The sequence below is a fragment of the Xenopus laevis genome, chromosome 8L (assembly GCF_017654675.1).
Source record: "Xenopus laevis strain J_2021 chromosome 8L, Xenopus_laevis_v10.1, whole genome shotgun sequence".
Taxonomy (NCBI): Eukaryota; Metazoa; Chordata; class Amphibia; order Anura; family Pipidae; genus Xenopus; species Xenopus laevis.
Window position 1 is genome coordinate 5,788,175 of NC_054385.1, and position 72,089 is coordinate 5,860,263.

The 72,089-nt window shown below is 42.2% G+C and overlaps 3 protein-coding genes across 3 annotated transcripts; 1 reads left to right on the forward strand and 2 right to left on the reverse strand.

Moving 5' to 3' along the window:
• Positions 1 to 2,376: 2,376 nt before the first annotated feature.
• psmd5.L (proteasome 26S subunit, non-ATPase 5 L homeolog) lies at positions 2,377 to 11,688 on the reverse strand. Its single transcript, XM_018229504.2, has 10 exons — positions 11,472 to 11,688; positions 8,230 to 8,374; positions 7,945 to 8,058; positions 7,528 to 7,656; positions 7,124 to 7,233; positions 6,712 to 6,854; positions 5,967 to 6,158; positions 5,532 to 5,641; positions 4,313 to 4,453; positions 2,377 to 3,334 (listed from the first exon to the last, which is right to left on the reverse strand). Exons 1-10 carry the CDS (start codon positions 11,645 to 11,647, stop codon positions 3,077 to 3,079), a joined length of 1,518 nt encoding a protein of 505 aa, XP_018084993.1. The 5' UTR covers positions 11,648 to 11,688; the 3' UTR covers positions 2,377 to 3,076.
• Positions 11,689 to 15,030: 3,342 nt separating this feature from the next.
• Positions 15,031 to 21,880, forward strand: LOC108698199 (protein CutA homolog). The gene is made up of 6 exons (XM_041572357.1): positions 15,031 to 15,209; positions 17,117 to 17,262; positions 17,571 to 17,630; positions 19,862 to 19,907; positions 20,230 to 20,279; positions 20,678 to 21,880. The coding sequence occupies exons 1-6, from the start codon at positions 15,141 to 15,143 to the stop codon at positions 20,778 to 20,780; spliced, it is 474 nt and encodes a 157-aa protein (XP_041428291.1). The 5' UTR covers positions 15,031 to 15,140; the 3' UTR covers positions 20,781 to 21,880.
• A 2,949-nt stretch (positions 21,881 to 24,829) lies between these two features.
• On the reverse strand, positions 24,830 to 57,559 carry LOC108698200 (PHD finger protein 19). The gene is made up of 11 exons (XM_041572920.1): positions 57,456 to 57,559; positions 52,382 to 52,545; positions 52,210 to 52,291; positions 51,572 to 51,667; positions 48,064 to 48,164; positions 45,320 to 45,468; positions 42,205 to 42,300; positions 39,074 to 39,142; positions 36,788 to 36,939; positions 25,939 to 25,970; positions 24,830 to 24,922 (listed from the first exon to the last, which is right to left on the reverse strand). Exons 2-11 carry the CDS (start codon positions 52,526 to 52,528, stop codon positions 24,830 to 24,832), a joined length of 1,017 nt encoding a protein of 338 aa, XP_041428854.1. The 5' UTR covers positions 52,529 to 52,545; positions 57,456 to 57,559.
• Between the last annotated feature and the right edge of the window lie 14,530 nt (positions 57,560 to 72,089).

Genomic DNA, 72,089 nt, shown 5'->3' on the forward strand with positions numbered 1-72,089 from the left:
ACCCTAGCAACCATGCATTGATTTGAATTAAGAGCCTGGTCCAAAGTCCCCTAGCAACCATGCATTGATTTGAATTAAGAGCCTGGTCCAAATCACCCTAGCAACCATGCATTGATTTGAATTAAGAGCCTGGTCCAAGCTACCCCAGCAACCATGCATTGATTTGAATTAAGAGCCTGGTCCAAATTCCCCTAGCAACCATGCATTGATTTGAATTAAGAGCCTGGTCCAAACTACCCCAGCAACCATGCATTGATTTAAATTAAGAGCCTGGTCCAAATTCCCCTAGCAACCATGCATTGATTTGAATTAAGAGCCTGGTCCAATGCATGGTTGCTAGGGTAGTTTGGACCAGAAAGCCTGCCAGAAAGCAGTTCCATCCTAAAGTGCTGGCTCTTTCTGAAATCACATGACCAGGCAAAATGACGTGAGATGCACCTACACACCAATATTACAACTAAATACACTTGCTGCTTCAGGAATGACATTTTATATTGTACAGTGAATTATTTGCAGTGTAAATTAGAAATCAAAACTACATCATAAAAATCATGACAGAATCCCTTTAAAGGAGAAGGAAAGCCAAACAATAACTTGAGCTGTAAGCGTTGACAAGGTATAGTATATAAAGTTACCAGCAAGCATTCCCTCGTTGGTTTTCCCCTAAATCTTTTTGCTGCAATCGATTTTTGAAAAAGTATATAGTATATGTATGAGAAAGCTTACCTTTGTTTCTGTCAGAAATCCTTATGATTAGGGCACACGCATGCGCAATAGCGTCTATCAGTGCCCTACGCATGCGCATGAGAGTGTTTTGTCTTCCTTGTGATGAAGATGTGGTCACATGACACAGCCGCACTGACCTCTCTGCCCCGCCTCATTAATCTGAGCTTCAATAGACGACATGCAGCTTTGCCGTTGCCAGAGAACTAGCGGAAGCTTTGACGCTCCTGCGCTTGCTCTGGTTTTAATTTACTGTCTGTCCATGAGCGAGCGCAGGAGCGGAGGAGGGGAGCTGCAGCCAATCATTGGGACTGTCTGACTGAGGTCTGTACTATACGCAGGGCGGAAGTGACACGCCTATATTAAAATGGCGGCGTCAAACTGTCGAAAAGGGCGAAACTTCGGAAGGATGGTGCACAGAAGCAGGTCTAAATTCTGAGTTTTTAGCATGGCGTTTCAGGAGGGGGCCTGAAAAAACATTTAAAGGGATACGGTCATGGGAAAAAATCCATTTCTCAAAAGAGCAAACAGATTTTTTTATATTCAATTTTGAAATCTGACATGGGGCGAGACATATTGTCAATTTCCCAGCTATCCCCAGTCATGTGACTTGTGCTCTGATAGACTTCAATCACTCTTTACTGCTGTACTGCAAGTTGGAGTGATATCACCCCCTCCCTTTCCCCCCCAGCAGCCAAACAAAAGAACAAGGGGAAGGTAACCAGATAGCAGCTCCCTAAAGGTGGCCATACACGGGCCGATAAAAGCTGCCGACAGACCGTGCTGGCAGCTTATTGGCCCATGTATCGGGCCCCCCGATGGGCTTCACCGATCGAGATCTGGCCGAAAGCCGGCCAGATCTCGATCGGATGGGACGAAAAATCCAGTCGGATCGCGGCCGCATCTGTTCGTTGATGCGGTCCCGCGATCCGACCCCCGTTTCCCATGCATTAGGATCCGATCGTTGGGCCCACGATCGGATCAGCCCGATATTGCCCACCTCAAGGTGGGCATATCGGGGAGAGCTCCGCTCGTTTGGCGACATCGCCAAATGAGCGGATCTCTCAGTGTATGGCCACCTAAACACAAGATAACAGCTGCCTGGTAGATCTAAGAACAACACTCAATAGTAAAAACCCATGTCCCAGTGAGACACATTCAGTTACATTGAGAAGGAAAAACAGCAGCCTGCCAGAAAGCATTTCTCTCCTAAAGTGCAGGCACAAGTCACATGACGAGGGGCAGCTGGGAAATTGACAAAATGTCTAGCCCCATGTCAGATTTCAAAATTGAATATAAAAAAATCTGTTTGCTCTTTTGAGAAATGGATTTCAATGCAGAATTCTGCTGGAGTAGCACTATTAACTGATGCGTTTTGAAAAAAACATGTTTTCCGATGACAGGATCCCTTTAAGGTAGTATCGTTTTTTTTTTTGTTTCAATCTCCTTTAAGGAGAAGTATAATACAGGTGATCCCTATGAGATAAAGTATTTGTGTTATTAAATAAAGAAAATAATAAACAGCCTCACCTGCAGCTGTGTGTGTGTGTGTGTTGTGTGTTTGCTATTGTCAATATTCTCCTGTCAGGCAATAGGGATCATCCAGCCCAGGAATACACAGCACTAATGATACAGTTGTACAACACATACTGATGATGTCACAAAGTCAGCTTTATTATCAAACAAGCATTACAGCATTGCGATTGGTCCAAGATCTACATTCTCCAGCTGCTAACCAATGACAACTCTCAGATTCTGCAATCTGAATCATTAGCGGGTTGTTAAGAGCCGGCACTCGTGTAAACTGCCATTGCATGTCCTGAACACATCAGAGCCCTAAAATCTGTCTGCACTCATTTAAATTCTACACCCATTTACGGTAAGATCTGCTATCCGGAAAACGCCAGAGGGTATATTTATCGAAGAGTGACGTTAGAGATCGCCACAGTGAAATTCCGCCGCTCTCCATTCATTTCTATGGGATTTTGAAAGGCGTATTTATCAAAGGATGAGCTTTTACTTTCATCCATTGATAAATACGCTTTTAGAAATCCCGTAGAAATGAATGGAGAGCGGCGGAATTTCACTGTGGCGATCTCTAAAGTCACTCTTTGATAAATATAGCGCAATAATGCAACATTACTTATGCAAATATCTGCTCAAACAACATATGAGGAGATGAAGAGCTAGCAATCATTAAGTCAGCAGAGCGTCCAGCATTTACTAGGTACAATGGAGGCCACAGGCTTTTTTCTGCAGCAGAAATAAACAAGTGCTTCCTTTACGGTCTCACTCCTTCAGCGCCGCGTTTGATTGGTTCCAGGGTAGTGCAAATATTCTTCTCCAGCATTTTCTACTCGGCACCTTCTACGGCCACGGAAGAGACTGCTTTTATGTAGTAAGGGCCCTCGCGGAGGTAGGAGCGCAGCCTCAGGTGATGTTGGTTGCCGATGGTTTCCGCGACAGTTTTGGAGCTGGCGAGCGATTTCACCAGTTCGAATTTGGCGTCCTTGGATTCTTTGTTAGGGTCGACAGTTCGATCCACGATGTATTCTATAAAGCCGGGACTTTCGATCATCAGTTTCTGTGCCCACGGCTGGTTGGCGACGGCCTTAAAATAAATACACACGTGTAAGCAAAACACATAGTGAATTAGGGATGCACCAAATTCAAGATTTCGGTTCCAGATTCGACCTTTTTCAGCAGGATTCGGATTCAGCCGAATCCTTGTGCCCGGCCGAACCGAATTGGAATCCTAATTTGCATATACAAATTATAGGTGGGGAGGGAAATCGTGTGACTTTTTGTCACAAAACAAGGAAGTAAAAAAGGTTTTCCCCTTCCCACCCCTAATTTGCATATGCAAATTAGGATTCGGTTTCGGTATTCGCCCGAATCCTTCATGAAGGATTCGGGGGTTCGGGCAAATCCAAAATAGTGCATTCGGTGCATCCCTATAGAGAATACTGTACTACTCACACGCCCCCTCTCTGCTGCCCACCATTAAAGGAGACGGAAAGCTACCAAAGCAGCCATTAGATTAACCACAATAGTGCAAACTATAAAATCTCTAGAAGGTCTCTATGTTTTAGTATAGCAGCTGCCATATTGGCTTGTTGTGATATCAATTCCTGCTAAATCATAGCTCAGATTACCGCAGGAAGAGGAGGAGCTAGGGGAAAGAGGAGCAAACTGAGCATGCTCAAGCCCTAGCCCTGGAGGTTTAAGCTGAAAACAGGAAATCTGATACAGAAGCCCATGAGTACACAATAGAAGGAAAGAAATGACAGAGGACTCAGAGCAACATTACTTTGAGGGGTTACTGGTGTATTTATATAGACCTTTCTGATAAAGCTTACTTAATTTTAGCCTTTCCTTCTCCATTAAAGGTATTGGGCATCAATGTACTGATACATAGGCTAATAAGCGGCTGACTCTGAAGGGCAAATTTATCAGCTTTTATTAGCATAAATGCCTTTCCTTAGTTCGACTCCTGTATCTCTGTAACATAAGTTACATTCTCTCCGTCTCTAGCGTGGCCCCTTTAATTAACAATGTCGATCTATTTCTGAGAAGACGGGAGACTCACAGTGAAGACTTTCAAGGCCCCGCAGTGCAGCTCTGGGAAAGGCTGGCTGGCAATGCTCCGGAAGAAATCCATGGGCTGCGCCGATAACAAATGAAACCAGGTTGTTGCCATTGCCAAAAGATCCTCCGTGTGGCAGTCTTCCTGATAAAGACAAAAAAATCCCACACTTGTATTTGTTTTAAGGTTATAACGAAACAGTAGGGTCCTACTCACAAGATCTTACAATCTAATGTCTGGATTATAAATGAAATTTGTGATCTTAAGTGATGAACATCGAAGCACGGGCAGGTGCTGGATACCTTCCTACCTTTTAAATGGGTTGCTCCCCTTTAAATGAACTGTTATTATTATTATTTATTACTTGCGGTTTTTGACTAATTTAGCTTTTTATTCAGCAGCTCTCCAGTTTCAGCAATATGGTTGCTAGGGTCCAAATTACCCTAGCAACCATGCATTCATTTAAATAATACACAGGATTATGAATAGCAGAGGCCTGAATAGAAAGACGAGGAATTAAAAAGCGACAAGAACAATAAATGTGTAGCTTTACAGAGTATTTGGTGTTTTTTTTTAGATGGGGGTCTATTTTCCTCTAATTGAAAGCTGGAAAAGAGTCAAAACAATAAGAAAAAATGAAGGGCAATTGAAAAGTTGCTTAGTATTAGCCATTCTATAACATACTAAACCTTTACTTAAAGGTGACCTACCCCGCTTAATAAAAATAAAAAGCACCTGTCCCGGGGTTGCACCCCCTGTCCCTGGTTAATTCAGCACAATATCTTGGGAGAATGTGGCTGCTCTACCTTAAAGTGTCATACAGAGAAGTCATGGCCTACAGTGATCAGGGGGTTTACTTTTCCTTTAATCAAGTCACTCCTATTGCATATGACACAGTAGCGGCACACTGATGCATCTACGTGATTATATTCATTTCAAGTCATGCCATTTTTTTATATACCGGTATGGGATCCATTATCTGGAAACCCATTATCCAGAAAGTTCGGAATTACGGAATGGTTGTCTCCCATAGACTCCATTATACTCAAATAATTCCTTTTTCTGTGTAATAATAAAACAGTCGTTTGTACTGATCCCAACCGCCACAAGCAAGCCTCACATCCTATGAATGGGATTGCAAGCTCCCTGGCACAGGAATGTAACTGGAGTTATAAAAATAAAGAGAAATAAGTAATGGATTCCAAGAGCAGCAGAGACTTACAGGGATGTACAAGAGAGAGGAGATGGCATCCAGGCAGCGCACCCTTATTTCTGTGGGGGAGTTTTTGGCATGGTGCCCGATCCTCTTCAGAATGGTATGAAATTGACCCCCTTTGAGGAAAAGCAAACAGTGTCGTTTATATCTTACGGGTCACGGAATACGAATACAGAACATAAATTCCAGGGATGCACCGAATCCACTATTTTGGATTCGGCCGAAAACCAGAATCCTTCGAATACCGAACTGAATTTGCATATGCAAATTAGGGGTGGGAAGGGGGAAAATTGTTACTTTCTTGTTTTGTGACAAAAAGTCACTTGATTTCCCTCCCCGCCACTAATTTGCATATGGATATTTGGATTCGGTTCGGCCGGGCAGAAGGATTTGGCTGCTGAAAAAGGCCGAATCCCGAACCGAATCAAATAAACAGCCAACCTGTCTTCTGCAGAACTTGCTTCCCTTCCACATTAGAGCCCAGGATTCCCAGTGTGTCGACAGCCACTCCCAGCATGGTGATGTCAAGGCCTCCCGCCATGTCATAGACTTTGTTTAGGAACGCCGGATATTGCTCACAGATCTGCTGCGGGCTGTCCATCACGGCGAGGTTCCCGAAAAACTTCACCAGTCCTGCGGAAAAGAACATACAGTTGCACGCCCGCTTTACGTTTTTCGGGAAACAGGAAAAAATTCAGGGAAATGTGTTAAAGTAACTTTTTCTTCAAGTACTGAAAGGATATAAGCACAGGAGTTAGTGTTACTTTGAGATACAATATTAAGGGTTAAACATTGCAGGGTTAATGTTACACTATGGGGGGCACGTGCAAGACTCTGTCAGTCACATACACAACCTAAAGCAGTAAGTGATTGGTGCAGGACTGTATAAGGGGCAGACTCATTGCAATTGACCATTTACAGGCAGAACCATGGCAAAATATACCTGGTTAGTATTGTAAACCTCTTTATTTCACCTTTATAGAGGAAAAAATACAGTTTTTGGGAACATCAGGGCAAATTTTTGATGTAAAATCCAGGAAAACATGACTTAAAATCAGGGAAGTGCACCCATTTAAATGCATTATAAATGGTGGGACCACAAATAAAAAAACTTAAAATCGAGGTGTCACTGTATCTCATGTACACTGACCATGACAAATATAAGTAGAGAGGGACGGGCTCATACCTGGCAAATAGAAGCCGGAGAAGGGATCCGAGTCGGCTCCAAGAATCATGTTGGATATTTTATCGATGATTCCTTGTTGTGCCAGATACTGGCGTCCGTGCAGAGGCGTGGCCAAGGACGTTACCATTTCAGTGCAGGTTACTCTGAAGGACAAGATAATCTTTAGCAGTTAAGTTGCCCTTTATAGACAATAAAGCAAAAAATCCTGTAAGGTTGAAGATATCAAGGAAGGAGCCCAGACTGCGGATTCCACTTTAATCTATACATCTTTCCAATACTCTCTGTATTCTGCAATGTAAATCTGTACATGATTTTTAAAAGCATCATAATGTATAAATTAATAAATAAAATATAAATTAATAAATACAGAGATGTCAGCATGCTGCTCTACTTAAGCGGTTCCCAGACTTACCTGATCAAGACATCATCCCCAGTTAACTCATCCAGCAGCTGAGAGACAATCCCGCTGTTTACACAGTACTCCAGAGACTCCGCAGACACCGAGGAGATCTCCACCACTAACTGGAAAAGGATTGGCAAAATAAATATACCATTCTATCAGCATTTGGTACTGTCTGGGAGAAACAAAATAGCACAAATAACCCATATGTATGAATACAAGTAGACAAAAAAAAAGGAATGTTTTGGGAAGACAAACTATACATTTTTTTTTACTCAGGTATGTTTATTTACATATAAGAGAAACAACAAGTACATTTTGCTACAGCTTGTTAAGTGTTAGGATCTGGGGTTACATTCGACTTAGACTAACTATACATTTACCCTGTTGTTATAATAATATCATTATCTTCTCACCTCATATATACGGTATCGCACAATGTCGCTGATCGCCATGACTTTCTTTAGTTCCGCCAATAAGTTGGTGCTGAACAGTACATTTAAGCCAGATGTGGTCTGAGCTATTTTTGAAAGCGATTTAATTGCCTGCAAACGATTTAATTTACAAAAACCAAAAACTTAGACTTCAAACAAGCTCCACAAAAAGCAAACCTTTCTTAAAGGTTTAGTTCACCTTTAGATTATCTTTTAGTATCATGCAGACACAATGTTCTGAAATGTAAAAAGAACATATACAGACTACCTTAAAGGTGAACTACCCCTTTAATATTCACCAATACAGGTCAAGCATTGCACTGATTAATATTACAGGGGTGGTTCACCTTTAAGGTAACGTGTTACAGAATAACATATGATAAAATAGCGATAACTCACCTCCTTGGCCACAGATAACTTGTCTCCACCAATGCTCAGGATTATTTGTTTCAGCAGCTCCAGGTTGTTGAATATTTCAGTCAGCGCCACAGAACATTCCACAATCCTTCCCACCTGCAAGGACACGGGTAACATACAACACATGTGATTCTTGGTCTGGGCATCGCACAGGAACACGCTGGTTATTCTCTAGCTAGAATCATTAGGAAGCGAGTCCAAGGTTGGGAGTTAGTAATATAAAACCACTGCATTGGCCAAGGAGCAGGTTTAGTGCGTGACTGGTACCTGGGTTATGGCGAGGGTCTTAACAGAATCGTCAGGGTGGTAAAGTCCTCTTTGAAGCTCCTCTTTATAGTTTCTGGCAATGTCAACTGGCTCCAAGGCCTGTAGGAAGCGCTCGAGTATCCCAACACACACAGTGATCTGCTCTCTGGAATGAAATAATTCAATGGTTCCCCACACAGCAAGGATTGCACGTCACTAACCCTGCCAGACATTAAGTACTGACCAACCTACCCTCAGCTGGACTACAACTCATAGCAGCCCTGGGTAGGTTCCATCAGGCAACACAACAAGTGAATAGAAGCAGTTGAAGAGACACAACATGTGAATAGAAGCAGTTGAAGAGACACAACAAGTGAATAGAAGCAGTTGAAGAGACACAACGAGTGAATAGAAGCAGTTGAAGAGACACAACAAGTGAATAGAAGCAGTTGAAGAGACAACAAGTGAATAGAAGCAGTTGAAGTAACACAACAAGTGAATAGAAGCAGTTGAAGAGACAACAAGTGAATAGAAGCAGTTGAAGAGACAACAAGTGAATAGAAGCAGTTGAAGTAACACAACAAGTGAATAGAAGCAGTTGAAGACACAACAAGTGAATAGAAGCAGTTGAAGAGACACAACAAGTGAATAGAAGTAGTTGAAGTAACAACAAGTGAATAGAAGCAGTTGAAGAGACACAACAAGTGAATAGAAGCAGTTGAAGAGACACAACAAGTGAATAGAAGTAGTTGAAGTAACAACAAGTGAATAGAAGCAGTTGAAGAGACACAAGAAGTGAATAGAAGCAGTTGAAGTGACACATCAGGTGAATAGAAGCAGTTGAAGTAACACAACAAGTGAATAGAAGCAGTTGAAGTGACACAACAAGTGAATAGAAGCAGTTGAAGACACAACAAGTGAATAGAAGCAGTTGAAGAGACACAACAAGTGAATAGAAGCAGTTGAAGACACAACAAGTGAATAGAAGCAGTTGAAGAGACACAACGAGTGAATAGAAGCAGTTGAAGAGACACAACGAGTGAATAGAAGCAGTTGAAGATACACAACGAGTGAATAGAAGCAGTTGAAGAGACACAACAAGTGAATAGAAGCAGTTGAAGACACAACAAGTGAATAGAAGCAGTTGAAGAGACACAACGAGTGAATAGAAGCAGTTGAAGAGACACAACAAGTGAATAGAAGCAGTTGAAGACACAACAAGTGAATAGAAGCAGTTGAAGAGACAACGAGTGAATAGAAGCAGTTGAAGAGACACAACAAGTGAATAGAAGCAGTTGAAGAGACACAACGAGTGAATAGAAGCAGTTGAAGAGACACAACGAGTGAATAGAAGCAGTTGAAGTGACACAACAAGTGAATAGAAGCAGTTGAAGAGACACAACGAGTGAATAGAAGCAGTTGAAGTAACAACAAGTGAATAGAAGCAGTTGAAGTAACACAACAAGTGAATAGAAGCAGTTGAAGAGACAACAAGTGAATAGAAGCAGTTGAAGTGACACAACAAGTGAATAGAAGCAGTTGAAGAGACAACAAGTGAATAGAAGCAGTTGAAGAGACAACAAGTGAATAGAAGCAGTTGAAGTAACACAACCAGTGAATAGAAGCAGTTGAAGAGACACAACAAGTGAATAGAAGCAGTTGAAGAGACAACAAGTGAATAGAAGCAGTTGAAGAGACACAACAAGTGAATAGAAGCAGTTGAAGAGACAACAAGTGAATAGAAGCAGTTGAAGAGACAACAAGTGAATAGAAGCAGTTGAAGTAACACAACAAGTGAATAGAAGCAGTTGAAGAGACACAACAAGTGAATAGAAGCAGTTGAAGAGACAACAAGTGAATAGAAGCAGTTGAAGTAACACAACAAGTGAATAGAAGCAGTTGAAGAGACAACAAGTGAATAGAAGCAGTTGAAGTGACACAACAAGTGAATAGAAGCAGTTGAAGAGACAACAAGTGAATAGAAGCAGTTGAAGAGACACAACAAGTGAATAAAAGCAGTTGAAGAGACAACAAGTGAATAGAAGCAGTTGAAGTAACACAACAAGTGAATAGAAGCAGTTGAAGAGACACAACAAGTGAATAGAAGTAGTTGAAGTAACACAACCAGTGAATAGAAGCAGTTGAAGAGACACAACAAGTGAATAGAAGCAGTTGAAGAGACAACAAGTGAATAGAAGCAGTTGAAGAGACACAACAAGTGAATAGAAGCAGTTGAAGAGACAACAAGTGAATAGAAGCAGTTGAAGTAACACAACAAGTGAATAGAAGCAGTTGAAGAGACAACAAGTGAATAGAAGCAGTTGAAGAGACAACAAGTGAATAGAAGCAGTTGAAGTAACAACAAGTGAATAGAAGCAGTTGAAGTAACACAACAAGTGAATAGAAGCAGTTGAAGAGACACAACAAGTGAATAGAAGCAGTTGAAGTAACACAACAAGTGAATAGAAGCAGTTGAAGAGACACAACAAGTGAATAGAAGCAGTTGAAGAGACAACAAGTGAATAGAAGCAGTTGAAGAGACACAACAAGTGAATAGAAGCAGTTGAAGTAACACAACAAGTGAATAGAAGCAGTTGAAGAGACACAACAAGTGAATAGAAGCAGTTGAAGAGACACAACGAGTGAATAGAAGCAGTTGAAGAGACACAACAAGTGAATAGAAGCAGTTGAAGAGACACAACAAGTGAATAGAAGCAGTTGAAGAGACAACAAGTGAATAGAAGCAGTTGAAGAGACACAACAAGTGAATAGAAGCAGTTGAAGTAACACAACAAGTGAATAGAAGCAGTTGAAGAGACACAACAAGTGAATAGAAGCAGTTGAAGAGACACAACGAGTGAATAGAAGCAGTTGAAGAGACACAACAAGTGAATAGAAGCAGTTGAAGAGACAACAAGTGAATAGAAGCAGTTGAAGAGACACAACAAGTGAATAGAAGCAGTTGAAGTGACAACAAGTGAATAGAAGCAGTTGAAGAGACACAACAAGTGAATAGAAGCAGTTGAAGAGACACAACAAGTGAATAGAAGCAGTTGAAGTAACACAACAAGTGAATAGAAGCAGTTGAAGACACAACAAGTGAATAGAAGCAGTTGAAGAGACACAACAAGGGAATAGAAGCAGTTGAAGTAACACAGTGTAGAAGCAGTGGAGGTGACACTGATACAGATAAGTCTCTATTATCTCCTGCAGAAAGAAAACAAAGGAAGAGCAATAGGCGTTTGAAAGGCTATTGTTAATACCGGTCGTTCACGTTCAAGAGAGAGAATATCCCGCCCAGACGCAGCCCCGGGACCTTCTCCTTCAGGATACTCATGGGCACAGCCAGAGCTGCTGTTTTCAGGGCCTGCAGCGTCTCAAGGGGCTCCAGCTCCGGGCTAGTAAGGGAAGCCACCAGCTCCTCTATGGAAGCCGCCATCTTGAAAATGAGACAGATATCGCGAGATCACGCCGGTTCCTAAGGAGACGACGGGATGTCAGAACCAATCCCAGTGCAGCTGCTGAAGGAGGAAGCGATCCGCGTTAGTAGCGGCGAGGGGCATGATGGGAGTGCGGAAGCTACAGCCTTCATAATAAAAACATAATAAGCAGCTTGTTTTTAGCCTACATCTCCCACAATCCCCCACAGCTAAGGCTGGACTTCAGTATTTATTGCTCTGCAGCCCTCAGAACAAAAGCCAAAGACGTTTTAGACTCAGAAAAGGAATAAACGAATCTGTACCAGAAATTAAAAGTTCAGGGGGCTGTTCACCCTTAAATTAGGGTTTAACATGAGTAGAGAGTGCAATTGTTTTTTATTATTTGTGGTTTTTAACTTATGTAGCTTTTTATTCAGCAGCTCTCCAGTTTGTAGTTTTAGCCATCTTGTTGCTAAGGTCCTAATTCCCCTAGCAACCATGCACTGATGGGAATAAGAGACTGGAATATGAATAGGAGAGGCCTGAATAGAAAGATGAGGAATAAAAAGCAATAGCAATAAATTTGTAGCCTTACAGAACATTTGTTTTTTTTAGATGGGGTCAGTGACCCCTTAGAAAGCTGAAAAGAGTCAGAAGAAGAAGGCAGATAATTAAAAACTATATATATATAAAAAAAAAAGAAGAAAGAAAGGTTGTTTATAGAGTTGCCACCCGGCCGGTATTACAAATTTACCGGCAATACCATTGCCGGTAATTTGTAATACCCTTTAAAAAAAGCCCCTGGCCTGCCCCCAATTTGCAAAGATCGCCAACTTACCTTTTTTCCAGCGCTGCACGATGTTGCTCCGCCCCTTTTGCGGCACACCACATAGCTCCGCCCTCTTTTAGAGTCACAGACCGCCCCTTTTTGGTGCCCACCCCCCACTGGCCGGTAAATTGTTTTAATAAAGGTGGCAACCCTAGTTGTTTAGAATTAGTTATTCTGGAACTTACTAAAATGTTGGGATGCACCAAATCCGGGATTCACTTCGGGATTCGGCCTTTTTCAGCAGGATTAAGATTCGCAAATGCAAATTAGGATCCGGTTCGGTATCCGGCCGAATCTTTCACAGAAGGATTCGGGGGTTCCAAAATAGTGGATTCGGTGCATCCCTACTAAAATGTAACTTAAAGGTAATAAAGGGGAAATAAAGGTTTTAATAAAGGAGAGGGGCATTAAGGAGCACCCCACCGCTATCTTGCCCCCTATATAGGGTTGTCATCTTTTCTAAAATTCTTTACCGGCTGGTGGGGGGCGGGGACACAAAGGGGCGGGCCGTGATGTCAAAAGGGGCGGGGCTGCGCCAGGGACACTTTGGAAGATGCAAAAGAAAAGTTAAGTTCCAGGGGATTGGGGGCAGGCCGAGGGGTCTTTTTAAGCATATTACAAATTTACCGGCAGCTACATTGCTGGTAAATATTAAATACGGGCCCCGGCCTTGGCAGGTATTTTACCGGCTAGGGCGGTAAAATACCGGCCGGGTGGCAACACTACCCCTGTATCCCTTACTCCGCTCAGTACAAGGCTTCTTTACGGATTTCACAACTTTAATTGGTGCAGGGAAGGAAGATGGAGGGGCATCGTATCTCAAACAGTATCCAACCCAGAGTAGCAGCAAAGCAACTAGTAAGGTCTGTAGTGCGGAATCCACCTCCTGTCTAGGGTTGCCACCCGGCCGGAATTAAACCAGCCTAGCCGGTAAAATACCTGCCAAGGCCGGTATTACAAATTTACCGGCAATGTAGCTGCCGGTAAATTTGTAATACGATCAAAAGGAGCCCTCGGCCTGCCCCCAATCCCCTGCAACTTACCTTATCTTGTGCCTCTTCTAGCGTCCGCGGGTCTCCGTTGCATGGCCCGCCCCTTTTGACGTCACACCCTGCCCCTTTTGACGTCACGCCCCACCCATCCCGCCCTTTTGACGTCACACCCCGTCCATTTGAGGCCCCGCCCCCAGCAGCCGGTAAAATTTTTTATAAAAGGTGGCAACCCTACTCCTGTCACTCAGAAATGAAAAAGCTCCCCACAACAGTCTCCATAAACCATTACCAAATAACCACTCAGACAATAAAGGATTTGGATAAAAAGGGGAGGTCATGTTTATTACTAACTCAAACCATAAAATAATGCCGCCCTGTGAAATCAATTCTATTTGAGTGACAACAAACACTTGCACGGTTGCAAAACGGGCAGGCGGTTATATTAGACATGTATGGGCTCCTCCTGACCCGCCAGTTACTGCTCAGAAGAGCCACTAATAAAAGCTTCATTCATTCCCAAAGTCTGAGTACAGCAAAGTGATGAGTTCTTGGCAGCCCACGTGTGTGACTTATTGGTGGAGCTGTGAATGTTTTCCACTAAGTCAGGCGCTGGAGACACGGCTGTGCCAATAATCCCATGTACAAATACAGAGATAGCCACAACATTCCTTACCAGCTCCGTTACACTTAATAAAGGACAGGGGAAGCTTCTGTTCAGCACGATACTATTTGCTGCTTAGTATCCATTTCATAATTTAACACTCCCTTGTAAAAAAAGGAGTTATTAAAGGAGAACTAAAGCTTAACTAAAGAAGTCGCTAGAAATGTTGTACATGATGTTCTGTGCTTCTGTACCAGCCCAAGGCAACCACAGCCCTTTAGCAGTAAAGATCTGTGTCTCCAAAGATGCCCCAGTAGCTCCCCATCTTCTTTTCTGCTGATTCACTGCACATGCTCTGTGCTGCTGTCACTTACTGAGCTTAGGGACCCACTCACAATATACAGTACACATAGAATAGAAATGTCACAATATAAGGCTGATTAGTAATTAATACAGATAATTACTACATGGCAGCACAGAAACCAGTGCAATTAGCATCAGAATTTAATAATCAGCAAACCTGTAGCATCGGCTTATATTACAGCCAGGGAAGCTCATTTTCTGCTGGATAATTAGTGACGAGCCCTAAGCTTAGCTTCTCAACAGCCAATCAGAGCCCACTGAGCATGTGAGTGTCACAGACACTTTCCAAGATGGTGACCACCTGTGACAAGTTTGAAGTCCTGGATCATTGCTGCTATTGACAAGCTGAAACTTTAGCCTCGTGCAAAACGTTCACTATATAAAACATGGCGTTTATAGCCACATTCATTGTTCGGGTTTAGTTCTCCTTTAAGAGAACCATCTTCTGCATGTGTTCACGAGTCAGAGAACAGAAAGGGATAAAGAAATAGAAAACAAAGCAGTTTTGGTAGAGATCCAGTAGGACCAATCCACTTTGGAACAGATTAGAAGCGTGTCCTTAGCAGATTCATAATGAATGTATTTACAGGCAGGGAGGGAGGGAGAGAGGAGTATTATATTGTGGGAGCAGCAGCAGAGCTAATGATTACTGTGCCACAAGCTCAGCCGGATCTCCCACGCCTCCTTCCCGACACAGTCTCTACAGTAATGGCTACTAGCCACTCACCATGAACTGCCGCTGCTGCCAGGGACCCCCTCAGAATGGCCACCGCTCAGCCTGGATCTTAATTCTGCTGGTAAGTTTCCTATAGTTCAACTCTGACTCCTCTCATCTCCGTGTTACAGGATTTTGGACTGTGAACAAACTGAGCAGGGTCCTTTTTATATGTCAGGGAATGTGTATGTTGTGATATGTGATATGTGTGTATGTGATATGTACACCCTTCAATAGTTGGACTGACCTGTGCCCAATCCAGAATTTTTAAATGACAAATACAACAATATCAGGAAAGAGAAGAACCTGCAAGTGGAGCCTCTACCCAACAGGACAGACCCCCTATAGTGTCCCACACCCTCAACCAAACTGTGTCGATACAAATCAGTCTGCAGCACCCCATAATCTCTAGGGTAACCAAAGCCTTAAGGGTGGTTCACCTTTCAGCCAACTTTTAGTAGGTTATAGAATGGCTAATTCTGAGAAACTTTTCAATTTTAATTTTTTATCTTCTTTATTTTTCTTTTTGAAAGCCTGGGATTGTGCTTTTGTTACATCCAAAGTGCACACTGCCAAAAAGTGCAAAGTGCAGGTGTCCCCGGTGAGTCCTATCGCAAAGGCAAGGGCTCCAAAAACCTTAGAGCCCTAGGCCAAAAGGCAGTGATGGCTTCTTAAGTCTTTGGGCTCCCATTCGCCGGAGATAAGGTGAGCCCCACCATTCTCTAACCCCCGGTACAAAAGGCACAGGCAGGGGGCAAGGGTCTCCAGACTCTCCTTCACCTTACGGCTAGGGAGATTCCCTTTACCCCGGGTTCTGCTCAAACTACCCCTGGAGCACCAAATCCTTGGCCTGGAGGCAGAGCCCAAAAGGACTCGAGTGCACACCAAGACCCATGAGGTGCAGACAAAAAATATAAAAATAAGTGCTAAACAAAAGTGATTTAGGGTTAGGGTTGCTACCTGTCTCGATTTCAAAAGTTCCTATTCAGAATTCTCAAATTAGGAAATCCGGACAGGACATTGAAGTGATTGACATGCCAATCGGCATCAGACCCGCCCCTGACATCACCTGCCCTGCATCCATGATGTCGCCCACCTGCCCCCCGACGTTACTGGCCTGTCCCTGATGTCAGTGGCCCACCCTTCCCCCACGTCACCGACTTGTCTCCTGCCAGTTTTCCCCAAGAAAAAAGGTGACAACCCTATTTAGGGTGCCATAAGGCTCTGGCTTGTGGTCAAGTAAAAAAATGTTCCTGCTGGCCATAAGGCCTAAGCGAAGAAATAAAAGCAAAATAAAAGCCTGAAAGTGCATATGTGCTTGACCCAGTGTAAATCGGACACTCCCAGTAGGGGGCACAATGTCCCGGACTTTCATAATTCCTAGGACCCTCTTTCTCCGAAGATACTACACTTGTTCTTAGCCAAAAGGCCGGTGAGATTTCAAACCCACAGGTTTCACATGCCTCTCAAAAACTGGCAGAGTTTTAGTTGGGTGCTGAAATCTGGGCCGATGTAATGTATCTGGGTGCAGGCACATCCAAGAAATGTAGGAGTGGATTTCCGGTCTACACAGGTCAAGATCCGTATGTCTGGCATTAGGCTTAATGAATACTGACAACAGAAAGAAGGAACCTGTTTAAACTAAGCCATAATGGAGAAAGAATGGCCAGCAGTGCAGAGGACCCGCATTAGAAGAGACTCCCATTCCAAGGCGTCTCCCCTATCAACATTGCCAAATTGGTTTGTTTCTCTCCTGCCTGCACCCCCACTTTAAAGTTCTTTAAACACAGATGTACATGGAATGAATACACCGGTAAACACCTAAATACAGTCATTGTCAATGGTAAGCTATAAAGGAACAGTAGGACACGATCTATATGGTCATTGGCGAAGCAGCAGAAGTAGAATGGCCAGTATTTGCCAGGGCCCTTTGGTGCCGCCGATTTCCTGGTACCAGACCATGTTTGTCATCCAATGTTTTTCTTTTAGGTCATTCTTGGCTCCTGCATGAACCCCGTATTAAAGAGCATTTTCTCTGAGCTCCACTCGGCGATCAGCGGCAGTTACATCTCAGGAAGCAATTCCTTGGTTTTCGTCAATTGCCCGAATGAGCAAATTGCAAAAGAGATTGCCAGGTACAGTTAGCATAGCCGTGTTAAATAATTCACACACGAGTATTATCATGTTCATATTTTATTCATGAGGAGCCTGCTGTTGTGTTGCCAGTCCCATCAACCGAGCCATTTTACAGTTGTGATACCTTTTGTTTGGGGGGGTCGGTGGCTGTGTCGGAAACACAAAGTACAACTTTGTTAGCATTTACTACTTACTGGGTGGGAGTTGCCATATTTGATCTTCTGAGACAGATAGGGGTATGCCACTGAAAATCACCTAATTCCCAGGAGGCTATAGATTTTTATTCTTTGCTCTTATCTTTCTCTAGGGGTATCTTAGAGAAGAGGCTAGCTGCTAGTGTGAACATCATGCCGAAGACGTCAGTTCTGTAAGAAGCTCATTATGTTCCTCTCTGAATGGGTTCCTAACTATATTCTTTATGGGCCAGTTGGATCATCAGCTGTGTATGTGGCAGTTTGCCAATTGCATTGTACAGCCCACTCGCATGATCTAGTTGTTGGCATCAAACCGTCGAATTTTCTGATTTGTTACAAGTTGGTCTAGACCAGGGATCCCCAACCTTCTGAACCCGTGAGCAACATTCAGAAGTAAAAGGAGTTGGGGAGCAACACAAGCATGAAAAATGTTCTTGGGGTGCCAAATAAGTGGTGTGATTGGCCATTTAATAATGGATTGTCAACCTACATCGAGGCTCTGTTTGGCAGTAAACCTGTTTTTATACAACCAAAACTTACCTCCAAGCCTGGAATTTAAAAATAAGCACCCGATTTGAGGCCACTGGGAGCAACATCCAAGGAGTTGGAGAGCAACATGTTGCTCACGCGCTATTGGTTGGGGATCACTGGTCTAGAACTATGAAAGTTCAAACTCTTAATTGGCTAGAGGTTGGTCTTGTCATGGGAACATTTTAATTCTCTGATTGGCTACAGGTTGGACTAGGCCTATAAACAATCTGATTCTCCAGTTGACTACAAGCTGATTTAGGCCTATGAATATTCTGATTCACCAGTTGACTATAAGTTGGTCTAGGTCTATGACCATTCTAATTCTCCAGTTGACAACAAGTTGGTCTAGGCCTATAAACATTCTGATTCCCTAGTTGACTATACGTTGGTCTAGGTCTATGACCATACTTATTCTCCAGTTGACAACAAGTTGGTCTAGGCCTATGAACATTCTGACTCTCCGGTTGACTATAAGTTGGTCTAGCAGATTAGTAGTCAGCACAACTGCAACTCACTTCTTTGGCTGGGTGCACGTCCTCCAATGGCCACCTCCCACTGGTAATATTGGCGAAAAAAGTTAGTCCAGCGCCCACTGTTTAGTGAATAAAACGGCCTTTATTGGACCAAGGGCATTACAGCAACGTTTCAGACCAACTGGTCTTTTATCAAGCTTGATAAAAGACCAGTTGGTCTGAAACGTTGCTGTAATGCCCTTGGTCCAATAAAGGCCGTTTTATTCACTAAACAGTGGGTGCTGGACTAACTTTTTTCGCCTATAAGTTGGTCTAGGTCTATGATCATTCTAATTCTCCAGTTGACAACAAGTTGATCTAGGACTATGAACATTCTGATTCTCCAGTTGACTATAAGTTGGTCTAGGTCTATGACCATTCTAATTCTCCAGTTGACAACAAGCTGGTCTAGGCCTATGAACATTCTGACTCTCCAGTTGACTATAAGTTGGTCTAGGTCTATGACCATTCTAATTCTCCAGTTGACAACAAGTTGGTCTAGGATTATGAACATTCTGACTCTCCAGTTGACTATAAGTTGGTCTAGGTCTATGACCATTCTAATTCTCCAGTTGACAACAAGTTGGTCTAGGCCTATAAACATTCTGATTCTCCAGTTGACTATAAGTTGGTCTAGGTCTATGGCCATTCTAATTCTCCAGTTGACAACAAGTTGGTCTAGGACTATGAACATTCTGATTCTCCAGTTGACTATAAGTTGGTCTAGGTCTATGACCATTCTAATTCTCCAGTTGACAACAAGTTGGTCTAGGACTATGAACATTCTGATTCTCCAGTTCTTAAACTGGACATACTGTGCAGGATCTACTGGTTTGGATTTTTGTCTGACTTGGCCACCCAAGATGTGAGCCAGGTCAGGCTTCTGTTTCTGCACCAGGCATTAATCAGATCATATGGGGGACCTGTTCGGACTTAGCAGCTGTGGACTGCATCCCCAGCAAGATGATTTTCAGCAGATGTGATCTTCCAAGCTGATCAATATTTAAAGGAGGACATTGCTTTTGTATAGTACACGTCATTGGATTGTTGGCTCAGTAAGGAGTGTCCGAGTCTGCACTCAAACGTAGGTCTATCCATGTGATCATTCTAGAGGTTGGCCTAACTTTATGACCAATTGATTATTCCCAAAAACTTTAAACAATGAAAACTATTATGAAAGAAAATTCTTGCAAACCTTCCATTATTACGAAATGTAATTTTTCTGCTCCTACTGTCAGTTTCGCAAAAATGTCATTAGAAGTGGGTGTCATAAAATTACTACATACCTGCCGTGATTTACTCAACGCTGAGCTGACACTATTATAACTTTACTCCCGTCTCTGTCTTATCTCTAATGGCAGGTCCATCTCGAATGGAGAAATCGAGGAATCTACTGAAATACTCCTTGTAAGTATCAGCCCGATGTAGGCTTATAAAGGGATAGTACTACAAATACCCTACTTTTTAACCCTGCTCATTAGTTAGTTAGTTCAAAAATTTTAACAGCACTAGAAATCTGTGGCTGTCATTTATGTATTAACGCCTGCCCCTTCTGTTGAAGTCAGAGATGGGCTCTAATGTAATAATGGAAAATTGCTCAACTTCAGAACCTTTTTTGCCATTTATTTGTTCTTTTTTTAGTTTGCATACTATTAGCAGTTTAATACTGCCAATCACTGAAATATTTTTGGGCTTAAAATCCTCTTTAAAATCCTTTTTTTTATTATAGATTATAAGGACAAAGACATCAGAGATGCATGAATTGTTTGCTTATATCCGGTAAGCAACCAATGTAATAGATTAATCCCAGTGCCAAGAAATTCTGACCATGCTAAACACATGGGGCAATGATAACTGTTGCACCAAGGCTGAAGAATTGATAATGGAAGAACTGATATAAGAAATGGATAATGGAAGAAATGAGAAATATACTCCATTCCTCCCAGTTCAGTGGGTACAGGTGGTTCCCTGGTTATCTGGGGAAGGTAGTTACTATGCAGATAGCAGAAGGGTTGTTTTATATGGGCAATTCTTCTTCATGCAGTGGGTACAGTTAGTTCCTTGGCTGTTTGGGGAATGCACATCCAGCGGAAGAAGCAGTTTGTGTGCAGGAAGGATAAAGGGTGGGGGATAAAAAGTTGCATAATACCAAGTATTTATTTTTATAACCCCACCAGGTTTGTTCACATCTTCGAAACCCCTGATTTTATCAGTGTTGCGATTGACCAAGGAAACCTGGATCATCTGAAATGGATCGAAAATTTGATGTCGGAAAACTAATTGTAAAGCTGGATTTAAGATACATTTTGCCATTTGTTAGGGATGTGAGGTTGTCCTACACAGATACAGGTAGTGAGAAACCGGTGATGTGCTTATAGAACAACCACCAATATGTTCCTCGGTCTGCTAAACCTGCAAGTTGCAGATTGAACCAGTCTAGGTCAGTGCTCAGGTCTAAATTTTCATCAAACACCACTAATAGCAAGGCTAGAGATATAGGAAAACATTGATGTATCAGTCATAGTTCTAAGAACCTTGAGTTCACCCCAAATCATACTTCTAAGTGATCTTCAAGCGGGGCTTTCAGGGGTATCAATGAGAACACAGAGGAATTCTTCTCAAATCTCCACTTTAGGCTGAGCTCCAAGCCCCATGGTTTGGGCACCATTGTTTAGGTGTTCTAGTAACATGGATGCCATAATGAGTAAGTGCCAGCTGGGTTGGGGAGAAAGAGAGAACTCTTCTGATCATTAACCAAATAGCCTGATCTTTCTGAGTTAGGGAATAGGCAGTCTAGATGGGTCAGTAACCACAGAAACAGAAGGGGGAGTTGGGTAGATGCAGGGTGCACCTGTGTTTGAAGTAGGGTAGATCCTGATTTCAGGTAGTTAAATTGGTAGTGCAGATGTGTCAGTTACTTAGAAACTACAATGTGTAGGGGGAAGAACACCAAGTCCGTTACACCCCACACAAGGGCATCTCTCCAAGTGCCTCTGTTGAACTTCTTTAGGTGCCTTCAAACAATATGGAACAATCTTTGCATTTTGCCCAACTTTTTCTATGATCAGTTTTGTCAGGTGACATTAGAGACATGACAAAAAGGAAGGAAAGCAGGAGTTTAGGAAGGAAGGAAATAAAAATGTAAATAGCAAGAGGAGGAGGAGCAATCCATTGATACCTTGTGTATGCTCTACACGGAATGAATACAATGTGCGTTTTGTATATTTGTGATGAAAGCTAAATTGTGTTTATGATTTAAAGGTTAATCATACCAAAGGATCGGGAGGGGACAGGGCTGTACATTCTTTAGGCAAATATTCTACATCAAAATGAATTAACATTTGTGTTGTGAGGTTTCTGAAATAAATTTTTATCAGGTTTATTCTTTTCAGTGTCTGCCATAATGTATTGTATATTCTGTATGTGCCCCTCGCCTTCCCCTCTGTCTGGACAGGTTCCATCTGTGGTTCCTCATTCTGTATGTGCCCCTCACCTTCCCCTCTGTCTGGACAGGCTCCATCTGTGGTTCCTCATTCTGTATATACCCCTCACTTTCCCCTCTGTCTGGACAGGGTCCATCTGTGGTTCCTCACTCTGTATATACCCCTCACCTTCCCCTCTGTCTGGACAGGGTCCATCTGTGGTTCCTCACTCTGTATATACCCCTCACCTTTCCCTCTGTCTGGACAGGCTCCATCTGTGGTTCCTCACTCTGTATGTACCCCTCACCTTTCCCTCTGTCTGGACAGGGTCCATCTGTGGTTCCTCACTCTGTATATACCCCTCATCTTCCCCTCTGTCTGGACAGGCTCCATCTGTGGTTCCTCTTTCTATGTGTTTATCCATCACCTTCTCCATAATACATGTCACAAAAACAACACCAATAAACCAAACAATTTTTTTTTATCTCCCAATAATTTATTTAAACAGTATTCTCTTTGTTGAAATCATCATTTTAAACGTTGGCATCGCATGACACATTAATGAAAACCACCCAAAACACAGTCAGTGGTAAATTAATACAATCGGTAAAGTTGCACAGTATTAACAGACGATGTACTAGGACAATGGAGCATATAAGACTAAACGGAGTCCAACTCTAATTTGCTTCCCCCACTTTTAAATATTCCTTTCCTCCCCCCACAAAGTATTGAACTGCATAAAAAAAAAATTGAGTGGAAAATTGGATACAATACACAAAGCACCCAATAGCCCCCGGCAGTTATATCAGGATAGGTTATTCAGAGAACAGACATACATTGTTGTAATGAGGGTCTCAAAAGTACTTACTTGGTCTCATTACAAAATCCATATTCCTGACCATTTTAGAGGAAAGAATCGGACAAACAAAATGCTTATTCAGTTCCAACATCCACTGACATCGCCTACATGGAGGTGAAAGTTACACACTGGGGGCTTTATCCAGAATTAATTCCGCCCCATCTTGATTGTCAAAGACCCCATTGATTGTGTAATACAGAAATGAACAATGTCCTTTGTAAGCACCTTCTTCTGATTGGATGGTTACCTTTAGACACAACTGCAGTGGTTGTCAGAGATGTTCAGTTCAAGCTCCCATTGGAGGTCCAACCTATGGTCAGGCACCCCAAAAATTAGGGATAAGGGAAAGCCGTTACTGCTGAATATTTGCAGTTTACAGTCTACAGATACTGGGTACTAGGAAACATAAATGGCAGCAACAGTTGCGTTGTATATGCCTCAATGAATTTTATTCATCAAATTTTGTCCAGTGTCTTTATTCACTACTCTAATTATTGAACAGAAACCTAACGAACATGCTGTTTGGGAAATTCCATCCAATGAGAATGAAGGTGCTTATGAAGGTTGCTTTAAGGCGCTATCACCATGAATTACTGTATTAAAATAGCCGTTATTGGTGCATTTTGGTCAATTGAGATAATCTGGGTAATTAAGCTCTCAGTATCGTAGCATCACAGGGCCATTATACAAGGGATCGGATTGGTCCAGTGGATTCTGAGCCACAGTCACTGTGACATCATTGAATAAAGACTGTAATTGGCCTGTGTAAATGATCCAGAGCCACAAAGACTGTAATTGGCCCGTGTAGAAGATCCAGAGCCACAAAGGCTGTAATTGGCCCGTGTAGAAGATCTAGAGCCACAAAGACTGTAACTGGCCCGTGTAGAAGATCCAGAGCCACAAAGGCTGTAATTGGCCCGTGTAGAAGATCCAGAGCCACAAAGACTGTAATTGATTATGAAGAAAACTAGAGAGCCTTCAAATGTGAATAAATTTAGTTTTTTTATTGACGCACTACAAGTTGGACCAGAGGAAGGACCATTGGGGTCCAAAACATGTAGTGCGTCAATAAAAAAACTACATTTATTCACATTTGAAGGCTCTCCAGTTTTCTTCATAATCTATGATACTGCTGTACTCCACTAATCTGTTGAAGAGCCTGACTATAAGTCGTTTGGAGGATGGCTGGAAATATGTTGAATATTGTACCAATAAAGACTGTAATTGGTCCATGTAGAAGACCTAGAGCCACAAAGACTGTAATTGGCCTGTGTAGAAGATCTAGAGCCACAAAGACTGTAATTGTCCCATGTAGAAGATCCAGAGCCACAAAGACTGTAATTGGCCTGTGTAGAAGATCCAGAGCCACAAAGACTGTAAAGTGGCCAGTGTAGAAGATTCAAGCCACAAAGACTGTAATTGGCTCATGTAAAAGATCAAGAGCCATAAAGACTGTAAATTGGCCCATGTAAAAGATCCAGAGACACAAAGATGTAAAGTTGCCCTTGTAGAAGATTCAGAGACACAAAGCTTTTAACTGGCCAGTGTAGAAGATTCAGAGCCACAAAGACTGTAATTGGCTCATGTAAAAGATCAAGAGCCACAAAGACTGTAAATTGGCCCATGTAGAAGATCCAGAGCCACAAAGACTGTAAAGTGGCCCGTGTAGAAGATTCAGAGCCACAAAGACTGTAAATTGGCCCATGTAGAAGATCCAGAGCCATAAAGACTGTAAAGTGGCCCGTGTAGAAGATCCAGAGCCACAAATAAACAAAAACTGTTGTGACTCTCCCTAATTTGTTTAGAGCCCTCCATACAGGTATTAAAAAACAATTTCATGGTAATAGCACCACTATGTAATCCAGCCCACTGCCCGTCCAAATATATTTATATATTAACTTAAAAGCTTCTTAAAAATTCTTAAAGGGGATCTGTACACTTTGAAAAGAAGATGTAACCAGCAAATAATTTATATTTTACCGAGTGACCTATAAAATAATTTTTATTAAAAAAATTATTTTTAAATTTTACCTACGAGCCCCCATTTTTTACCATTCCGTGTGCTCTCGCAGATCATCGGATTGCCAGATGAGAAACGGATCTAACCACGTAAGGAGAAAGCGTAGGTGTAAAAGACCCGCCTGGGATAATCAAACGGCACATAGAATAACAAAAATATCTTCTTTATAACAAAGTGTTTTAAATATGTTTTTTTTTTTATGCAAGATCTTGTCTGGAGACCTGCAACGTTTAAGGATGGAGTATCCCTTTAACAGCGATGGGAGATACATATTAGCAGCATTAGAAATCTATCCAGAAATAGCAATACAATCATTACTGATCGGCCTTATATGTAGTTTAGGCGCTCTCTTCTAATATAAAGACATTTCTTTCCTATTAAAACTGTGAAAAATTCTCCAAACTTTTATATGAGCTAATGTAACAATAGAAGAAACCAAGCCTCCCCTTTTAAAATGCACGCGTGGTCATATATAGATCTATAATTAAATGTACACTCATGCTCACACATTTATAAGTATTTAGTAAATAGTCATGTATAAGAAATGTATATATATATATATATCTTTGTTAAACAAAAAAATTATAGTAGGTCTCTTAACGCACACAAAAAACGCCTGGCGCTTATTTTTCCCCATTAACGACTTTCTATTACATTCCCCCATAATCATCCAAAGATTTCATTTTGAAGATTCATTTGAAATGGATCAACCTCGGTTTTCCATGGTTACGTCTGAAACGTCCGAAAAGCCTAGATTTTCGATTGGAAATTCACCTTGAATTTAGGGATGTGCGCCAAATCTTTAGGGATTCACCCGACCAAAAACGATGGATTTGGTGCATCCCTACTAAAAATACTTTCACAAAGAAACATTGCTATTGTAAGACCATTTTTGGTGTTTTTTTTTTTTTAATTTTTACATTCCAAGGGTCACTAATCTCTGCAGAGATCCTTGAATATAGAACGTCTAAAAAACAAAAAAATTGTCATTGGCTCATTTTTTATTTCCATCGTACTAAAAGTTTATCTGCAAACCCAAGGAGAACACTCAAGCTCACCATCTAGCTTGCAGTAGCCTTTGTGGGCTTCTAATCTGTCTATGGTTAAGGCCACACTATATGGGCAGGAGGCACTTACACTGGCATCAAAGAAAGGCCCGTTCTGATAGGCTGTAAGCAGGACATAAACTAAGGGTAGGCATTAATGATGCTCAGTCCAGCCTGAACTTTCCCTAACCCATGGGTCCGACACGTTTCGGACGGCCTAATCACCATTACTGCCCCCTAATTCTGGCTAAAGGGGTGGATCACAGGCCCCTTCCCATTCACAATGTCCCCTTCCCCACCATAAGGTCATATCAATAACTCCAGTATCCTCACCCATGTCAGGTGGTCTGGGCCCACCAATCGCAATTTAAGGTGCTTTTAATTTTAAGGGCCATGGGGCAGGTTTACTTCCATTGGAGATCTGCCCATGGCAACCAATCAATTCAATTTAAACAGTCACCTACACGTTAGAAAACAAAAGCGAAGATCTGATTGGTTGCTATGGGCAATATCTCCAATGTCAGTGTTACTAAAACCTATTAGGCTTAAACCAATGGGCATGCACTCAATCCTCTTTTTTTTCCAGATTTGGCCAACCCTGATGTGGCTGAATCCTGAATCCGAATGAAAAAGGCACCAATTCGGCCAAATCCTGAACAGATTCAGTGCATCCTTAAATCTATTATTATTAAAACATCTCCTAATCCTAATGCTATTGGTGCCCTGGGCATCAGTTTTCATAGAGGTGTCTTGAAATGTTTTTCTTGGATTCGGTTGGCTATTCACTTCTGCCCCTTTGAATATTCTACTGTTCTGATTGGTTACTAGTCACTTCCTTGCACTGAATATTTTCCAGCTTTCAAAGATGAACAAAATAATAAAAAAAAAATCTCTCAGTTAAAAACTGCTCCCAAATAAGGAATTGGCACTGTATTTATCTGCTGTTTGTTCTGGGGTATTATACATAGATTGGTACTGTATTTATCTCCTGTGTTGTCTGGGCGTATTATACAATGGAATTGGCTCTGTATTTATACTCGCTGTGTGTTCTGGGTATTATACATGGAATTCGCCTCTGCTATTTATCTGCTGTGTGTTCTGCGGCGTATCATACAGGAATTGGCCCTGTATCTTATCCTTGCTGTGTGTTCTGGGGTATTATACATGGAATTGCACTGTATTATCCTGCTTGTGTGTTCGGGGTCATTATACATGGAATTGGCACTGTATGTTGATCTGCTGTGGTGTTCTGCGGGTATTATACATGGAATTGGCCCTGTATTTATCCTGCTGTGTGTTCTGGGGTATTATACATGGAATTGGCTCTGTATTATACTGCTGTGTGTTCTGGGTATTATACATGGAATTGGCTCTTGTATTTTATCTGCTGTGTGTTCTGGGGTATCATACATGGAATTGGCCCTGTATTATCCTGCTGTGTGTTCTGGGGTATTATACATGGAATTTGGCACTGTATTTATCCTGCTGTGTGTTCTGGGTATTATACATGGAATTGGCACTGTATTTATCCTGCTGTGTGTTCTGGGGTATATTACATGGAATTGGCACTGTATTTTATCCTGCCTGTGTTGTTCTGGGGTATTATACATGGAATTGGCACTGTATTTATCTGCTGTGTGTTCTGGGGTATTATACATGGAATTGGCACTGTATTTATCCTGCTGTGTGTTCTGGGTATTATACATGGAATTGCACTGTATTTATCTGCTGGTGTGTCTGGGGTATTATACATGAAATTGGCACTGTATTTATCCTGCTGTGTGTTCTGGGGTATTATACATGGAATTGCACTGTATTTATCTGCTGTGGGTTCTGGGCATTATACATGGAATTGGCAGTGTATTATCTGCTCAGGGCCGCTCCGGCCATGAGGCAAGGTGAGAATCTTGCCTCAGGCGGCACGGAGCGGCCAGTTACCAGGGCGGCAAAAAGCCGCCTCTGGTAACTTTAAGAGCCGAATTTCCGTTTTTTTAAAACAGAAATTCGGCTCTTCTAGCGCCAGCGAGCGCGCAATAGCTCACCTGCAACTACGATGCGGCCCCTCCCTCCACCCGCCTCCGATGCTGGTAGTTAGAAGAGCGGAGCAGGGAGGAGGTCTGGCATTGGGCTGCTGCCTCAGGCGGCACAGCCCTGAAACGTTGCCTTATCTCCTGTGCTCTCTCGGCGTATTATACATGCGAATGGCACTGTAATTTATCTGCGCTGTGTTCTGGCGTATTTCATAACATGGAATTGGCACTGTATTTATCGCTGTGTGTTCTTGGGTATTATACATGAATTGGCACTGTATTGTATCTGCGTGTGTTCTGGTATCTATACAGGAATTGGCTCTGTTATTTATATGCTGTGATGTTCTGGGTATGATACATGAATTGCTCTGTATTTATCTTTGCTGTGTGTTCTGGGTATTATACATGGAAATTCGCACTGTATTTATCTGCGTTGTCTGGAACAACATCGGTATTATACATGGAATTGCTCTGTATTTATCTGCTGTGTTTATTCTGGGGTATTATACATGGAATGGAGCCCTGTATTTATCTGCTGTGTGTTCTGGGGTATTATACATGGAATTCGCACTGTATTTATCTGCTGTGTGTTCTGGGGTATAATACATGGAATTGGCTCTGTATTTATCTGCTGTGTGTTCTTGGGGTATTATACATGGAATTGGCGCCTGTAATTTATCTTGCTGGTGATTCTGGGTATTATTACATGGAAGTCGCAACTGTTATTATCTGCTGTTGTTCTGCGGTATTATACATGGAATTGGCTCTGTATATTATCTGCTGTGTGTTCTGGGGTATATACATGAATTGCCCTTATTTATCTGCGTGTGTTCTCCGGCGTATTATACATTGATTAGGCACTGTATTTATCTGCTGTGGTTCTGGGTATTATACATGGAATGGCACTCTATTTATCTGCTGTGTTTCTGGTATATATTACATGAATTGGCCCTGTATTTATCCTGCTGTGTTTCTGGGTTTTATACATGGAATGCACTGTATTTATACTGCGTGTGTTCTGCGGTATAACAGGGAATTGCTTCTGTATTTATCTGCTTGTGTGTTCTGGGGTATATTATACATGAATTGGACTGTATTTATCCTGCTTGGGCTTCTGATATTATACATGGAATTGACTGTATTTATCTGCTGTGCGGTTCTGGATATTATACAGGGAATTGGCACTTATTTATCTACTGTGTGTTCTGGGTATTATACATGGAATTGGCACTGTATTTATCCTGCTGTGTGTTCTGGTATTATACATGGAATTGGCTCTGTATTTAATCTGCCTGTTTTCTGGGGGTATTATAACATGGAATTGGCTCTGTATTTATCTTGCTGTGTGTTTACTGGGTATATACATGAATTGGCCCTGTCATTTATCTGCTGTGTGGTTCTGAGGTAATACATGGATAGGCACTTATTAATCTTGCTTGTGTCTGCGGGTTATACATGAATTGCGCCCTGTATTTATCCTGCGTGTTCTGGGGTATTATACATGCGATTGCACTGATATTATTACTGCTGTGGTTCTGGTATTATCATGAATTGCTCTGTATTTATCTTTGGCTTGTTTTGTTGGTTCTGGGTATTTAACATGGAATTGGCATGTATTTATCTTGCCTGTGTGTTCTGCGGGTTATTATTTACATGGAATGCGCCCTGTTATTTATCTGCTGTGTGTTCTGGGTAATATACAGGAATTGGCACGTGTATTTATCTACATGTGTGTTCTGGTATTATAACAGGAATGGCACTGTATTTATACTCGCCTGTGTGTTCTGCGGTATGTTATACATGCGAATTGGCTCTGTATTTATCTGCCTGTTGTTCTGGGGTATTATACATGGAATTGGCACGGTATTTTATCTCTGGCTGATGTTCTGGGTATTATACATGGAATTGGCACTGTATTTATCCTGACTGTGTGTTGCTGGGTATTATACATGGAATTGGCACTGATTTATCTACTGGATGTGTTCTGGGTATTATACATGGAATTGCACTTATTTATACTGCTGTGTGTTCTGGTATGTATAACATGAATTGCACTTTGTATTTATCTGCTGTGGTTCTGGGTATTTATACATGGAATTGGCTCTGTATTTATACTGCTGTGTGTTCTGGGTATATACATGAATGGCTCATGCTATTTATTCTGCTGTGCTGTCTGGGTATCATGACATGAATGCCCTTGTAATTTTATCGCTGTGTGTTCGGGGTATTATACATGAATTGCACCTGTATTATCCTGCTGTGTGTTCTGGGGTATTATACATGGAATTGGCCCTGTATTTATCCTGCTGTGTGTTCTGGGGTATTATACATGGAATTGGCTCTGTATTTATACTGCTGTGTGTTCTGGGTATTATACATGGAATTGGCTCTGTATTTATCTGCTGTGTGTTCTGGGGTATCATACATGGAATTGGCCCTGTATTTATCCTGCTGTGTGTTCTGGGGTATTATACATGGAATTGGCACTGTATTTATCCTGCTGTGTGTTCTGGGGTATTATACATGGAATTGGCACTGTATTTATCCTGCTGTGTGTTCTGGGGTATTATACATGGAATTGGCCCTGTATTTATCCTTCTGTGTGTTCTGGGGTATTATACATGGAATTGGCTCTGTATTTATACTGCTGTGTGTTCTGGGTATTATACATGGAATTGGCTCTGTATTTATCTGCTGTGTGTTCTGGGGTATCATACATGGAATTGGCCCTGTATTTATCCTGCTGTGTGTTCTGGGGTATTATACATGGAATTGGCACTGTATTTATCCTGCTGTGTGTTCTGGGGTATTATACATGGAATTGGCACTGTATTTATCTGCTGTGTGTTCTGGGGTATTATACATGGAATTGGCACTGTATTTATCCTGCTGTGTGTTCTGGGGTATTATACATGGAATTGGCACTGTATTTATCTGCTGTGTGTTCTGGGGTATTATACATGGAATTGGCACTGTATTTATCTGCTGTGTGTTCTGGGGTATTATACATGGAATTGGCTCTGTATTTATACTGCTGTGTGTTCTGGGTATTATACATGGAATTGGCTCTGTATTTATCTGCTGTGTGTTCTGGGGTATCATACATGGAATTGGCCCTGTATTTATCCTGCTGTGTGTTCTGGGGTATTATACATGGAATTGGCACTGTATTTATCCTGCTGTGTGTTCTGGGGTATTATACATGGAATTGGCCCTGTATTTATCTGCTGTGTGTTCTGGGGTATTATACATGAAATTGGCACTGTATTTATCCTGCTGTGTGTTCTGGGGTATTATACATGGAATTGGCACTGTATTTATCTGCTGTGGGTTCTGGGCTATTATACATGGAATTGGCAGTGTATTTATCTGCTCAGGGCCGCTCCGGCCATGAGGCAAGGTGAGAATCTTGCCTCAGGCGGCACGGAGCGGCCAGTTACCAGGGGCGGCAAAAAGCCGCCTCTGGTAACTTTAAGAGCCGAATTTCCGTTTTTTAAAACAGAAATTCGGCTCTTCTAGCGCAGCGAGCGCAATAGCGCTCACTGCACTAGCGATGCGGCCCCTCCTCCACCCGCTCCGACGCTGGTAGTTAGAAGAGCGGAGCAGGAGGAGGGGCGGCATTGGGGCTGCTGCCTCAGGCGGCAGCAGCCCCTGAAACGTGCCTGTATCTGCTGTGTCTTCTGGGGTATTATACATGGAATTGCCACTGTATTTATCTGCTGTGTGTTCTGGGGTATATACATGGGAATTGGCCCTGTATTTATCTGCTGTGTGTTCTGGGGTATTATACATGGAATTGGCACTGTATTTATCTGCTGTGTGTTCTGGGGTATTATACATGGAATTGGCACTGTATTTATCCTGCTGTGTGTTCTGGGGTATTATACATGGAATTGGCACTGTATTTATCCTGCTGTGTGTTCTGGGGTATTATACATGGAATTGGCACTGTATTTATCTGCTGTGTGTTCTGGGGTATTATACATGGAATTGGCTCTGTATTTATCTGCTGTGTGTTCTGGGGTATCATACATGGAATTGGCCCTGTATTTATCCTGCTGTGTGTTCTGGGGTATTATACATGGAATTGGCACTGTATTTATCCTGCTGTGTGTTCTGGGGTATTATACATGGAATTGGCCCTGTATTTATCTGCTGTGTGTTCTGGGGTATTATACATGAAATTGGCACTGTATTTATCCTGCTGTGTGTTCTGGGGTATTATACATGGAATTGGCCCTGTATTTATCTGCTGTGTGTTCTGGGGTATTATACATGGAATTGGCACTGTATTTATCTGCTGTGGGTTCTGGGCTATTATACATGGAATTGGCAGTGTATTTATCTGCTCAGGGCCGCTCCGGCCATGAGGCAAGGTGAGAATCTTGCCTCAGGCGGCACGGAGCGGCCAGTTACCAGGGGCGGCAAAAAGCCGCCTCTGGTAACTTTAAGAGCCGAATTTCCGTTTTTTAAAACAGAAATTCGGCTCTTCTAGCGCAGCGAGCGCAATAGCGCTCACTGCACTAGCGATGCGGCCCCTCCTCCACCCGCTCCGACGCTGGTAGTTAGAAGAGCGGAGCAGGAGGAGGGGCGGCATTGGGGCTGCTGCCTCAGGCGGCAGCAGCCCCTGAAACGTGCCTGTATCTGCTGTGTCTTCTGGGGTATTATACATGGAATTGCCACTGTATTTATCTGCTGTGTGTTCTGGGGTATTATACATGGAATTGGCCCTGTATTTATCTGCTGTGTGTTCTGGGGTATTATACATGGAATTGGCACTGTATTTATCTGCTGTGTGTTCTGGGGTATTATACATGGAATTGGCACTGTATTTATCTGCTGTGTGTTCTGGGGTATTATACATGGAATTGGCACTGTATTTATCTGCTGTGTGTTCTGGGGTATTATACATGGAATTGGCACTGTATTTATCTGCTGTGTGTTCTGGGGTATTATACATGGAATTGGCCCTGTATTTATCTGCTGTGTGTTCTGGGGTATTATACATGGAATTGGCACTGTATTTATCTGCTGTGTGTTCTGGGGAATTATACATGGAATTGGCACTGTATTTATCTGCTGTGTGTTCTGGGGTATTATACATGGAATTGGCACTGTATTTATCTGCTGTGTGTTCTGGGGTATTATACATGGAATTGGCACTGTATTTATCTGCTGTGTGTTCTGGGGTATTATACATGGAATTGGCACTGTATTTATCTGCTGTGTGTTCTGGGGTATTATACATGGAATTGGCACTGTATTTATCTGCTGTGTGTTCTGGGGTATTATACATGGAATTGACAGTGTATTTATCTGCTGTGTGTTCTGGGGTATTATACATGGAATTGGCACTGTATTTATCCTGCTGTGGGTTCTGGGATATTATACATGGAATTGGTACTGTATTTATCTGCTGTGTGTTCTAGGGTATTATATATGGAATTGGCACTGTATTTATCTTCTGTGTGTTCTGGGGTATTATATATGGAATTGGCACTGTATTTATCTTCTGTGTGTTCTGGAGGTATTATACATGGAATTGGCACTGTATTTATCTGCTGTGTGTTCTGGGGTATTATACATGGAATTGGCACTGTATTTATCCTGCTGTGTGTTCTGGGGTATTATACATGGAATTGGCACTGTATTTATCCTGCTGTGTGTTCTGGGGTATTATACATGGAATTGGCACTGTATTTATCCTGCTGTGTGTTCTGGGGTATTATACATGGAATTGGCACTGTATTTATCCTGCTGTGTGTTCTGGGGTATTATACATGGAATTGGCACTGTATTTATCTGCTGTGTGTTCTGGGGTATTATACATGGAATTGGCACTGTATTTATCTGCTGTGTGTTCTGGGGTATTATACATGGAATTGGCACTGTATATATCTGCTGTGTGTTCTGGGGTATTATACATGGAATTGGCCCTGTATTTATCCTGCTGTGTGTTCTGGGGTATTATACATGGAATTGGCACTGTATTTATCCTGCTGTGTGTTCTGGGGTATTATACATGGAATTGGCACTGTATTTATCCTGCTGTGTGTTCTGGGGTATTATACATGGAATTGGCACTGTATTTATCCTGCTGTGTGTTCTGGGGTATTATACATGGAATTGGCTCTGTATTTATCTGCTGTGTGTTTTGGGGTATCATACATGGAATTGGCCCTGTATTTATCCTGCTGTGTGTTCTGGGTATTATACATGGAATTGGTACTGTATTTATCTGCTGTGTGTTCTGGGGTATTATATATGGAATTGGCACTGTATTTATCTTCTGTGTGTTCTGGGGGTATTATACATGGAATTGGCACTGTATTTATCTGCTGTGTGTTCTGGGGTATTATACATGGAATTGGCACTGTATTTATCTGCTGTGTGTTCTGGGGTATTATACATGGAATTGGCACTGTATTTATCCTGCTGTGTGTTCTGGGGTATTATACATGGAATTGGCACTGTATTTATCTGCTGTGTGTTCTGGGTATTATACATGGAATTGGCACTGTATTTATCTACTGTGTGTTCTGGGGTATTATACATGGAATTGGCACTGTATTTATCCTGCTGTGTGTTCTGGGGTATTATACATGGAATTGGCACTGTATTTATCCTGCTGTGTGTTCTGGGGTATTATACATGGAATTGGCACTGTATTTATACTGCTGTGTGTTCTGGGTATTATACATGGAATTGACACTGTATTTATCCTGCTGTGTGTTCTGGGGTATTATACATGGAATTGGCACTGTATTTATCTGCTGTGTGTTCTGGGTATTATACATGGAATTGGCCCTGTATTTATCTGCTGTGTGTTCTGGGTATTATACATGGAATTGGCTCTGTATTTATCTGCTGTGTGTTCTGGGGTATCATACATGGAATTGGCCCTGTATTTATCCTGCTGTGTGTTCTGGGGTATTATACATGGAATTGGCACTGTATTTATCTGCTGTGTGTTCTGGGTATTATACATGGAATTGGCACTGTATTTATCCTGCTGTGTGTTCTGGGGTATTATATATGGAATTGGCACTGTATTTATCTTCTGTGTGTTCTGGGGTATTATATATGGAATTGGCACTGTATTTATCTTCTGTGTGTTCTGGGGTATTATATATGGAATTGGCACTGTATTTATCTGCTGTGTGTTCTGGGGTGTTATACATGGAATTGGCCCTGTATTTATCTGCTGTGTGTTCTGGGGTATTATACATGGAATTGGCACTGTATTTATCTGCTGTGTGTTCTGGGGTATTATACATGGAATTGGCACTGTATTTATCCTGCTGTGTGTTCTGGGGTATTATACATGGAATTGGCACTGTATTTATCTGCTGTGGGTTCTGGGCTATTATACATGGAATTGGCAGTGTATTTATCTGCTCAGGGCCGCTCCGGCCATGAGGCAAGGTGAGAATCTTGCCTCAGGCGGCACGGAGCGGCCAGTTACCAGGGGCGGCAAAAAGCCGCCTCTGGTAACTTTAAGAGCCGAATTTCCGTTTTTTAAAACGGAAATTCGGCTCTTCTAGCGCAGCGAGCGCAATAGCGCTCACTGCACTAGCGATGCGGCCCCTCCTCCACCCGCTCCGACGCTGGTAGTTAGAAGAGCGGAGCAGGAGGAGGGGCGGCATTGGGGCTGCTGCCTCAGGCGGCAGCAGCCCCTGAAATGTGCCTGTATCTGCTGTGTGTTCTGGGGTATTATACATGGAATTGGTACTGTATTTATCTGCTGTGTGTTCTGGGGTATTATACATGGAATTGGCACTGTATTTATCTGCTGTGTGTTCTGGGGTATTATATATGGAATTGGCACTGTATTTATCTTCTGTGTGTTCTGGGGTATTATACATGGAATTGGCACTGTATTTATCCTGCTGTGTGTTCTGGGGTATTATACATGGAATTGGCACTGTATTTATCCTGCTGTGTGTTCTGGGGTATTATACATGGAATTGGCACTGTATTTATCCTGCTGTTTGGGTATTATACATGGAATTGGCACTGTATTTATCCTGCTGTGTGTTCTGGGTATTATACATGGAATTGGCACTGTATTTATCCTGCTGTGTGTTCTGGGATATTATACATGGAATTGGCATTGTATTTATCTGCTGTGTGTTCTAGGGTATATGGGATTGGCACTGTATTTATCATACCCTGTTTTGTTGGGGTATTATACATGAAGATGGCACTGTATTTACTCTGCCATGCATTCAGGTGGTACAAGGAACAAACACTGTGTTTATACTTCCTTGTGTTCTGGGATGTAAGGAATTGGCAGGGTATTTATCTCGTCATAGGTTATACATGAAACTGGGCCTATACTGTATTTATCCCACAAGTTGTTTTGGTCAGTATTACACATGGAATTCCTACTGCATTTATCCTACAATGAGCTCTTGGAGGTAATTTACATTGAATTTTTATTTATCCTGCCATGGGTTCTAGAGCATTATACACGGAACTGGACCAGGGATACTATTAGAAAAAAACGGTGTTAAAAAAAAAAAGGTCTTTAATTAGCCTTCCCAAAAACAAAAAACACCCTTTGCCTATGTAAAAAAAGTGTAGTGTTAGGGACCAAATCCTTTTATTTGTGTGCGGTCCCTGACCTAAATGTGAGAGAACTGTTCTTAGGTTTCCATTCCAGGTTCTGTTGGACAGGGAACTTAGCGGCCATTGGCTATGTTTATATAGGAGACGGCTACAGGATTAGAGTGGGTAGTCCAGTTAAGTGCCACGTGTATTCAGAAAGAAAACAGTGACTGGCAGTTTTATCTTGCTGCTACTCATGGGACAATAGTGTCAAGCTGGAATCTGGTTCTAAATGGCCACCACTGTATATGGTTTAGGTTAGTCAGCAATACTTAAATATATACATATATAGTGAAATACACTTCGATCTCCTGCACAAATATAAACGTACCTTTCCAAGCTGTAAGTGATCCCAGTTGTCATTTACAAACGTCAGGATCTCTTCAAAGTCAAAGTATTTCTTTTTGCTGAGCACGCCCAGGTTGTATAAGGCTAGATGGACGATATCCACCCTGTAACACATGTACAAAAACACACGTTTACATTGAATGCATGTGTGTGTGTGTATTTTGTCTCTATCCCCTACTCTCCTAGCTAATCAGTCACAGGCTTCTCCAGGCAGCAGTGCTGCAAATAGCCCTACAGACAAGCCTGCTCTTGTGCTCCAGTCTAATTAGGATGTTAGATTAGCAACATCCCAAAAACTGCCAGGGGATGCTGGGAAAATATCCATGTACCTAATATACAATAAAATCTAGCAGGAAAGGAGAATGCCAAGAATGGAAGTGGATAACAAACTGAATATCATTGCCAAAGACATTAAGGGTGAGCTATTGTATTTCCATTATACTGAAGGTGAGGCATAACAGTCTGTATTGTATTAAACCGGGCACTCGGATCAGGATTTTTAATGGTATGAAACCCCTTTTAACCCCTTTTTTTACCATATTTAAAAGCAGTATTTCACGTTTATCCATCACCTTTGCATGCTTCGCTGACAGCAAGGAGGCTCTTGGGAGATGTAGTTTAGAAGCAGAAGGTGTTATGTAGCCTTAATATTCCTACATTCTTTATACAATTCGACCATTACGGCAGAGACACACGGTCAGATTCGGGAGATAAGTCACCAGGCGACAAATCTCCTCTTCTTCGGGTGACTAATCTCCCCGAAATGCCTTCCCGCTGGCTAGAATGTAAGCTTCCGGCGACTTCAGAAAACGAAGCGCTCCTTGGCTTTATTAACTGCTGTCAGCGAGATAAGTCGCCCGAAGAAGAAGCGATTTGTCACCACGCGATTTACCTCCCGAAATAGCAGCTTGTGTCTCTGCCCTGACACTGCAAATAATTCACTCTACAATATAAAATGTCATTCGTGAACCAGCAAGTGTATTTAGTTGTAATATTGGTGTGTAGGTGCATCTCAGGTCATTTTGCCTGGTCATGTGATTTCAGAAAGAGCCAGCGCTTTAGGATGGAACTGCTTTCTGGCAGGCTGTTGTTTCTCCTACTCAATGTGTCTCAGTGGGACCTGGATTTTACTATTAAGTGCTCTTCTTAAGTTGGCAAAACACTATAAGATCCGCTTGTTTGTTGACATCGCCAAATGAGCTGATCTATCCCCAATATGCACACCAACGGCAGGGCTATATTGGGTTAATCAGAACGTTCAGCCCCATCAGATTACATAGAGGAGCAATGGGCTCTGGAAGGTCGATCGTCTGAAAAATTAAACCTTCCTGATTGATATTGTGGCCAGAAGGGAGGACCCGTCGGAAGCCCAATACACAGGCAGATAAGCTGCCGAATTGGTTTAAATGACCAATAACAGCAGCTTTAATCTGCCCGTATATGGCCACCTTTAGGGCAGAGACACACGCTCAGATTCGGGGAGATTCTTAGGGGCAACTAATCTCCCCAAACTCCCTTGGGGAGATTAGTCACCCCGAAGAAGAGGATATTTGTCGCCTGATCTCACATGACTTGGGGCAGCTGGGAAATTGACAATATGTCTAGCCTCATGTCAGATTTCAAAATTGAATATAAAAAAATCTGTTTGCTCTTTTGAGAAATGGATTTCAGTGCAGAATTCTGCTGGAGCAGCACTATTAACTGATTCATTTTGAAAAAATTTTTTTTTCCCATGACAGTATCCCTTTAAGGTTGTAGGTGTGCAGCCTCTCTAACTATATTACTTATATTATATTGCTATAGCCAGTTGCACTCCCATTAACACAATTTCCATTAAGCCCTATGTACTGATGTTGCACTTTAACCCCTTGATTTCCAGAGGCACACAAGACTGCAGGAAGTTATTAGCAATGAGATATTAGTGAGTTTATATTCCATTAAGAGCGTTCCCAACTCCCTTATATTATGGGAGCAGCCCTATGAGTTTTTTTGGCAAGGAAACAATGAACACCTTCATCCAGGGATTACAGAGCAAAACAGATACTGAAAGAGGGGACAATTGTCTTTATCGACAGCCCCTGCAGGCACACACTGCTTTGCTCTACTTGCCCTTTACAAACAAACAGGACGTCAGCTCCCTTTCACGTTTACTTCCCATCCCGAGCCCAGTCCTGCGATTGACTGGCCCACAATGGAGTGACACGGATTAATAATGAAATGTCGGAGCGGCCTTCTTACCATCTCAATGGCAGGCGCTTGAGGAATTCAGAGGCTTGGTTGCAGACGGAGCACAGAAATATATAAAACCTGCCGAAAGAAAAGGGGGGGATAAAGCGATTGATCAGAAGTTGGCAGCGAACTGAACATTTATTTTAGTCTATGTATTTGCTTTGGTTACACCTCATAACGAGCGGATCTCTCTCCTATATGGCCACCTTGAGGCAATATCGGGCTGATCCAACTGTGTGTAGATGCCTTCCCTCTACCAAGGCTTTCAAAGTAGACTCTTATTGGACAGACCAACTGCAATAAAACAGGCTTGCAGGAAAGTCTAGAGACTCCTTTAAAGAGAGAAGTCTTACACAATGCAGAAAAGCTGGAGGAATCCCTAGCCCTCTTCTTGAAAGCCTGTAACACACTTTCATTTAAAGGACAAGGAAAGTACTAAAGAAGTACATTATGTACATGATGTTTTGTGCTTCTGTACCAGCCCAAGGCAACCACAGCCCTTTAGCAGTAAAGATCTGTGTCTCCAAAGATGCCCCAGTAGCTCCCCATCTTCTTTTCTGCTGATTCACTGCACATGCTCTGTGCTGCTGTCACTTACTGAGCTTAGGGACCCACTCACAATATACAGTACACATAGAATAGAAATGTCACAATATAAGGCTGATTAGTAATTAATACAGATAATTACTACATGGCAGCACAGAAACCAGTGCAATTAGCATCAGAATTTAATAATCAGCAAACCTGTAGCATCAGCTTATATTACAGCCAGGGAAGCTCATTTTCTGCTGGATAATTAGTGACGAGCCCTAAGCTTAGCTTCTCAACAGCCAATCAGAGCCCACTGAGCATGTGAGTGTCACAGACACTTTCCAAGATGGTGACCCCCTGTGACAAGTTTGAAGTCCTGGATCATTGCTGCTATTGACTGAAACTTTAGCCTCGTGCAATAAGTTCACTATATAAAATAGGCCATTTTTAGCCCCATTCATTTTTAGGGTTTAGTTCTCCTTTAAGCACACAGGATCCCTCCAACAGCCTTTTGAAGCGCTAAAGAGTAATATTAACCACATACCTCCAATCAGTATGGCAGCTCTATGTCTGCAAAACGAGGACATTCTGACTACTAAGAGAAACATTAAAATAAATAGGATTTTCATCTTATTGGCCGCTGGACGCTGCTCTACTCAGTACACAGGGGTTCTTCTAATTGCAACAAGATCAGAGCTGCTCTCTTGGCAGAAAATACGTTTTTGTACAAAACAGTTCTCTAAAAAATAAAAAGCTCTTTGTTTTTGACTTTACAGCCCCTTTATCAGCAGTTCTAGAGGGAATCCCACATAGAAGGGAAGAAAATCTGCTGTTAATTAAGCCACAAGAAAACAAAAAAAAGGCGGTGGAGCAGACGTGTTTTTAATAGAGGGTCTATGAGTCTTTCCTATAGACATATTAAACTAACAAAAAAAAAAATTTTGAAAAATGTGAGAAACCCCGTTAACCATTTGACGCTGTTCTGTTGCTGGTATCATTAGCGGGAATAGGGCTCACTGGTGGAGATTAAGAGGTTAACGTGGGGAATGCGTCTACTGTAAAGAGGGTTGTTCCCTCACTCAGGAATGCAGAAGGAAGTACAGAATTCCATTGAACATTTCCGCATTAAGCAGAGTAATAATTTCCCTCAAAAACACCTTAGGGCAGGGGCACACTGGCAGATTCGGGGAGATTTAGTCGCCCGTGACTAATCGCCTCTTCTTCGGGGGGCGACAATCTCCCAGAACTGTCTTCCACCTGCTAAAAAGAAAAAAAATCACCTGCGGCAATGCACTCGCTGTGCGTCGATTTCTGAAGTCGCCCGAAGTTTCCTTCCTTCCTCGGAAAACGAAGTACCGCAAATGCCATGCCGCAGGCATTTTTTCATTGAAGCAGGCGGAAGACAGCAGTTCGGGGAGATTAGTCGCCCCAAAGAAGAGGCGATTAGTCGCCGGGCGACTAAATCTCCCCAAATCTCCAGGTGTGCCCTTACCCTTAGGGTGAGTGAATGTACATAGGAACTTTAGATTGTGAGCTCCACTGGGTCAGGGAATGATGTATATTCTTTGCCTTAAAAGGGGAAAAAATTCCTTCCTGACTCCAAGATGCAATAGGACTACTCCCTGGATCAACTTGTATTATGAGCTTTAGTCGCCTCTTCTTCGTGCGACTAATCTCCCCAAACTGCCTTCCCCCGTTTAGAATCTAAAATCGCCGGCGGGATGGCACTCTGAGCGCTTCCTTTTCCGAAGTCGTCTGAAGCCTGAAGCGCTCCGAGTGCCACCCCGCCGGCGATTTAGATTCTAGCTGGTGAGAAGGCCGTTCGGGGACATTAGTCGCCCGAAGAAGAGGCGATTAGTCCCAGCGACTAATCTCCCCGAATCTCCACGTGTGTCTCTGCCCTAAAGCTATCTAATGTATCAGCCTGTTTTTTTAGTATAAAATTTAAATTTTTAGTGGGAAAAAACAAAAAAAAACACAAACTTTACAGGATTTATTATCCCCCGAGGATGGAAAAAGTCTGAATCCGAAAATCCGGCATCTCAGACCTGCCGAGGTTGTATAGAACTCAAAAAGATATTATGATCTGCGCTGGGTTTTTGTGGTTTTGAGCAGAGTTTTTCCGGTGGAAATCCAAAACAAAAACATCATACGATTCGGGTTTTTTTCACGATTTTTTCAGGTTTTTTTCCCCTCCAACAAAATTTTCGGAAAAGTGTATTCATAAATAAGGAGAGAAAAACCTGTACGGATTTGGTCGGAGTTGTTTTCATCAAGGACTTTGATAAATGGGCCTCCCCGTGTCTCCCTACAAAAGTTGACGGGTTACATTTTTGATCCTTTTTTCCCCCCACAAAGCACTTTGCACCTTCTCAGCACCTCGCTATCAGGAGCAGCACTTTACACCTCCGGAGAGCAATGAGTTCTGCCTGAAACTTACCCTGAAATTTGTGGGTGCTGCTGCTGCCATAACAGAGTTGTAAAATGAATGATTCCTTAGCTTCAACACCCAGCATTAAACTGACATTATTAGAATCCCAGGGAGGTTACTGGAAGCTGCACGTTATATATCCCCTGCATTAATAAAACATAAAGGACAAGGGCAATACCTGTCTCCAAACATCATCGGGTCATTAAGGCACTGCAGACACGCTTCATGGAACCACTGTCTGCATCTGTAACACTGTATCATCTTAAGGTACCATCTGTAATAAACAGAAATCAGAATCTAAAAAAGTGAAATACGTTTTATTTCCCAACCATAAAGCAGGACTGTTGGTTTGAAACAGGGATCAGATAGGATCTGTGCAGCCACTGGGACAGAATGCTCTGTTATACAGATAGCTAGAATCTCAGCTGCCATAAAGCAGGACAGGACTGCTGCTTACAATGGGGATCAGATAGGATCTGTGCAGCCACTGGGACAGAATGTTCTGTTATACAGATAGCTAGAATCTCAGCTGCCATAAAGCAGGACAGGACTGCTGCTTACAATGGGGATCAGATATGATCTGTGCAGCCACTGGGACAACTTGCTCTGTTATACAGATAGCTAGAATCTCAGTTGCCATAAAGCAGGACAGGACTGCTGCTTACAATGGGGATCAGATAGGATCTGTGCAGCCACTGGGACAGAATGTTCTGTTATACAGATAGCTAGAATCTCAGCTGCCATAAAGCAGGACAGGACTGCTGCTTACAATGGGGATCAGATAGGATCTGTGCAGCCACTGGGACAGAATGCTCTGTTATACAGATAGCTAGAATCTCAGCTGCCATAAAGCAGGACAGGACTGCTGCTTACAATGGGGATCAGATAGGATCTGTGCAGCCACTGGGACAGAATGCTCTGTTATACAGATAGCTAGAATCTCAGCTGCCATAAAGCAGGACAGGACTGCTGCTTACAATGGGGATCAAATAGGATCTGCGCAGCCACTGGGACAGAATGTTCTGTTATACAGATAGCTAGAATCTCAGTTGCCATAAAGCAGGACAGGACTGCTGCTTACAATGGGGATCAGATAGGATCTGTGCAGCCACTGGGACAGAATGCTCTGTTATACAGATAGCTAGAATCTCAGCTGCCATAAAGCAGGACAGGACTGCTGCTTACAATGGGGATCAGATAGGATCTGTGCAGCCACTGGGACAGAATGCTCTGTTATACAGATAGCTAGAATCTCAGCTGCCATAAAGCAGGACAGGACTGCTGCTTACAATGGGGATCAGATAGGATCTGTGCAGCCACTGGGACAGAATGTTCTGTTATACAGATAGCTAGAATCTCAGCTGCCATAAAGCAGGACAGGACTGCTGCTTACAATGGGGATCAGATATGATCTGTGCAGCCACTGGGACAACATGCTCTGTTATACAGATAGCTAGAATCTCAGCTGCCATAAAGCAGGACAGGACTGCTGCTTACAATGGGGATCAAATAGGATCTGCACAGCCACTGGGACAGAATGTTCTGTTATACAGATAGCTAGAATCTCAGTTGCCATAAAGCAGGACAGGACTGCTGCTTACAATGGGGATCAGATAGGATCTGTGCAGCCACTGGGACAGAATGCTCTGTTATACAGATAGCTAGAATCTCAGCTGCCATAAAGCAGGACAGGACTGCTGCTTACAATGGGGATCAGATAGGATCTGTGCAGCCACTGGGACAGAATGCTCTGTTATACAGATAGCTAGAATCTCAGTTGCCATAAAGCAGGACAGGACTGCTGCTTACAATGGGGATCAGATAGGATCTGTGCAGCCACTGGGACAGAATGCTCTGTTATACAGATAGCTAGAATCTCAGCTGCCATAAAGCAGGACAGGACTGCTGCTTACAATGGGGATCAGATAGGATCTGTGCAGCCACTGGGACAGAATGCTCTGTTATACAGATAGCTAGAATCTCAGCTGCCATAAAGCAGGACAGGACTGCTGCTTACAATGGGGATCAGATAGGATCTGTGCAGCCACTGGGACAGAATGCTCTGTTATACAGATAGCTAGAATCTCAGCTGCCATAAAGCAGGACAGGACTGCTGCTTACAATGGGGATCAGATAGGATCTGTGCAGCCACTGGGACAGAATGTTCTGTTATACAGATAGCTAGAATCTCAGCTGCCATAAAGCAGGACAGGACTGCTGCTTACAATGGGGATCAGATAGGATCTGTGCAGCCACTGGGACAGAATGTTCTGTTATACAGATAGCTAGAATCTCAGCCATAAAGCAGGACAGGACTGCTGCTTACAATGGGTATAAGAATCTATTAAGAATCGTAATGATCAATCACTTGCAACTTCTAGTTGTCCCTTATCATAATTTCTAGGATAAGGCCAGACAGTGGTTCCCAGTAATTAGATTAAATACAGTGACAGGTTATTGCACTGCTAGGATTCCCCTGTGCCACTCAGCAAAGTGTTAGCAGTTGTACAACTAAAAGGAACAGTACAGAAGGGCAGGGATGTATTGTGTAACCCGGGATGCAGAGCCCAGCACTCTCTCTCTCTCTATAGCACTGGGACTCCAGGCATTCAGCAGTAATTGGTAGGAATTCAGCTCTGCACATTTATTACACAGCTGATTAAATGTTTAGATTTTCGTCTTTTATAACTGGAAGTGTTCTCACCCCTTTCCACAAAACATTATTTCATTTGACAGCAGATAGGAACCACATGGGCACTTTACAGTACGGCTTAAAGGGGTGGTTCACCTTTAACATGTAATAGAGTGGCTAATTCTATGCAACTTTTCAATTGGTCCTTATTACTTAATTTTCTATAGTTTCTGAATTATTCGGTTCTTCTTCTGTCTCTTTCCAGCTTTCAAATGGGGGTCACTGACCCCACCTAAAACACATGCTCTGTAAGGCTACAAATGTATTGTTATTACTATTTTTATTACTCATATTTCAATTCAGGCCTCTCCTATTGAGATTCTAGTCTCTTATTCAAATCAGTGCATGGTTGCTAGGGGAATTTGGACCTTAGCAACCAGACTGCTGAAACTGCAAACTGGAGAGCTGCCGAATAAAAAGTTAAATAACTGAAAAACCACAAATAATAAAAAATTAAAACCAACTGCAAATTGTCTCCGAATATCCCTCTCTACATCATAGTAAACGTTTGTATAAAGGTGCACAACCCCTTTTATTTATGTGCCATCCAGGTGCATTATACAAAATTCATTTGTAGACAATTAACAAGAGCTTTGCTTACTCTCCCGGGCCCCCGCAGTAACAGTAGCACTGCTGCTGATTGGTTCTGTGAGGCGAGTCCCAGTCCAGTTCCTCAGGATTGTACGTCAGATACATTTTTACTGCCTGCAGTGCTTTCGCAATCGGACCTTTCCTCAATGCTCCTCCTTTCTGTAAAAACACAAAGCTGCACTGTATTCTTATCTGTACAGGATTGTTCAACAACATGTGATTGGCCTTTATATGCAAGTAAGCTTCACAATGAGAACCCTATGGGTACCTCCAAAAGCATGAGCTACCTCCACCTGTTGCGTTTACTCTGTGCAAACTTAGGGGACTGTTCCTGCTGAATTGTGCTTAGTACAGGGAATACCTATGCTGTCATAGTTTTATGGTATATCTCTGTACAGACTATGCGCAAACTTAGGGGCTGTTCCTGCTGAATTGTGCTTAGTACAGGGAATACCTATGCTGTCATTGTTTTATGGGATCTCTCTGTACAGACTATGAGCAAACTTAGGGACTGTTCCTGCTGAATTGTGCTTAGTACAGGGGAATACCTATGCTGCCATAGTTTTATGGGATCTCTCTGTACAGACTATGAGCAAACTTAGGGACTGTTCCTGCTGAATTGTGCTTAGTACAGGGGAATACCTATGCTGCCATAGTTTTATGGGATCTCTCTGTACAGACTATGAGCAAACTTAGGGGGCTGTTCCTGCTGAATTGTGCTTAGTACAAGGAATACCTATGCTGCCATAGTTTTATGGGATCTCTCTGTACAGACTATGAGCAAATTTAGGGGACTGTTCCTGCTGAATTGTGCTTAGTACAGGGAATACCTATGCTGCCATAGTTTTATGGGATCTCTCTGTACAGACTATGAGCAAACTTAGGGACTGTTCCTGCTGAATTGTGCTTAGTACAGGGAATACCTATGCTGCCATAGTTTGATGAGATCTCTCTGTTCCTGCTGAATTGTGCTACAAATTCAACTATTTAAACCACAGTGCACATGAAGGCACAGCTTTAAAAAGAATGGACAAGAGCCCATAGAAATTCTTCCAGTGTAACCGCAGACTCTTTGTATCCACAGAACTCAGCTTATTCTTGCAATGACGTCAACGGCTGCCTGGCGGGTGAGGCCGGATTGGGCGCTAACGACTGATTTATGACCAATGGGACTAAGTGAAAAGTCATAAAGATGCCAGATATTGGCTTTGCAAGCCATTCAGCTGGACAATATAAAGCTGAAATGAGATACGAGGCCGAAGTCTCTGCGTCCCTCTTCAGAGCCATATACTACACTGCACAACTGTGTGGTCAATCCAATTATATTTCGTTTCATAAGACTAGATTACCACTAGCAAATCGTTTATTTCTAAATCACACTGTTTACACTGCAAATAATTCACTCTACAATATAAAAAAATGATACAGGCAGTTAATCGTGGGGCCGCATACACGCATAGATGCGGCCGCGATCCAACGGAATTTTCTAACCTGCCCGAACAAGATCTGGCCGGCTTTCGGCCAGATATCGATTGGCGAAGCCGGTCGGATGGCCCCACACACGGGCCAATAAGCTGCCGACTCGGTCTGTCGACAGCTTTTATCGGCCCATGTATGGGGGCCTTTAGGCTTCTGGGGTGTTATCACTCCAAATTGCAGTACAGCAGTAAAGAGTGATTGAAGTTTATCAGAGCACAAGTCACATGACTGGGGGCAGCTGGGAAACTGACAAAATGTCTAGCCCCATGTCAGATTTCAAAATTAAATATAAAAAAATCTGTTTGCTCTTTTGAGAAATAGATTTCAGTGCAAAATTCTGTTGGCTCAGCTCTATTAACTGATGCGTTTTGAAAAAAAAAAACATGGACAGTATCCCTTTAAGAGAACAAGGAAAGTAAAATTTGATAGGCACACCCCAGGGGATATAATCGTTTACTTTTTACCCTGGACTAAAGCTGGCCATACACAAAGAGATCCGCTTGTCTGCCGACATCGCCAAATGAGCGGATCTTTCCCCGATATGCACACCAACGGCACGGCTATAGCGGAGTAATCCAAACATTCAGCCCTATGGCCGAACTATGGGATTACAACGAGGAGCAATGGGCTCCTACGGGTCATTCTCCGGAAAAACGAAACCTTCCCAATCAATATCGTGGCCAGATATCAATCAGGAAGCCCTTATACACGGGCACTTAAGCCTAATTGGTATAAAGGCCCAATATCGGCAGCTTGATCTGCCCGTGTATGGGCACCTTAAAGGACTAGTAACATCAATTTTTTTTTTTTTTTTTTAAAATGTATAAGTATAGAACGGGAAAAAAAACACAAAGACAAATTAAACTTTTAAATCGCTAAGTCTTTATGAAGAAATATCTTACAGAAACTCCACTTGTGCTCCTTTTCAGAAAAGGCGACGATCCATCGTGCGGCGCTCGATTTCTCCTCCCTGGCTATCTCCTATAACGAAGGCAGGGAGGAGAAATCGATCGCCGCACAATGGATCGCCTTTTCTGAAGAGGAGCGCAAGCGGAGTTAAGGCAAGTTATTTCTTAATAAAGATTTAAAAGTTTAATTTGCGTTTGTGGGGTTTTTTTTCGTTCTATACGAACGAATTTAAAAAAAAAACTGATGTTACTGATCCTTTTCTGTAGAAAAAACACTGCCCCGTTCGGAGTGCTGCACCATCATTGTTACTGAAAGCAGCATTCGGCAGTTTCTATTATATGACATTTCGGGGTACATTTTACTTACTCTGACAGCCAGAACAAAGATACACCTTCTGCAGAACCACGGCTCCAGGACGCCATTCTCGCCGCTGTCCACAACAGGAATGTGACACTTCTGGTGATAACCTGTGTTTGGGGAGAGATGGGAAATAAAATGTAATAACTGCAACTGATCCAATCACACGCTCTGTGCCAGAGACAAGACCTACAAAAATCTGCACAAAAAAAAAGGCAAATGCCAGATGGGCCAGTAGCTGAAAGAAACAAGAACGCACTGTTTTACAATCTGGAACTTTATAAGGACAAATAAAACTAGTTTTAAATATTAAGTTCTGCTTTAACGAGGCGGGGTCGAGAGATACAGTTTCTGGGCGGCTTGTACAGACGCCGTGGCTTTTTCGGGAGATTTTCTTACATTCTGGTTTGTTATTGGCCCTGGGGGAAAAGAGCTGAACATCGGTGCTCTATATACAAGATCACTGGGTCCCTAAACCCTGTCCAGATTTTAGGGTGTCCTTGTAATGGGGGAGATCAGTGAGTAGCCTCAATTTCACATCATTTTAAAGGGGTGGCTCACCTTCAAGTTACATTTCAGTATGTCATAGAATGGCTAATTCTATCCAACTTGTTCATTGATCTTCATTATTTAGATGTTATCGTTTTTGAATTATTTGCCTTCTTCTGACTCTTTCCAGCTTTCCAATGGGGGTCAGTGACTACACTTAAGGTGGGTGGGCATTATCGGGCTGATCCGATCATGGGCCCTAGGGTCCAACAATCGGATCCTAACAAATAGTCGGCCAGTCGGATCACGGGAACCCCATCAACGAACAGATGAGCCCGTCGGGGGGCACCATACACGGCCAATAAGCTGCTGACTCTGTCTGTCTGCAGTTTTTACCCGTGTATGGCCACCTTAAACCTACAGATGTATTGTTAGTGCTACTTTTTATTACGTAGGAAAAAATATATTTAATAGGACGCTAGTCTCCACAGGGCCTGTCAAACAAGGGCCCATGATTTTTGGGAGAAAAAAAACCCCAGTTCACAAGGGTATAATCATTCAAAACCAAAAAAAAAAAGTTATTCCAAAACTCCATATTATATTAAAAAAATATAGTCTTTATTAAAAAAAATCATGTTGAAATTTCAGAAACTTTTAAAATTAAAACTTTTAGTATGTTATACAATACCTAATTCAAAGCAACTTTTTAATTGGTCATCATTATCTATTTTTTAATACTTTTTTTTTTTTTTAATGATTAGCTTTGGCTTTCTTTTTCTGACTCTTTCCAGCTTTCTAATGGGGGTCACTGACCCCATCTAAAACACAAAAGCTCTGTAAGGCTACAAATGTATTGTTATTGCTACTTTTTATTACTCCTCTTTCTATTCAGGCCTCTCCTATTCATATTCCAGTCTCTTACTCAAACCCCTTTAGTATAGTATACTATAGAATGGCCGATTCTTAACTTTTCAAATGGTTTTCATTATTTATTTTTATAGTTTATTTATTTTTTATTTTTTTCAATTATTTGCCCTTTTCTTCTGACTCTTTCCAGCTTTCAAATGGGGGTCACTGACCCCATCTAAAAAACAAATGCTCTGTTAGGCTACCAATGTATTTCTATTACTACCTTTATTACTCACCTTTCTATTCAGTCCCTCTCCTATTCATATTCCAGTCTCAAATCAGTGCATGGTTGCTAGGGGAATGAAAAGCTAAATAACTCAGAAAACACAAATAATAAAAAATGAAAACCAATTGCAAAGTGTCTCAGAATATCCCTCTCTACATCATACTAACAGTTAACGCAAAGGTGAACAACCCCTGGAAGGGATTTAACAGATCTTTATGCACCATATCCACTATTTGGGATTTGGCAGAATCTCCAAATCCTTTGTGAATGGTTCGGCCTAAAACCAAACAAATCCTAATTAGGTAAATAAAAACTTTTTTTTGCTTCCTTGTTTTGTGACGAAAATCACGCGATTTCCCTTCCCACCGATAATTTACATTTGCAAATTAGGATTCGGTTCGGCCAGGCACAAGAATTCAGGTGAATCTTAATCCTGCTGAAAAAGGACGAATCCCGAACCGAATTTGGTGCATCCCTACTTTAGAATGTATAAGGTTTTTTCCTGTGTTTCAATTAGGGATGCATCCAGGATTCGGCCTTTTTCAGCAGGATTCGGATTTGGTCGAATCCTTCTGCCCGGCCAAACCAAATCGGAATCCTAATTTGCATATACAAATTAGGGGTGGAGAGGGAAATCAATGGCTTTTTTGGCACAAAACAAGGAAGTAAAAATAAATTTCCCCTTCCCACCACTAATTTGCATATGCAAATTAGGATTTGGTATTCGGCTGAATCCTTCGCGAAGGATTCGGGGGTTCGGCTGAATCCAAAATAGTGGATTCAGTGCATCCCTAGTTTCAATCAGAGCAGTTGGGTCCACCAGTTGCATGTGGTCCTTTCAGAACCTTTTATAAACCCTAACTTGGGGAAGGACGTCATAGATCTCTTTGCATCATCATGAGAATGGAATGAAGGACTTCTCATTAGGTTGTGTGTCTTTGTATCACTCATAGCCAGTGCTGGAATTGGGGAGGGATGTAAAAGGATCAGGATTAAAGGAGAGAAGAGATTGATGGGAGAGAAGTGGAAAAGACAGAGAAGTGTTAAACAGATAAAGGAGGTGGAGGCATCAGAGAGGGTTATAGAGAAAAGGAGAGAAGAAGAAAACAGGGGAAACAAAAAAAGAGAAAATGATGGTATTAAACAGCAGCAGATTAAGGAATATTGAGAGAATGATATATATGAAATAATCTTGGGTAATATCGAATATGAAGGGGTTAGGAGGAAGGAGTCAGGGAACGTAGACTGTGGTTCCAGAGCACCTGGGACTCTCCAATAAAATAATCAGGGCAGTTCTCAAAACGGTTTCTGGGAAAGTTTCATAAAATAGGCAAGTGACTGGTGCCAGAGCCAAGAGAGATCTTCCCTCTTCAGCCCATATGTCCAGCCTGCGACAAAGTGCCTCCTCCCCACCCTTACAACGCTCGATAGAGCAAACGCCTGACGTACGTTTCGCCTGTATTAGGCTTTCTCAAAGACATTACAGCCCTGCACGGAACTATTTTATGAGACCAGCTACCTGGCCCGTAACTGCCTTATCCGCAACCACCATTAAACAGGAAGTGCTGTGGCTGCAAACCGGAAGCAACATCTTCCAAAGCGGAAGAAAAAAAAAAAAAAGTTTTGTAAAATTTTAAAAGGAGTAAATATAGACAATATAAGATAAGAAATATACGAGACCCGCAACTAAACCCACAAGCTGCATCTGAAAATCCTACCCTCATCCCGCCGGGGGACCCATGATTACCCGACCCACTGCAGGACCCGCATTGACCAGGGCAATTAATAGCTCTGACTTAGAGCAATGGAAATCACCATCTCCCAATCCAAATTCCATCACTTAGAAGAGTGGACTGTGCCCTATAGGGACCGACTAGATCTAACAACACTTACCCAAACCACATTTCCCACAGATGAGAATTTCATTGAGAGGGAGGGAGGTTTTGCCTGTGCAGACGTTACACTTCGGCTGTTCCCCAGGGACCCCGGCTGTGGACAGAAAACAGGACATCAGAGGAAAGAAATAATATTACATCTACAATTATATCTTAGTTGGGATCAAGTACAAGCGACAAGCCTTGTGTCTTTATATGGTCACAGAACAACCCCTCAGTGACTTCTAATATCCTTATCATTTACAGTAGGGGGTACATTATCCCTTATAATACATGAGTGATACTCAGAGTTCCCTGTAAAACTCAGCCTGCAGCCTTGTGCCTTTATATGGTCACAGAACAACCCCCTCAGTGACTTCTAATATCCTTATCATTTACAGTAGGGGGTACATTATCCCTTATAATACACGAGTGATACTCAGAGTTCCCTGTATAACTCAGCCTGCAGCCTTGTGCCTTTATATGGTCACAGAACAACCCCTCAGTGACTTCTAATATCCTTATCATTTACAGTAGGGGGTACATTATCCCTTATAATACATGAGTGATACTGCATTACCATTTTTAGAGTTTATAATATGTTGGACTTCAATGTCCAAAAATGGGATGCCGTATAAATAAATCTACCGTACTTACCATGCTGAATATCTTTAAAGAGAACCCAGTATTTCGAATTGTCTTCAAATGTGACGAGACAGCTTTGCTTGGAGAAGCTTACCTGCAACGGTAACGGAGAAACATTTTTAGGGGACGTGTTCCATACAAATTCTGAGTTAATTTCAGATACAAGGAAGCATACCACACTTACCCTCTTTATTTTGCCCAGGTAGTAGAGTCCGTCTGTCCAGCGACACAGCACATACTGTCCTTCAGCCTGAGAGACCATGAGCTCTGAGCATCCCTGTCTGAAGGTGTAGACATCTTGCCCAGCTGATTCCAAGCCTCCCTTCTCCATCACCTCCAAAGGGGTCTCTGCAAGAAGAAGAAGATCCTTGTCAACATTCTAGCGATGGCTGTTATTTTATACTCAAGCCCATTTTAATTAGTCCTGGCTCGGCAACGGTTCTGCCGTCTCATATTCTCTAAATAAATGTACGATGATGAATAACAGACAGATCAGATTTTATACATTGAGGTAAGAAGAGCAGGAGGATTTGCCAATGACGTTGGGTTCTGCAGATGGTCAACCGGTGGCCACCGCTCTAATGTCATAGTCAGGGGCTTGTGTGATAAGCCGATTAACCTTCCACTTACACTTTTTTTCAGTTCAATTGTTTTCAGAATGTTCCCCAAAAATAAAGACTTTTTTTCTATTTTTTATGGGTTTTTTTTCAAAATCTAAGTTTAAAGTTGAATGTCCTTGTTAAAGTCTTGCAGCGGGTCTTGCCGGTTGCACATAGAATTTTAGGGAGCGGGTATAGACGCGGGTCGGCGGTTCTCCGGGTCGGAGGTCTTCTCAATAGCGTGTTTTACTCCTTTTTTTTGGATCACGCCTACTTCTAATGAGGTCACTTCCAGTTAAAAATGACAGCACTTCCTGTTTCTTGATGGTCAGCGGGTTGCAGATCGGGTTGCAGATAAGGTACTTGTGGGTCGGGAAGCGGGTCCAAGCGGGTAAGTATGCGGACCACGGGTCGGGTTCAGGTTTAACAGATTGGTTCCGCGCAGGACTCTAGTCCCTGTCTCTGGTGTTTGAGTCTGGCAGCTCAGTAATTCAGGCGGCAGATTCTGAACGGTTACAATTTTGCAACATTTAGTTGCTACAATTAGTTGTAGCAGTATCTGGGGGATATTAGCCACTATTGTATCAATTCTAACAGCTGCCTTTAATGAAACTCAGGGATTCTGCTCAAACAGGGACAAAGATAAAAAATGGATCAACTAAATGTATCAATTTAGAACAGTTCACAGGGTCGGCGACCCCTCCTCCCCCTGCCAGAGCTGCTTTACAAGGTGAAAAATTAAACTCTACACTTTAATATTCTAAAAACTGTCACACATAGAAAATAGAAGTAATTGGACAAAGTCGTTATTGCTGGTGAACTATCTGAAACCAACTAGGTGTTTGAAGGTAAACCCCCCGTTGGGCCAATTCACCTAAGTACCCCAGCATTTACATGGCTGCTTCCTCTATACTGATGCCCCCCAGTGGCAGCCTGTGAGTTAACACAGATTGCGTTGCAATACAGAAGCCAGTCCTGCACCATCCTAAAACATTCTTGTAAAGTTAACTTTCCCTTTAAATACACTTGATGAGCCTATTTCACTTCCTAGAGCCGCGACACAGAAAGCCAGAAGCGTCGAACTATGACTCAGCCCAGAGCAATTGTATGACACTGATATATATGAAATATCTATATGAATATCTTACGGTGGTCCATTACCCCTCTTGCCCTTTAAACTTTCACCAGCAGGAAGTAAGGACTGCAATGGGTACTGCCATCCCAACAGTGTAATCAGCTACATCTATCAGACGGAGCAGTTTGAATTTCTCATGCATTCACAGCTTCCTGTTGCCTTAGCCAATGAAATTGAGCTTCCTTTAAGCGAACAGGCATGGGGTTATCCAGAATGCTTGGGATCTGGGGTTTCCAGATACAGATGTAAAGTTGAGGTTTCACTGTAGTTAATTTTCAAATTATTTACTGTAATCAGTGAACTGATTTTATCCCCAATACAAAATGAATTCCAAAATAATGAATTCAATTTACCCAAATCAACCAACTAATTAATTAATTAATTAATAGCATTAATTCCAAGATGATGACAAATTCATTAATTATTATCCTTTCAGATTCCCTTAAGACTGTGTAAATTATTGTGCCTACATGAATTTTCTCAGTGATAACCCCTACTGTAAATGATAAGGATATTAGAAGTCACTGAGGGGTTGTTCTGTGACCATATAAAGACACAAGGCTGCAGGCTGAGTTATACAGGGAACTCTGAGTATCACTCATGTATTATAAGGGATAATGTACCCCCTACTGTAAATGATAAGGATATTAGAAGTCACTGAGGGGTTGTTCTGTGACCATATAAAGGCACAAGGCTGCAGGCTGAGTTATACAGGGAACTCTGAGTATCACTCATGTATTATAAGGGATAATGTACCCCCTACTGTAAATGATAAGGATATTAGAAGTCACTGAGGGGTTGTTCTGTGACCATATAAAGGCACAAGGCTGCAGGCTGAGTTATACAGGGAACTCTGAGTATCACTCATGTATTATAAGGGATAATGTACCCCCTACTGTAAATGATAAGGATATTAGAAGTCACTGAGGGGTTGTTCTGTGACCATATAAAGGCACAAGGCTGCAGGCTGAGTTATACAGGGAACTCTGAGTATCACTCATGTATTATAAGGGATAATGTACCCCCTACTGTAAATGATAAGGATATTAGAAGTCACTGAGGGGTTGTTCTGTGACCATATAAAGGCACAAGGCTGCAGGCTGAGTTATACAGGGAACTCTGAGTATCACTCATGTATTATAAGGGATAATGTACCCCCTACTGTAAATGATAAGGATATTAGAAGTCACCGAGGGCTTCTGTGACCATATAAAGGCAAAAGACTAAAGTTCATGTAATTCTTGGGTAACTCCGAATATCTAGATATTTTTCACCAGGGATATATTATTATAAACACGTTTCAATGAGTCATGAGCCAGTAGTGACATCACGACTTACAGTTTGTAACCAATGACATCACTATATTCAATGAAATTGTGGGTTACTGCATTGTACATAAGAACTGTATACTCAGGGCCAGAAGAAGTGCTTAGCCAACCCAGAATAGATTAATGCAAATGAAAAATTCACGGTCTAGGCTCTTCAGATGTGTCAAACTACAAATCCCACAATTCTCAGCTATAATTATAGTTTATAGAGTTTTATTTTTCATGTTTTTTTTTTTTCAGGGAAGTGTGAGTATAGGTTTCTAGGGGCCTCCCCTAAGATATGCTTTTAGCAAAACATGCAAATAGCTGCAGTCTCTACACTTATCTGCCTGCAGTTTCACTAGACTTTCTGGTTGTGACTACAAACTGCTGCTCTCAGATCAGTCATCCTGAAGGTTCAAAGCAACTGACACTTCCTCCTATCCCTCCCTCTCCCTCTCAATCTGTCTGTCCTGTAGTGCGGCATCAGATCCAGCTGTGAACATCACAACCAACATTCTAGCAAGTTTGCAGCAATAGGCCCCAAGCAAGAATATGTCAGAAATAGAGGCTGACAGCAATACTATATCCTGCTTTATGGCAGCTGAGATTCTAGCTATCTGTATAACAGAACATTCTGTCCCAGTGGCTGCACAGATCCTATCTGATCCCCATTGTAAGCAGCAGTCCTGTCCTGCTTTATGGCAGCTGAGATTCTAGCTATCTGTATAACAGAACATTCTGTCCCAGTGGCTGCACAGATCCTATCTGATCCCCATTGTAAGCAGCAGTCCTGTCCTGCTTTATGGCAGCTGAGATTCTAGCTATCTGTATAACAGAACATTCTGTCCCAGTGGCTGCACAGATCCTATCTGATCTGTATAACAGAGCATTCTGTCCCAGTGGCTGCACAGATCCTATCTGATCCCCATTGTAAGCAGCAGTCCTGTCCTGCTTTATGGCAGCTGAGATTCTAGCTATCTGTATAACAGAACATTCTGTCCCAGTGGCTGCACAGATCCTATCTGATCCCCATTGTAAGCAGCAGTTATGTCCTGCTTTATGGCAGCTGAGATTCTAGCTATCTGTATAACAGAGCATTCTGTCCCAGTGGCTGCACAGATCCTATCTGATCCCCATTGTAAGCAATAGTCCTGCCCTGCTTTATGGCAGCTGAGATTCTAGCTATCTGTATAACAGAACATTCTGTCCCAGTGGCTGCACAGATCCTATCTGATCCCCATTGTAAGCAGCAGTCCTGCCCTGCTTTATGGCAGCTGAGATTCTAGCTATCTGTATAACAGAGCATTCTGTCCCAGTGGCTGCACAGATCCTATCTGATCCCCATTGTAAGCAGCAGTCCTGTCCTGCTTTATGGCAGCTGAGATTCTAGCTATCTGTATAAACAGAACATTCTGTCCCAGTGGCTGCACAGATCCTATCTGATCCCCATTGTAAGCAGCAGTCCTGTCCTGCTTTATGGCAGCTGAGATTCTAGCTATCTGTATAACAGAACATTCTGTCCCAGTGGCTGCACAGATCCTATATAAACACCTCTGTTTACTACACTGTGTTCCCTTATCACTATTAATATCCAGTGACTATTACAGGACACAAAGTTGAACTATACAATAAGAGATAATTGGCAGGTGAATTGTACAGACACAGTGAGATGTCAGAGCCTCAGATTAGAGAGAATTATATTATGTTTTGATGAGATGTAAGTGAAATGATATTTAGTGTGGCACTAACTGTACAATGTTTCTCATATTCAATCACTTGAGTTGAGTGTTGGTGAATGAGATACAATAGAGCTCGTTGTTTGTACAATAACATTGAATCCCATCAGTCCTGTTACTCATTATACTGAATAGAGAGTGAGAGGAACCTGCAGTCTGCACTGATTATACCCATTAGATTATATACACATTATACACACTATATACAGACATTATACTGACATTATATAGAGACATTATACAGACATGATACACAATATATAAATGACACAGATGAGTAATGAGAGTCAGACTCAGAGTCAGTCGGTGGAAGTTCAGGACACACGTGACACAGGGAAGAGAGAGATAAACAGACACAGTCAGTCGGACACAGTCGGGACATTACAGACACAGACAGTAAGTGACAGTCAGTGGGGGACACAGACAATATGACAGTTACACAAACTGACACTCAGCCCATTCCCCGTGTGGATCAGACCTGAGCTCGGTGAGTCCGTCGGTATCAGGCGCCTCCCGGGTACGTCTCACTAGTGAATCGCGACATCTTCCTCCCCTTCTACTTTCCCGCGAATTATTTATGTTCCGCTTATGTAATTATACCCCGCCCACTCCCGGGACCCGCCCCCTCACTCATTCGCTCACTTATTCACTGTTGCTGCTGCTGGGGATAATAAACTGTCACTTACTCACTGTCACTCACTATCACTCTAAATCACTGTCACTCTCACTGCTGCTGGCACTCTGTCACTCTCACCTGCTGTCACTCACTCACTGTCACTTACTTTCACTCTCACCTGCTGTCACTCACCCACTGTCACTTACTCACTGTCACTTACTCACTGTCACTCACCCACTGTCGCTCACTGTCACTCTCACCTGCTGTCACTCACCCACTGTCACTCTCTCACGGTCACTTACTCACGGTCACTTACTCACGGTCACTTACTCACTGTCACTCACCCACTGTCGCTCACTGTCACTCTCACCTGCTGTCACTCACCCACTGTCACTTTCTCACGGTCACTTACTCACTGTCACTTACTCACTGTCACTCACCCACTGTCACTCACTGTCACTCTCACCTGCTGTCACTCACCCACTGTCACTTACCCACGGTCACTTACTCACTGTCACTTACTCACTGTCACTCTCACCTGCTGTCACTCACCCACTGTCACTCTCACCCACTGTCACTCTCACCCACTGTCACTCTCACTGGTGGTGGCACTCACTGGCACTCTCACTCACTGGTACTCACACTGTCACTTACTCACTGTCACTCTCACCTGCTGTCACTCACCCACTGTCACTTACTCACTGGTGGTGGCACTCACTGACACTCTCACTCACTGGCACTCACACTGTCTCTCTCACTGGCACTCACTGTCACTTACTCTGACACTCTCACTGGCACTCAATGCATGGTTGCTAGGGTTACTAACACTTGCACAGAGCAACACACAATGTGGATTCTGTCCCATCCCAAAAGCTCTGTCTATAATATAAAGTGGTCCAGGCAACATTGTCTCACTCTTGGTTTAGAAGTGTTGCCTAGACCCTAGGATTCTATACAGGACAGTGAATAAAACAATCACTTATCAGTTGGCTGCTCTGTGGTCCCCAATGCAAAAAGAGATTCTTTTGAAAGCAGAAAGGCTGGGAGAAAGTCAGATTTAGATTGTAAGCTCCATTGGCACAGGGGCTGATGGGAAGTTGTCTGGAAGCAGCACAGGGCACTGACTTTGTAACATATCACTGGCGGCAACAATAGAACCAAAGTAAGTGTAACCCTTTCATTAGGCAGAATAGTGTCACTATTAACCTGTTCAGTGCTGGTGCACTCCACCACTGGGCTGAGCAAGGGAGGGACTGGCTGGACAGGTTAATAGCGAGGCTAAGCAGGGAGTATGTTAGTCATGTTATTGCTACTTTTTATTACTTATCTTTCTATTCAGTCCCTCTCTTATTCATATTCCAGTCTCTTATTCAAATCAATGCATGGTTACTAGGGGGATATGGACCATAGCAACCAGATTGCTGAAACTGCCAACTGGAGAGCTGCTGAATAAAAAGCTAAATAAGTTAAAAACCACAGATAATAAAAAATGAAATCCAATTGCAAATAGTCTCAGAATATCCCTCTCTACATCTTACTAACAGTTGATTTAAAGGTGAACAACCCCTTTAAAGTAAATGTTGGAGAAATCTCCACTGGCTGGGAATCTCCCTATGAGAATTTACCAAAACAAAAAACCCACTTCCCAGGAAATGTGACTTCCTATTTCGCCTGCCTCCTCTTACAGTAAAAGAGAAATTGATTAATAACCTGCTCCAGGCTCTGCATGAGTCACACTGATATTTACCGCAATCCTATTTATACTCCCCCTCGCACTTATGGGATCAAACACTTGATTTATTTATTAAAATCTGAATGCCATTTTGAAAAATTTGAGTTGTTTTTTAATAAAAAAAACAAATTTTTAGTGGGGAAAAAAACGCACATTAAATTAGCGTTTCGCAAATGTCTTGGGAAATTTGAGAATTTTCCGGCAAAACGGGACAAATTAGCCCATCACCAATTTTGGACTAAAATCCGAAAAACTCAGATTTTTCAGGAAAAAGCACAAAAAAAATGTAACAATTAAGGAAAAAATGATGAAAAAAATCAAAGTTTTCGGAAAAAAAATCATATGAATCTCAATTTTATCTAATTTTCCCGATCCAATGAAATTGTGCTTTTTAAGTAATGAATATTAATTTGGTGGACTTATTTTATTTTCAAAAAAATCAGAAAAATTGGAATATTGATAAATAAACCCCTTAAGGTGAGTGTCACAGTGATATTTACCGCAATCATATTTATACTCCCCCTCGCTGAACCTGTATAAGTCAATGGGAGAGGTCCCTATCCTATTTGGAAGTATTTTGGATTGTGATGGGCGAATAAATTCGCCAGGCACGGATTTGTGGCGGATTTTACGTGTTTCGCCGCCGGCAAATAAATTCGCAAAGCTGCAATGAAGTTGGGTCACGTCAAAACCGTTGCACGTCAACATTATTCAGACGCCCATTGACTTTAACTCTGGCATCAAAATTGACGTGAGCGTCACAATAGACGCAGGCATAAAAATTTGCATTTCGCGAATTTCATGGGAAATTTGAAATTTTGGGGACAAATTAGACCATCACTGATTTTGGACTACAATCCGTAAAAATGGAGCAATTAAGGAAAAAATGTTGAAAAAAAATCAAAAGATCCGGGAAGAAAACTTAGTTTGGTCGGACTTTTTTTATTTTAAAAAATCAGAAAAACTCAGATATTGATAAATCACCCCCTTAAAGTGACGCGACCTCCCATATATGTCTATTTAAATTAAAGAAACAGTGTTTCTAAGCAACTTTTCTATATACATTCATTAGTTATGCACAGGGCCGCCATCAGGGGGGGACAGGGGGGACTGTTGTCCCGGGCCCGGATGTTTTGGGGAGTTAAGGGGGGCCCGGCTGCACTTACTTGCATTTACTTGCACAGCCGGTCCCCTGCATCCGAGCTCCGATGACTTCTTCTTGTGTTCTGATTCGCCAGTGAAATGTAAGTCCCGGTAAAGCCACATTCTGATTGGTTGGGAGAAGTTTGAACCTCCCTTCTATTTTATCCAATCACCATGCGCCTTTACCGGGACTTACATTTCACTGGCGAATCAGAGCACAAGAAACTGAAGATACCGGCATCTGAACTCTCTGGCTAAGGTACGTGCAGTTTTTTTTTCTTTTAACTTGTGGGAGCCCTGACCAATTGTTTTTTTAAATGTGTGGGGGCCCTTTCCTAGTTTTTTTTTTTTTTTTTAAGATGTGTGGGGGCCCTGGCTAATAGTTTTTTTTTTTTTAAATGTGTGGGGGCCCTTTGCTAGTTTTGTTTTTTTTAAGATGTGTGGGGGCCCTGGCTAATAGTTTTTTTTTTTTTAAATGTGTGGGGGCCCTTTGCTATTTTTTTTTTAAGATGTGTGGGGGCCCTGGCTAATAGTTTATTTTTTTTAAATGTGTGGGGGCCCTGGCTAATTGGTTTTTTTTTTTAAATGTGTGGGGGCCCTTTGCTATTTTTTTTTTTAAGATGTGTGGGGGCCCTGGCTAATAGTTTTTTTTTTTTAAAAAAATGTATGGGGACCCTGGCTAATTGTTTTTTTTTTTTAAATGTGTGGGGGCCCTTTGCTATTTTTTTTTTTAAGATGTGTGGGGGCCCTGGCTAATAGTTTTTTTTTAAAAAATGTGTGGGGCCCTGGCTAATTGTTTTTTTTTAAATGTGTGGGGGCCCTTTGCTATTTTTTTTTTTTTAAAATGTGTGGGGGCCCTGGCTAAAAGTTTTTAAAAAAAAAATATGTGGGGGCCCTGGCTAATTGTTTTTTTTTTTAAATGTGTGGGGCCCTTTGCTATTTTTTTTTTAAGATGTGTGGGGGCCCTGGCTAATTGTTTTTTTTTTGTAAAAAATGTGTGGGGGCCCTGGCTAATTGTTTTTTTTTGTAAAAAAAAACTTGTAGGGGGGCACTTCATCTTTTAATGCCTGTGTGGCCTTCATACTGAGGGAGAGGTGGCGAGGGGGGGCCCCAGAAAATTTTGTTGTACGGGGCCCCGTGATTTCTGATGGCAGCCCTGGTTATGCATAAAGCTGAATTGATATTGAAAGCAGCCTGTCCCTTTGTGTTCTCTGGTTCTGACTCATGAAACAATGTAGAAGATTCTCGGGAGTCAGAACTAGCAGTGCAGAGAATATTAACGGCCAAACGACTGATTTCAGCAGAACTAAAGGGATGAGACGGCAGCAGCATCCATGTGTTGTTACATCATAAAAGTAATGTTGCACAAGACTGGAAATTTTAGTTGAATTTTCCATGGAATTAAAATTCCCTGACTGCTGACTTTACCCAAACAAGTCTTAAAGGGGTTGTTCACATTTAAATTAACTGTTAGTATGATATAGAGAGGGATCTTCTGAGACAATTTGCAATTGGTTTTCATTTTTTATTATTTGCGGTTTTTGACTTATTTAGCTTTTTAATCAGCTGCTCTCCAGTTTGTAATTACTGCTATCTGGTTGCTAGGGTCCAAATCAACCTAGCAACCATGCACTGATTCGAATAAGAGACTGGGATCTGAATAAGAGAGGACCTGAATAGACACATAAGTAACAATAACACTAAATGTGTAGCCTTACAGAGTATTTGTTTTTTTTTATATTGTCAGTGACCCCCCTTTTGAAAGCTGGAAAGAGTCAGAAGAAAAAGTCAAATAATTAGAAAACTATAAAAAAAATAAAATAATGAAGACCAACTGAAAAGTTGCTTAGAATTGCCCAAACAATTAGATCAACTAACCCACGGTAAGATCCACTGTTTTGGGGAGAGAGGCCAGCTTAAGGCAAAGCCCAAATCAAAGACTTCCGAACCACAAAGCAATGCTGCCCATTGTGCCGTCATACATTCCCTCGTTTTCTTAAATACAATGGCTTGTAAGCTGTTGGTCAAATTGGAGATTGCTGTGGAAACTACAAAAGTTATATTCCATTTTACACCCTTATCCCCATTTCCGCCCTTTTTTTGAAATTTTTATTTCATTCTCTCTCAAAACCAGTCGAAACCAAGGATTTCAAAGTTGGAAGACATGCTGCCCATTGTGCTGTCATACACTCTCTTTCTTGATGGATGATGAAGATTACACTATGAAGATTACTACAGAGACAATATATAGACTTCTGTTTAAACACTAGAACCAGTTTAAAACCAAGGGCTTCAGAGCTGCCAAACAGTACAGCCCATTGTGCCATCATTCATTTATTTCTCTAATACAAAATACTATGTTTTTATTGTGCTGTCATCCACTCCTTCTCTTTCTAATGGATTACACTATGAAGATTATTATAGAGACAATAAAATGACTTGTGTTTTAAAACCAGAACCAGTTCAAGATCAAGGGCATCAGTGCTCCCAAACAGTGCAACCCATTGTGCCGTCATTCATTATTTATCTAATACAAAATGCTGTATTTTTATTGTTTTTTTTTAATTAAATATGTTATCTTCTTAAGCATCTATAGTCATTGGAAGGGATCTAATTGTAATTCTGTAAGGCACAAGGAAATCCCATTGCCTCATTTCTTAAAGGGCCAGTTACCACTTGAGCATGACCTCACAATGTTTGGTAACTTTGAAGCAGTAATTTTGTACATAGCTCTCTCCAGAACATTTACATTTTAGAGGGCAAGGAAAACACCTCCGGCCTGTTCAGCAGGAACTCAGAGGCAAGGCTTTTCTTTCCCTTCAATAATCAAAATGTCCTGCTTTTTGTTTCTTTTCCCCCAAAATCGGAGCTCCCTCTGTTCATGTTTTTCACACTGAAAAAGGAGACGTAATTTCAAGATAAAGGGGTCCCATCTCTTCTTCCTTCCTCTGTGTTTATCTGAATCCCACTTTCCATATTCCGAATTATTGGTGTTTCCGAATATCCGGGCTCATATATAATATTTCTGCAGTTACTGGGGGGTTTATAAAAAAAAAAGACAACTAAAAAAGGAAATTAAAGGGGATATAAATTTTAGAGAAAGATTTGCAATTGTAAGGCGCTATCATCACCATCACTTCCGGGAGGCCTTGAGCCCACATATATGCGTGTGACCTTGTTACGTACATTATTCCATAGATACAGATGATCTCCCTGATGATCCTTCCTACCTCCCTCTCACTCACTGCATCATCCACCTGTGAATCATTGTTATTATTATTATTATTGTATTTTCATGTATATCTGCTGCATTAGTGACGCACAGCAGTTTTATTCATAATCAACCCACGCAGGTCTCACTTCCTGTTATTCCTTATTCCAGCCATTGTTACTTCTCATGTACCCCAGATAATAAATACGGAGAAAATGTACCCACTAACCTCCTATTGAAAAATAAGTGTTTAATTTATTTAGATTTTAGCTATCTGTATAACAGAACATTCTGTCCCAGTGGCTGCACAGATCCTATCTGATCCCCATTGTAAGCAGCAGTCCTGTCCTGCTTTATGGCAGCTGAGATTCTAGCAATCTGTATAACAGAGCATTCTGTCCCAGTGGCTGCACAGATCCTATCTGATCCCCATTGTAAGCAGCAGTCCTGTCCTGCTTTATGGCAGCTGAGATTCTAGCTATCTGTATAACAGAACATTCTGTCCCAGTGGCTGCACAGATCCTATCTGATCCCCATTGTAAGCAGCAGTCCTGTCCTGCTTTATGGCAGCTGAGATTCTAGCTATCTGTATAACAGAGCATTCTGTCCCAGTGGCTGCACAGATCCTATCTGATCCCCATTGTAAGCAGCAGTCCTGTCCTGCTTTATGGCAGCTGAGATTCTAGCTATCTGTATAACAGAACATTCTGTCCCAGTGGCTGCACAGATCCTATCTGATCCCCATTGTAAGCAGCAGTCCTGTCCTGCTTTATGGCAGCTGAGATTCTAGCTATCTGTATAACAGAGCATTCTGTCCCAGTGGCTGCACAGATCCTATCTGATCCCCATTGTAAGCAGCAGTCCTGTCCTGCTTTATGGCAGCTGAGATTCTAGCTATCTGTATAACAGAACATTCTGTCCCAGTGGCTGCACAGATCCTATCTGATCCCCATTGTAAGCAGCAGTCCTGTCCTGCTTTATGGCAGCTGAGATTCTAGCTATCTGTATAACAGAACATTCTGTCCCAGTGGCTGCACAGATCCTATCTGATCCCCATTGTAAGCAGCAGTCCTGTCCTGCTTTATGGCAGCTGAGATTCTAGCTATCTGTATAACAGAGCATGCTGTCCCAGTGGCTGCACAGATCCTATCTGATCCCCATTGTAAGCAACAGTCCTGTCCTGCTTTATGGCAGCTGAGATTCTAGCTATCTGTATAACAGAACATTCTGTCCCAGTGGCTGCACAGATCCTATCTGATCCCCATTGTAAGCAGCAGTCCTGTCCTGCTTTATGGCAGCTGAGATTCTAGCTATCTGTATAACAGAACATTCTGTCCCAGTGGCTGCACAGATCCTATCCGATCCCCATTGTAAGCAGCAGTCCTGTCCTGCTTTATGGCAGCTGAGATTCTAGCTATCTGTATAACAGAACATTCTGTCCCAGTGGCTGCACAGATCCTATCTGATCCCCATTGTAAGCAGCAGTCCTGTCCTGCTTTATGGCAGCTGAGATTCTAGCTATCTGTATAACAGAGCATTCTGTCCCAGTGGCTGCACAGATCCTATCCGATCCCCATTGTAAGCAGCAGTCCTGTCCTGCTTTATGGCAGCTGAGATTCTAGCTATCTGTATAACAGAACATTCTGTCCCAGTGGCTGCACAGATCCTATCTGATCCCCATTGTAAGCAGCAGTCCTGTCCTGCTTTATGGCAGCTGAGATTCTAGCTATCTGTATAACAGAGCATTCTGTCCCAGTGGCTGCACAGATCCTATCTGATCCCCATTGGAAGCAGCAGTCCTGCCCTGCTTTATGGCTGAGACATAGATTTAATAATGTATTATATCACATGTACATAGGAGACTTTTTATAGACACTGATTTCTGTCTGAGACCTGTGCCCCACAGGGGTGACAGTAGTTGCAGAGCAGGAGCAGGTGGCAAATTAGAGTCCAGGTTAACGTTCTCGTTCCAAATCTCCACTCTCATGATCCATAAAATCCGATTAGGCAGCACCATAAAACAAAGCCGGGATAACTTGCCTGTCTCCCCTCATGTGAGTTATTTCAGTCAAAGAGGTAGAATTAGACGAGTTTAGGAAGAGGGTTAAGACTTAAGCTGTAAAACAGCTGCACATCTCAGTATAACGAGGAATTTCCCTGCTATTAAAGACCCTTGTTTTTTCCAGAGGGGTCTCTGCTTCCCCCAATGTCATCACCCTCATACTGTACTGCCACAACTATATGGCACCTCCTCCCATATGTTTAAATACAAATATACAGAGAAGGAATGTTCTGGGCACACAATAAGCTATACCCTCATACTGTACTGTCTAAGGGAATCAATATGGCACCTCCTCCCATATGTTTAAATACAAATATACAGAGAAGGAATGTTCTGGGCACACAATAAGCTATACCCTCATACTGTACTGTCTAAGGGAATCAATATGGCACCTCCTCCCATATGTATAAATACAAATATACAGAGAAGGAATGTTCTGGGCACACAATAAGCTATACCCTCATACTGTACTGTCTAAGGGAATCAATATGGCACCTCCTCCCATATGTTTAAATACAAATATACAGAGAAGGAATGTTCTGGGCACACAATAAGCTATACCCTCATACTGTACTGTCTAAGGGAATCAATATGGCACCTCCTCCCATATGTATAAATACAAATATACAGAGAAGGAATGTTCTGGGCACACAATAAGCTATACCCTCATACTGTATTGTCTAATGGAATCAATATGGCACCTCCTCCTCCCATATGTATAAATACAAATATACAGAGAAGGAATGTTCTGGGCACATAATAAGCTATACCCACATACTGTACTGTCTAAGGGAATCCATATGGCACCTCCTCCCATATGTATAAATACAAATATACAGAGAAGGAATGTTCTGGGCACACAATAAGCTATACCCTCATACTGTACTGTCTAAGGGAATCAATATGGCACCTCCTCCCTTATGTATAAATACAAATATACAGAGAAGGAATGTTCTGGGCACACAATAAGCTATACCCTCATACTGTACTGTCTAAGGGAATCAATATGGCACCTCCTCCCATATGTATAAATACAAATATACAGAGAAGGAATGTTCTGGGCACACAATAAGCGATACCCTCATACTGTACTGTCTAAGGGAAAAACTGGATACAAGGAATTAAAGGTAGAATTAGAATAATTGGAAAATCATAGACAATTATTTTTGCTTAAATCCCAAACCTGCAGATAAAAATCACCAAGGTCTCGGGCACAAAGTATAAACTGGTTTGGATCCCATAACAGAAAGGGAATTCTCAGGCACAAAATGAATTTGGCACAGTCGTTCCCATGCCCTTGGGCGATATCACGAGTGACATTTGGGTGAGTGATGCCACATGCTGGTGACTTTTTTCTAACAATCCGCTGTGTGCTGGGGGTATAGGGGCATCTTCAGTGCAACTCCCTGCCGGGCCTTTAACCCTGTTTTCTACTGAATAGATCTGTAAATCACATTCTGCGACATTGTTTCAAAAGTCAGAACCAGAGAACAGAAAGGGACAGACGGACACTGCAAAATTATAACCATTTAAAAATAAATTGACTGAGAAGTTTAAAAGGTGACCTGTCCCTTTAACTATCAGTGTGCAAGCGTTTGGCCGCGAAATTCGAGATGGGAGGAGCTTGCAGGCTGTCAGCTCCACTTGTTATTTCTGACAGCGAATGTAAAACAAAAACACGCTCCTTACGGCATTTAAAGGGGTAGTTCACCCTTCGATTATCTTGCAGAGATATTCTGAAATGATTTCCAATTGATCTTCATTGTTTTATTTTGAAAGGGGGTTGAATGATTTAGCTTTTTGGTACAAATTGGAATTTCAGCAGCTGTTGCTAGGGTCCAATTTAGCCTAGCAACCAGGCAGCGGTTTGAGAGAGAGACAGGAAACCGAAGAAGAGAGGGCCCACTCAGCACTCCCTGGTGCCCACTGGGTTCCTCCCCAACTGTCACAATAAACTGGTAGTTTCCAAAGCAAATCCAAGGTCAGGATTTTCCCTGGGCTTTAATATAAACACAAGTTAATCTATTTTTCCCCCACAGACCAAAAACACCTATTAACCCAGGTCTGTTCTCACTCAGCACTGACAAAGAACTCCTCATAAAGGATTGTGGGAGTTGTAGTCCATAAAGGAGTCTATTTTGACAGCTAAGGCTGAAAGATGTAAGATATTGGGGCAGATTGTTCATTATTGAATTAACTTTTATAATGATGTAGAGAGCGATATTTCGAGAAAATTTGAAATTAGTTTTCATTTTTTATTATTTGTGGTTTTTGAGTTATTTAGCTTTTTATTCAGCATCTCGCCTGTTTCAGCAATCCGGTTGCTAGGGTCCAAATTAACCTAGCAACCATGAACTGATTTGAATAAGAGACTGGGATAGGAATAGGAGAGGCCTGCATAGAAAGAGGAGTAATAAAAAGTAGCAGTAACAATAAATGTGTAGCCTTAGAGAGTATTTGTTTTTAGATGGGGTCAGTGACCCCCATTTAAAAGCTGGCAAGAGTCAGAAAAAGAAGGCTAATCATTAAAAATAAACTATTAAAAAATAGATAATGAAGACCAATTGAAAACTAAAAGTTACCTTAAAAGAGAATCACCCCTTTAAGTGGGGGGGACGGGGCAGGGGCACGATCAAAGGTACATTTGAATAACCTGTCCCAGCCTTGGCCGGTGTTTTAAGAAGGTAACGGTTGGCTGACAACCCTGTCCCTCGGTTATGCCTAAGACATGTGCTTCTTGCCTACTTCTCTTCCTAAGGATCATGGGAGTTGTAGTTCAAATGCCTAAATAAAAGACTACAACTCCCATGATGCTTCCAGCAGGTGGTACTGCCAATCACAACTATGACTTTCCACTTGTTGCTTAAAGGAGAACCAAACCCTTTTTATTAAACTCCCCTACATAGACCCCCTCCCTGCTCCCCTCCAGCCTAGGTGTTAACCTATTGCCCCTAACTCTTTACTTACCCCTCGGTGCAGATTCAGCACATCGGAGTTCGCCGTCTTCTTCTCTTCGGTAATCTTCGGTTCTTCTTCCGGCGCTTCGGCAACTTCCGTGGCTTTCGGCACGTGCGCAGTTGTTGGGGACCGGCATATTTCTCCAAGACGCCGATCTCTTCCTCAAGATTACCGAAGAGAAGAAGATGGCGCCCGTGAACTCTGATGCCTGAATCTGCACCGGGGAGTAAGTAAAGAGTTAGGGGGTCTATGTAGGGTAGGGGGGTAGGGTTTTTTATAACGTTAGGGTTGATTTCTCCTTTAAAAGGCGATTAATACCAGACCCAAAAGCTAATAAACTCCCTGTGCCTCGGCCCAGTTGCCCAATGGTATGAATCACGGCACACAATAGGTTAAAGCTGATACCGGGGGCGGGGCTATCTACAAACGAGTGTTTTTAGTCTCTGGTATCCCGCTATGATTTACAGGTGGGATTTATTCTGGAGGGGTCCCTGTTGCTCATGTGACCGCCTTCTGACACACGGCATCATTGTTTCCACTTAGCTCAGGACCGGACGCTAAATTAGACTTTTATTTCCTATTACGGATATTTTATGCTGCTTCCTTATCCGTGGCCAACTGATTCAAGTATCATTTCCTCGTTCTTATAGATCTCTGGCCAGAAGAGCTAACAATCTAATCAGCTAAAACTTCTCTAAATGGACTATGGACATAAAGGCGGGAACTGAAATATTGGCTTTTCATGAACAGCCATTGCTAGGGTTGATCCCAATGTTATTTCGTCGCGGGGCAACTTCGGGCGACTTCGGGAAAACGTTGCGATCCGAGTGCCATCCCGTCGGCGATTTACATTCTAGCCGGTGGGAGGCAGTTCGGGGAAACTAGTCGCCCCGAAGAAGAGGAGTTTTGACGCCGGGCGACTAATCTCCCCGAATCTGAGCGTCTGCCCTGACCCTTAAAGGGAAAATAGTGGAACGCAGCCAAAAATTCCCTTCATAGGATTCAAGTGTGTTCTTGTTAGTCAGAAGCTCAGCCAAATTCCCCTCTTTCCCCGAATTCATGCTGAGAAGCTTACAGTCCTCTCTCTGATCCAACACGGGGAATACCATCCGTCATCTCAGTGCTAGCGGGGAATCAACTGGCAGCACCAAAGACAAACAGGCAGCTAACTGCCACCCCCGCAGCGTTACGGCTTCTCCGTTGCTTTTTCCCAGCTGAGATGTTTGCCTGATAATTCCTTTGGAGCAAGTAAAGAGAATTTCAGTATTAATAAAGTTCCCCTTTACGGGTCAACTACAGCTGATTAGAAACATAGTGATCTTAAAGGGATGCTGTCATGGGAAAAAAAAACGTTTTTTTCAAAACCCATCAGTTAATAGTGCTTCTCCGACAGAATTCTGCACTGAAATCTGTTTCTCAAAAGAGCAAACAGATTTTTTTTAATTCAACTTTTAAATCTGACATGGGGCTAGACATATTGTTCGTTTCCCAGCTGCCCCCAGTCATGTGACTTGTGCTCTGATAAACTTCAGTCACTCTTTACTGCTGTACTGCAAGTTGGAGTGATATCACCTATCTCTCTTTCCCCCCAGCAGCCTAACAACAGACCAATGGGAAGGTAAACAGATAGTAGCTCCGTAACTCAACATAACAGCTGCCTGGTAGATCTAAGAACAGCACTCAATAGTAAAATCCAAGTCCCACTGAGACACATTCAGTTACAGTAGGAGAAACAACAGCCTGCCAGAAAGCAGTTCCATCCTAAAGTGCTGGCTCTTTCTGAAAGCACATGACCAGGCAAAATGACCTGAGATGCACCTACACTAGTGATGGGCTAATTTCTCCCGTTTCGCCGAAAAATTCGCAAAACGCATTGAAGTCAATGGGAGTCAAAATTAATTTGACACGCATCAATTTAGACACCGGCGACAACTTTTATACGCGCACCATGCGCGTCCGAATCATTTCGACGCACGACAATAACTATTGTGACGCGCCCATATTTTTGTTGATGTGCCCTTTTTTTTTTTACCGGCAAATTTTCACGAATTTATTTGCCAGACACGAAACATGAACATTCGCCTTCAATTCGCACCTCGTGAATTTCTTCGCCCATCACTAAACTACGAACCAATATTACAACTAAGGATAAAAACGACACCATAAACATCATGTCGGAATCCCTTCAATTCCTCTAGAGCTGATGTGCAGTTCCCCACAGCATTACTTAAAAGAGAACTAAAATCTAAAAATGAATATGGCTAGAAATGCTGTATTTTATATACTCGCCCTACTGTGCCAGCCCAGGGGAGCAGCAAACATATAGTAGTAACAATCCAGCCCTTCAAAGCAGCTCTCCATCTTGTGAGAGAGTCAGTGGCACCGCACATGCTCAGTGAGCTCTGGGCTGCTGCTGAGAAGCCAAAAACTTGGTTTCTTTGTCATATAGAAGTTGAGGGTACAGGGGTGATTATTAATGAATTCTGATGCAGACTGCACTGATTTCTATGCTGCCGTGTAATGTGAATCTGAAATACCCACTAAATATTAAATCAGACTTATATTCTTTATATATATATATATATATATCTATATATATATATATATGTGCTCCCCCTTGAAATACAGTACTACTGTCCGTATCCTGTATAAAGGTACAGTGGGGGTGTATGTCACAGTATTTCTAAAGCACCCACAAATCCCACCGGTTCCCTTGCCCCCCCCCCACTAATCCTGTCCGAGTAAAGGAGCCAAGAGAGATGTCATCCAATCTCATTGCTTAGAGTCGCTTTCTTGGAATCCGAGGAGGCACTGATCAGTTTAATGGGTTGTTCATTTCTTTATTTCTATGTAATACAATAGGGGACGGCGGATAAAGTAGGATTCGGAATACGCGGCAGCTTCCACTAAACCAAATGCAAAATGATCCACTTGTCATCTGATTCAAAAACACTGTATAAATCTGATGTGCGCCCAGACAATTCCTTCTTGTGATTATGTCTTTTTACAAAGAAGCTGCCATATTGATTCCCTTAGACGGTACAGTATGAGAGTATAACTTATTGTGTGCCCAGAACATTCCTTCTCTGTATATTTGTATTTATACATATGGGAGGAGGAGGTGCCATATTGATTCCCTTAGACAGTACAGTATGAGGGTATAGCTTATTGTGTGCCCAGAACATTCTTTCTCTGTATATTTGTATTTATACATATGGGAGGAGGTGCCATATTGATTCCCTTAGACGGTACAGTATGAGAGTATAACTTATTGTGTGCCCAGAACATTCCTTCTCTGTATATTTGTATTTATACATATGGGAGGAGGAGGTGCCATATTGATTCCCTTAGACAGTACAGTATGAGGGTATAGCTTATTGTGTGCCCAGA

Excerpts from the sequence above, each read along its gene's own strand:
- psmd5.L (XM_018229504.2), bottom strand. The coding sequence starts at position 11,647 with ATGGCGGCTTCCATAGAGGAGCTGGTGGCTTCCCTTACTAGCCCGGAG. Across the intron at positions 8,059-8,229 it reads AGACCCTCGCCATAACCCAG|GTGGGAAGGATTGTGGAATG; the intron begins GTACCAGTCACG and ends GTGTCCTTGCAG. Across the intron at positions 6,159-6,711 it reads CTCCGGCTTCTATTTGCCAG|GACTGGTGAAGTTTTTCGGG; the intron begins GTATGAGCCCGT and ends TCTTTTCCGCAG.
- LOC108698199 (XM_041572357.1), top strand. The coding sequence starts at position 15,141 with ATGAACTGCCGCTGCTGCCAGGGACCCCCTCAGAATGGCCACCGCTCA. Across the intron at positions 15,210-17,116 it reads CCTGGATCTTAATTCTGCTG|GTCATTCTTGGCTCCTGCAT; the intron begins GTAAGTTTCCTA and ends TTTTTCTTTTAG. Across the intron at positions 17,263-17,570 it reads ATTGCAAAAGAGATTGCCAG|GGGTATCTTAGAGAAGAGGC; the intron begins GTACAGTTAGCA and ends ATCTTTCTCTAG.
- LOC108698200 (XM_041572920.1), bottom strand. The coding sequence starts at position 52,528 with ATGGAGAAGGGAGGCTTGGAATCAGCTGGGCAAGATGTCTACACCTTC. Across the intron at positions 45,469-48,063 it reads TCTTTGTTCTGGCTGTCAGA|AAAGGAGGAGCATTGAGGAA; the intron begins GTAAGTAAAATG and ends GTGTTTTTACAG. Across the intron at positions 39,143-42,204 it reads CCGATGATGTTTGGAGACAG|GTTTTATATATTTCTGTGCT; the intron begins GTATTGCCCTTG and ends TTCTTTCGGCAG.